Source organism: Chenopodium album, chromosome 16 (assembly GCF_948465745.1).
Source record: "Chenopodium album chromosome 16, dcCheAlbu1.1, whole genome shotgun sequence".
Taxonomy (NCBI): domain Eukaryota; kingdom Viridiplantae; phylum Streptophyta; class Magnoliopsida; order Caryophyllales; family Amaranthaceae; genus Chenopodium; species Chenopodium album.
In genome coordinates, this window is record NC_137849.1 from 41,542,144 (window position 1) to 41,614,232 (window position 72,089).

At 32.8% G+C, this 72,089-nt stretch overlaps 4 protein-coding genes and 2 pseudogenes across 4 annotated transcripts; all 6 read right to left on the reverse strand.

Moving 5' to 3' along the window:
• Positions 1–2,296: 2,296 nt before the first annotated feature.
• LOC145584322 (uncharacterized) lies at positions 2,297–6,709 on the reverse strand. The gene is made up of 5 exons (XM_081641188.1): positions 5,429–6,709; positions 5,180–5,332; positions 3,204–4,517; positions 3,053–3,113; positions 2,297–2,961 (listed from the first exon to the last, which is right to left on the reverse strand). Exons 1-5 carry the CDS (start codon positions 6,707–6,709, stop codon positions 2,297–2,299), a joined length of 3,474 nt encoding a protein of 1,157 aa, XP_081497314.1.
• A 6,295-nt stretch (positions 6,710–13,004) lies between these two features.
• On the reverse strand, positions 13,005–16,052 carry LOC145586535 (transcription factor bHLH145-like). The gene is made up of 4 exons (XM_081643393.1): positions 15,917–16,052; positions 15,318–15,809; positions 14,636–14,793; positions 13,005–14,546 (listed from the first exon to the last, which is right to left on the reverse strand). The coding sequence occupies exon 4, from the start codon at positions 14,528–14,530 to the stop codon at positions 13,412–13,414; it is 1,119 nt and encodes a 372-aa protein (XP_081499519.1). The 5' UTR covers positions 14,531–14,546; positions 14,636–14,793; positions 15,318–15,809; positions 15,917–16,052; the 3' UTR covers positions 13,005–13,411.
• Positions 16,053–39,408: 23,356 nt separating this feature from the next.
• LOC145586536 (putative receptor-like protein kinase At2g23200 pseudogene) lies at positions 39,409–42,254 on the reverse strand (annotated as a pseudogene).
• Positions 42,255–42,912: 658 nt separating this feature from the next.
• LOC145586537 (putative receptor-like protein kinase At2g23200 pseudogene) lies at positions 42,913–45,644 on the reverse strand (annotated as a pseudogene).
• Positions 45,645–46,197: 553 nt separating this feature from the next.
• On the reverse strand, positions 46,198–52,808 carry LOC145586538 (phosphopantothenate--cysteine ligase 2-like). Its single transcript, XM_081643395.1, has 11 exons — positions 52,667–52,808; positions 52,477–52,517; positions 50,925–51,098; positions 50,716–50,842; positions 50,583–50,627; positions 50,425–50,507; positions 49,682–49,731; positions 49,486–49,545; positions 48,711–48,812; positions 47,933–48,052; positions 46,198–46,683 (listed from the first exon to the last, which is right to left on the reverse strand). The coding sequence occupies exons 3-11, from the start codon at positions 51,070–51,072 to the stop codon at positions 46,450–46,452; spliced, it is 969 nt and encodes a 322-aa protein (XP_081499521.1). The 5' UTR covers positions 51,073–51,098; positions 52,477–52,517; positions 52,667–52,808; the 3' UTR covers positions 46,198–46,449.
• A 3,339-nt stretch (positions 52,809–56,147) lies between these two features.
• On the reverse strand, positions 56,148–59,708 carry LOC145585366 (protein CutA, chloroplastic-like). The gene is made up of 6 exons (XM_081642074.1): positions 59,484–59,708; positions 59,243–59,346; positions 58,340–58,402; positions 57,157–57,188; positions 56,784–56,878; positions 56,148–56,449 (listed from the first exon to the last, which is right to left on the reverse strand). The coding sequence occupies exons 1-6, from the start codon at positions 59,690–59,692 to the stop codon at positions 56,368–56,370; spliced, it is 585 nt and encodes a 194-aa protein (XP_081498200.1). The 5' UTR covers positions 59,693–59,708; the 3' UTR covers positions 56,148–56,367.
• Between the last annotated feature and the right edge of the window lie 12,381 nt (positions 59,709–72,089).

Here is a 72,089-nt window from a genome sequence, read left to right on the forward strand (position 1 = left end):
ATCAAGTTCCGCCAAGGCTATGATACCTTGGGGGAAAGAGTCAAGAAATACATAATCCATCCCATTAGGAGGGATTAATCTCGCAGCATAATGCGCTACTACATTACCATTACGCTTAACATGATTAACATTAAAACTAACCAAAGTATTCCCGAGTGCCTGGATGTCTTCAATAACAAGATCAAAAGGAGTTCTTCCACCTTGCCGCTGTTTAATAGCTTGTATGACAGAGCTAGCATCCCCTTCCAATTCCACGCAACTAAATCCAAGAGACAGAGCAGTCAGCATTCCCCATCTCGCTGCCAAAGCTTCAGCAAGCTTGACAGAAAACACACCCTGGCAGCGCTTCACTCCAACAGCAATCAGATGCCCACTGTCATCTCGAATAGCCACACCAAGACCAACACCAACACCCTCCAGCATTGCAACATCTATATTAATCTTCACCACACTAACTGCAGGAGGCTGCCAGCAACTTTGGGAGCTCAAAACAGTAGCACGAACACATCCAACAGCTTCATTATATTTCATGTAGTCACCCACTAGCTTTAGGTAACCCACAGCACCACTAACAACACACCTCCAGGGGTTATTGAAGACAACAGAATTGCGGTAAGACCAGGAAGCCCACGCAAGAGCACAAAAAGAAAGCAGCTCCTCTTTGTTTAATTTTGAGCTTATCCATAAAAACAACTCCCTAAATGACGATTTGGGGGCATCAAGCAGCACATTCTGGAAGGGGGACGGTTCCCATATCTGTCTGACATTAGAGCATTCAAAAATAGCATGGCAAATCGATTCTTGTGTCTCATGGCATAGCTCACACACTCCATTTTCTCGCACATGCCTTTCCTTTAGTCTTTCTAAAGTAGCCAAAGACCCTGAACATGCACGCCACAAGAAATGACAAAGCTTTGGAGGTCCTTTCACACCCCACACCATCTTCCAAACATTTACATTTGCATCCCCAATTTGCTGCTCCCAACCACTCACATGCCCCAATCTCCCTAACCAATACCCCGACTTCGTTGTATAAACACCATCTTTCGTCGGCCACCAGTATCTAGCATCCTCCGGGAGTCTTTTACTAAGTGGAATGCTTCGGATCAGATTAACATCAGCAGGTGTAAAATGTGCACTCAAAGAATCCAACCTCCAATCCCCTGCCTCCCTATCAATTAAGTCTGCCACTAGAAGATCAGCAGAGCTCTCAACATTCGGCGTTGGCACAACTGTCACATTATTCCCTGGCAGCCAAGCTTCGTCCCATACCTTGATGCTCTCACCATCTCCCACACGCCACTTCAACCCATCAAGAAGGAGGGCCTTCGCACCCCAAATGCTCCGCCATACATAACTTGGATCATGTCCTCGCCTTGCCGAAATGAAGTCACCATGCTTAAAATATTTCGCTTTTAATACACGGTAAACAAGAGAACTCGTATTAGTAATCAACCTCCACCCTTGCTTAGCAAGCAAAGCTTGGTTAAAAACCTTCAAATCCCGAAACCCCATTCCACCAAGCGATTTGGGAAGACATAGTTTCTCCCAACTAACCCAGTACATCTTCCGAGTAGTACCATTTGCACCCCACCAAAACCGAGCCAACAAAGAGTGTATGTCCTCAAGAAGACCATCCGGAATTTTAAACAAATCCATCATGTACGTTGGGATTGCTTGGGCCACCGCTTTGATTAAGACCTCTTTACCCGAATGAGAGAGCAATTTCTCCTTCCAACCTTGCATTTTCTTCCAAATTCTATCCTTTAAACACGAGAAAACCGTCTTCTTGGATCGCCCTATAATCGTAGGAAGGCCTAAATATTTCTCATGTCGAGCCACACCTAGGACAGCAAGAATATCTCTCCTTCTCGAGGCTTCCACATTTTTGCTAAAAGTCGCTTCAACCATGATGCTTCTTCTTTTTCCGTGATAACCTTTACAATTCCCTCAACAGCCGTTATTTTATTTATATAAATATAGTTACATCACAAAATCTGTAACTACTTAAATTGATGAAAGTAGTCTTATAATCATATATCATCTCAACATCGTCTACATCGCTTTTAACGAGCTCTTGTTGATAAATTAGAGAGGAATAAAAAATAATTAGAGTAGAATTGCTTGCCTTCTCATTGATCATTCTTGGGAATATATAGAGTTACAAAGATATCATGGGAAATTAACTAAAATATAGAAGATAAATATATGGAAATATTCTATCAAATCTTCCTAATATACGATAATATCTCAATACCCCCCTTCAAGTTGGAGCATGGGGATCAAAAGTGCCCAACTAGGAAAGAAGATAATCAAATTGTGCTTTCCCAAGAGCCTTTGTAAAAATATCAGCAAGTTGCGAAGAAGTCGAAACATGAGATGTAGACAACCATCCCCCAGTAATAGCATCACGAATAAAGTGACAATCAATCTCAATGTGCTTTGTTTGTTCATGAAAAACAGGATTCTTTGCAATGTGCAAAGCTGCTTCATTATCACAAAACAACTTAATCGCCTTTGGATGTTGTACTCCAAGACTGAACAACAAGCCCTTCACCCATTTCAGCTCTTTAGAGCACGAAGACATGGACCTATACTCGGCCTTCGAAGAAGACAAAGAAACAGTTGGTTGCTTTTTAGTTTTCCATGAAATAGGAGATTTTCCAAGGAAAACAAGCCAACCAGATAAAGATCGTCGAGTCAGAGGGCAAGCAGCCCAATCTGAATCACACCAACCCTGCAGATTTAAGTCACAATCAGAGCTCAATAAAATACCTTGTCCGGGAGTCCCTTTCAAGTATCGAACCACCCTCATAGCTGCATCCCAGTGTTCACTACGAGGTTGCTGCATAAACTGAGACAGGATATGAACCGAATACGCCAAGTCAGGGCGTGTAACAGTAAGATAAATCAGACGCCCAACAAGTCGTCTATAAGATTCTGGATCAAAGAGAAAAGCGCCTGTGGCCAATCCCAATATGTGGTTTTGCTCCTAATAAACCTGTCTCAGAAATAATATCCAGAGTATATTTGCGCTGACATAAAAATAAACCTGCAGAGCTACGTGCCAATTCAATCCCCAAAAAATATTTCAAAGGACCTAGATCCTTCATCTTAAAACAGTCACTCAAATAGGCCTTAAAAACAGTCAATGCAGCGGAATCATTCCCAGAAATAATCAAGTCATCAACATACACTAAAACTGTAATCTGAGTATCACGAGTAGTATGAGTGAATAAAGAATAATCATAGTAAGATTGTTTGAAACCATACTGTTTTAAGGCTGTGGTAAGTTTGACAAACCAACATATAGGAGCTTGCTTCAAACCATAGAGTGACTTTCTCAATTTGCAAACTAAAGTAGGATCCGAACTCTGAAAATCAAGAGGGAGCTTCATGTAGACTTCTTCATCTAAGTCACCATGTAGAAAAGCATTGTGAACATCCATTTGATGAATTTCCCAATTCTTTGCGGCTGCAATGGCAAGAACAGTGCGAACCGTTGTCATTTTAGCTACCGGAGCAAAAGTTTCATCGTAATCTACACCTGCTTTCTGATGATTCCCAAAGACCACCAAACGAGATTTGAGGCGTTCCACCTCTCCATTAGAAAGAAACTTGGTCTTATAGACCCATTGACTGCCTAAAGCCTTTTTACCTGGGGGAAGAGGCTCCAAAGTCCATGTACCATTGTTCTCCAAGGCCCGAATTTCTTCATTCATAAACTTACGCCATTCTTCAGATTGCATAGCTTCTTTGAAACTTGTTGGATCCTTGGTGTGAACAACAGCTGAAATAAACTTCCGATAACTCATAGAAAAATTGTCAGAATGTATATAATGTGCTAAAGAATACGGAGTACCTGAAGACTGATTGGATGACGGAGACGGACTATTGGCAAAAACCGAGTGAGTAACATAATCACGGAGCAAAACAGACGGGATTTTATCCCGAAATCCGCGGCCCATAGCAGGCTCCTGTACGGACGGTGTGGTGCGTGTGGTGTCAGTGTGCTGGTGCTGCTGCAGTGTGTCGGCGCTGCTGTTATGTGGCAAAGACTGCCCTCCCCCATCACCCGCAACAGTTCCAGAAGGCGGGGCAGTGCTGGAGTGCTGCGAGGACGAGGCCAGGCCATCACCCGCAACATTTCCAGCGGACAGAGCAGTGCTGGAATGCTGTTGGTGGCTCGGTGTACCTGCGGCAGTTGGCTGGGGATCTTCAATGGCCCCCCCTGTCGTGGATACCTCCCCATTATTAACCCCAAGATCATCATATGCATCACTAGTATCAAAATCCGCAAAATCAAAGTGTATATCATCCGAAACTTCATGCACTCCCAAGTCAATATTCACATCATTCGGACAAGCAAAGGGAAAAATATCTTCCACAAATTTAACGTCACGAGACACAAAAAAATCTTTTGTGTCAAGATCATACAACCTCCAACCCTTCTTCCCAAATGGATAACCCAAAAACACACACTTGCGACTCCGACTAGCAAACTTATCCCCTTTAGTCTTTTGATTATGAGCAAAACACAAACAACAAAGGTACGGATAGCATCAAGGGAAGGGGGTTTATTGAAAAGTATTTCGAATGGAGTTTTATTTTGGAGAAGAGGTGTTGGAGTTCGGTTTATTAAGTGTGCAGCGGCCAAAACACATTCACCCCAAAAATAAATAGGCAATTTAGCTTGGAATCTCAAGGCTCTCCCAACATTAAGGATATGTTTGTGTTTTCGTTCTAATCTTCCATTTTGTTGAGGGGTTCCCACACAAGAGGTTTGGAAAATTATGCCAGTAGCAATAAAAAAATCAATCAAGCAATTAAATTCGGTTCCATTATCACTTTGAACAATTTTAATTGTTTGATTAAATTGCCTTTCAACCATAGCAACAAAGGCCATAAACATCTAAAAAACTTCGGTTTTATCAATCAATAAATAAATCCAAACAGCTCTTGAATAATCATCAACAATGGTTAAAAAATAACGAGCCCCACACGACGACACATGTCTATATGGACCCTATAAATCACAATGTATTTTCTCAAAAAATCTAGAAGTCTTATTTTCACTCAAAGGAAATGTATCTCTAGGGTGTTTAACACGAAAACATACTTCACAGCCTTTATTTAAACTACTTTTATTATTGTTAATATGCGGAAGTAACTTAACTACTTTCTCCGAAGGATGCCCCATTCTTCTATGCCAAAGCTCCAAATCTGACGTTGCTTCAACCACAGACACACGTTGCACCACATCCGGTTTGCCAAAGAAATAATATAGTTCGTCTCGCCTAATTCCCGTTACAATCAGCTGCTTCAGTCGGTCCTATATAGCACACATATAAGAATTAAATTGGACAACAACATCTAATTGATCACTGAGTTGAGTAACGGAAAGTAAATTGCAATTAAGATGAGGTACAAAAAGAACTCCAGTGATAGTAATTTGATCGGATAATTTAACCGATCCTTCCAACGTAGCAAGCACACTTTCACCATTCGGCAAACCAACGGGACATTCAATATAACGAGTGTTAAATAACCAAGATTGATTTCCGGTAACATGATGAGTCGCTCCGGTATCAATAATCCAACAAGAATCATCAAACTTACCATGAAGGCGATTTTCAGGAATATTTGTGTTACCAATAAAACCCAAAAGAGCCTTCCATTGCTCCGTTGTGAAAGCCGAACCTAAAGGAGTATTCTCACCCCCTGCTGTGGCAGCATTTGCTCTCGGCCCTCCTCTCCCTTGGCCGGCAGACTTGTCTCGTGGCCTAGGAGTCCACCCTGGAGGATAGCCCGTAACCTCATAGCAGTGACGAGGATCATGTCCCTTTTTGTTGCAGTGAGGACACGGAGATTTGAACCAACAACTAGACATATCGTGCCCCGGCTTCTTGCAGTGAGAACACGAGCGATCAGAGACACCACGCCCACTACCAGTGTTGGTCTTAACTGCAAAACCGAGAGCATCTGTGGGTGCAGACTCAGCCTCATGTCGAGCTGTACGAACACGCTTGTCCTGCACCACGGGCTGATACGCTCTATCAAGGCTCGGCAATGGGTCCTGCGACAAAATATTAGTCCGAAGAGAAGAATAAAAATCAGAATACAATCCCATTAAAAAATCATGGAGACGAGATTGTTCTCTGCGTTGCTCATGAAGACGCCCTGCTGTACAGGAAGAACAACACGAACAGGATATCAAGGGCTCATGATGATCCAGCTCCTGCCAGATTGCGTGTAATTTGCCATAATAAACCGACACCGGCATCGACTTGGGCTGTTCGCACTTGGCTAGGGATGCACGTAATTGCTGGATACGAGTCCCATTGGTTTGAGCGTAGCGCTTCTTGTGATGATCCCAAAAGGGTTTAATTTCTCTGAATTTTGAAATAGAGGATTTAACCTCTGGATCAATGGTGTTAGACAACCAAGAAATCAACATTGCATTTAGAGTAGTCCAATCGGACTTAGTACATGGGGGTTTTGGTTCTGTAATCGTTCCATCAAGGAACTCGAATTTTCTCCTAGCCTCCAGAGTCGTCTGTATATCAGCCGCCCACTCGTCATAGTTGTCTCCTTTAAGCCGAGTGGGTGTAATGTAATTGCCGGGACGATCTTGAGGGCCAAGATAATAGGGTGAATTTGGTTCGATTGTATTTGGTGGTGGTGGTGGTGGAACATCATCACCGGCCATCGTTGATTAAAAAAAATGGCTTAAAATAAACCCGCTCTTGACACCATGATAAATTAGAGAGGAATAAAAAAATAATTAGAGTAGAATTGTTTGCCTTCTCATTGATCATCCTTGGAAATATATAGAGTTACAAATATCATGGAAAATTAGCTAAAATATAGGAGATAAATATATGAAAATATTCTACCAAATCTTCCTAATATACGATAATATCTCAATACTTGTACTTTATTCCATGCCTCGTTGTTGAGACGTTCTATCTCTGACCTCAATTCTACCATTGTACGAGACTTGCCTTTATACAGATAACTTCTACCCATAAAACTTTCAATATCAATCTGACAATACCAGCAAAAAGGGTTAGCATAGAGGTAAATCGGTAATTGTTGCTATTTCAATAACGTAAACCCAACAATTGTCTACCATTCTTATGATGATAAACTAAGCGTTCATGGTTTTCGAAGATTAATCGAATTTTGAGTTCTTTTGAAGACGAAGAACAAGGCAAAAAGTGCTTATGGTCGCAAGGTATATTAATGCCAGGATCATTGTGTAAGGTTAACTTTTCGAATTCAAACAATGACCTCGACATGATTTTATGTTTGGTATTTTGGTTTGGTTTTAGGCGATAGAAGGGGTTTTATATAGAAAATTGATTTCGAAATTGAAAAGAGACTAGTGAGTTAATTTAGGCTTAGTTTAAGCTAGTCATCTATCATTATATATAGAATAACAACTTAACTTTTCTAATAAACATAGGAATTGAAACAAGATAAAATTTTATCAACGGATAACATAAGTATCTTAAGATATCAGATATTTAACTTTCCTAAATAACATCAAAATCTATATGAATAATATATATCACAATAAAATATAATTTTCTATACTCGTAAGTCCTAATACACTTGCTATTTTACTTGAATAATATCATGAAATCCTTATGAAAAAACAGAAAGATTTTAGAAAAAATTATAGGAGTACATAAGGGCAGGCTGAATGGAATTTTTTTAATAATTTAATTAATTATTGAAATATTCTCATTATATATGTTATTATAGTTATAAAGATAATTTTTTACATCAAAAAAAAAAAAAAATATGGAGTAAATGTTTTATATTAGGTTCATGAACACACGTTAGAAAATCCGACAAATAATCAACTTTCAAACATTCATTATTTCATGGCTTAAACTTTAATTCCAAGTTGACCAAGTATATGAATACGGTCTTTATTTCAATTCTAAGTAGTTAAAACATAAGAATTTCTCTTCTTAACATAAAATTTGAACTCATACAAGTCCTATCTTAAACTTTATGATATTACATTAAACTTGTATACACTGTACACATTGTTAATTATGAGATCCTATGTGTCTTTCTTTTGCCAAATTTGAATCAAGTTTTTTGTTTACCAATACTATCATAAATAAACAAATTTCCATGACTAAAGATTAGAACTCCGTAATAGGTAAGTATAAAGCCACAGGCCGGGCTCGTCCTACACTACAAGCCTACAGCTTTGAGTCAGCCTACAGCTTTGAGTCATGAGCCCAGAGGTCTGAAATAATGGGCTATCGCATCCTGGCCCATGAAATTTTCGCGCACCACCACGCCAAACTAGCTAAGATGACCAAATATGTGTGTATCTTATAAAGATGCACCCTTATGACAATATCTTTACTAAATAAATTATACTTGTAGTAAATGTGATTCAATTTTTAAATAGAGTCTTTTGTACAGTTTGATCAAATTTTTTCTAATAAGCTCTTGGGCCCTTTTTTTTTTCCTCAGATCCTATTTAGTCTATTATTTAATAGTTGACATCATTTGACTTTTATACTATTCACTAACTACACTTTGACTAGCTTTTGTGATTTATAGTTATGATAAAACATAGTCAAGTGGGATCTTGTTAGAATCGTCTCAATATATATATTTTATTAAAATCCATCTATCTATATACTATGCTAAAAGACAAGCGCCTCAATATGGGACTGACAACAAATGTCACTCCCTCATTTGCTTATCTTATTAATATAAATATTTCTAATAATTATTATTTACATATTCAAGCATAATTATTTTTGTTAAACTTCAAACTTAAATCTATCAATAAAAAGCAAGTTCGATACATGCATAAGATATTCATGATTTCCTAACAAAATTTTGTATTTTATTTTTAGCAATAAATTATACTCTGTGTATTGTAATTCTTAAATGTTACCCGCAATTTTTGTAGTGTAACTATATAGATTTACTTACTCTAATACAACAAATAACTCATAATATCTTTCCAACATTTACTTCATCTATGATTACAAAAGTCATCAAGTTACAGAATAAATAATTTGAATAAATATATTTAAGTGGTATAAGGAAACAAAATATTTTGTATATTGAAAGCCTGATATTATTTTTTCTATTGAAAATTAAACAAAATTATTGGTAGACTTTAATTTGAGATCAATTATGGAGTCAATAAAGGTATAATACAAATAGTGTTATAATTAATTTTATCGGTTGTTGTACTCCTTGACAAATATTGAATATTAAGTTAAAATGTTGCTTTAAAAAAAATTAGAAACTTGAATATAAATTTAACTTTAATTGTCCTTTCAATTTCTATACAATGTCTCTTGCAATGACATTTTCCTTTTTTTTTTACATAAGAAAAATTGAAACAAAAATCAGTCTAAACGAGAAGAATATAAGTTAAATTAGACATTTGATAGGAAAATATATATACCAGTAAAATGTTTTACAACAACTACTCGTATTTAACACTGTAATATTCGTATATTGACAATGCCATTACTTTTAAGAATTTTGAGAAAAAAATATTATTTTGATTCAAAATAAAATTGTGCATTGCATGGGTGCGATACTAAATATATAAACATTATTGGCAATAATTTTATGTTGTTTTATATATAGTAATGTTGTTAATTAGAATATTCTTATTTACATCAATCAATTAATGCATTATACTATAAGACAAACAAATCAATCAATCAATCACTGATTCGTTTATCTTATATTTGTAATGAGATAACAAAGACTTGATATATTTTGTTGCATATTTTTTGTTAGTTTTTGTTATATAAATTATATTGAATTCAAAATATATTTTATTGAATTTGATTGATTCCAAATAATTTATTACAAAAAGTTGATCAATATGTTCCTAGCCAAAAATTATATAAAGTGTGTAAGATATAAGATTATTATTGTGTCTATAGATTTTGTGACTGTAACGGGTAAAAAAAATATTAGAGTATATAGCTATTGAAGCACATGATATGACAAGAAAAAATTTAGTTTTTCCTGACCGGGGATAAGAAATGAATCTGTCTATTTCTCTTATATTTTTTTTTGATGCTCTGTTTATTTTCTCGTATATAGTTATGTGGAGCATTATTCATTTATTTTTCAATTAATAAAACAGCATTATAAAAAATAAAAATAAATAAAAAAAAAAAGCGAATAAAATATTAAAACAAATGCCAATGACATAAAATATTATTCAAATCACATTCCGTAATTTCTGTATCGACCATTACTGCGACTAAACAAAATTTTTATATTTAATTTGTTAGTGAAAATGAGCTCTTTATTACTAATTGAATTATTTTTGTTTTTTTTTCCCGTGGGATTAATAATATGATTTATAAATCGTGCATCGCACAAACACTATGCTAGTTTCTTATAATTTTACAATGTCGCGATTTAAAGATATTATGCGTTAAAAAAATTGCGTTGGCAAATGTGAAAAGAGAAAGGTGTCAACTAAAAAAAATAGATGTTGTATATTTTTTTTTTTTTTTTATTAAGGTTCAAATAAGTTAAACTTAACCTATTTTTATGGAAAAACTGAAAAAAGCAACTAGAGGAAGAGATGGAGTCATGGACAGAGAACAATTTAAATAAAAGTTAAAATCCAGTTTGCCATATAGCTGTGTTATTGCTTATGTTGCTTTCACACCAAAAGAAAAGAAACTGGCCACATTGCTCATATGGCCGATATGGGTGCATGTTGGTTGTTGTTGGGTGATGCTTGTCTCTTCTATTTTCTCTACATGATGTATGTTGGATTCCTAAATTATTAGAATGTGACACTGAAAATAGATACAATCGACTAATCTTTTTCTTCCATATAAATATCAAGATAGATCAAATCATTTTAATGGGTAGGGTATGGCTTCAAATAGAGGTGGACTTAAGGTTGTATTTTGAAAAAAATCAATAAGTGTGCAACTTATTATGGAGAATTGAATGTGACAGCCAATGAAAGATCGTATATCTAGCACCGATATAAAATTTAAATCTACTCTTTTTATTTCAACTAATTCTCAAGGGTTATATTGTCATTACATACTTATGCGGCATAAACATTATTAATTTTAGTAGATGTTTCCTTAGAGTCAAGCTGACACATTATAAGAACATGCTAATATACTACGAAAAACAAATAATAATCTTCTTTCAACTAAATATATCAATGATCATAAAATCCACTCTAATGTCAACCAAAGATATTAGACATTGTAACAAATTAGGTATGGTAATAACTAGAAGAAAAAAAAAAATCCATAATTACTGCATCAAACCCTTGACTTCAAAATTATAAGAATTCACATTCACATTAATAAATCAAGTACAAAGTAGGCACCAAAAAGATGCAAAACCATATACAAAAAGGACCAAGCTAGCTTAAGCATAAGGTAATTCTATTTTGGTTTTATGTAAATAAATCATCTTTGCATGCGCCTTTGAACAAAAATAAGGCATGCTATGGACCCCACCTATAATATATGCATTGCAATAAATTTGAAAGAAAGAAAGAAAGAAAAAATGCGCATCAGAAGAAAGAGTGGGTTTGACAAGGCCCAAATAGCTGTCTATCATAAATATGTGCATGCGACGTCAGTACATTGGCATAAAGACAACACTAACTTACACCAAACCTTAATTACTACATCCAACCAATTATTTACCATTACCCCCCTACACCTAAATTAGTAATCATACCATTTTCTAAATTTCACTTCCTTTTTTTTTTGTTCTTGATTTTCTTTTTGAAATATAACTGTTATATTAGTTGACTTTATCATAGAGAAAGCAACATTGCAATGGAATATGGATTATTTGAATTGATTTTTGTTCGGTTACAATTGGGAAATGGTTTGGATTGAATCAATTGTGGCAATTCAATATACTCCCTCCGGCTCTTTATAAAGAACCAATTTGGGTTTTTTTTTTTTATTTTACGGAAATTAAGAAAGTTAGTGAAAGTACATAAGTGCATGTGGAGTTCGGGAAAAAGAAATGTAGTTGGGAATAATTGAAGAAAGAGAGAGAGAAAGTGTTGAAAATTGATGTAAAAAGTCATTATTAGTACAAAAATGTGATGACAGCTCATCAAATAGTGGAGATTATTCTCAAATAGTACAACTTTAAAATAGGAATAAGTCCTTAATTTTAATTTACCAAAAAAGGAATACAGGTCCTTTTTTTTATTTTTTTTTTTTGAATAGAATACAAGTGGAATTAAAGGATGGAGGGAGTATTACATTTATTGAAATAAGATTTTAGCAATTTTTTGGGAAATGAAAACCAACCCAAAAATAGGCCATGGACTTTGATTAAATTGTCAATTCAACTTATTAAAGTCAATGGTAAAGTTCTAGTTAGATTTAATTGAGATAGGTCATTTCAAATCTAAGACATTGCTAAACTATTGTGCTTTCACAAATTTAATTTTGAATGGGTTATGAGTTAGGTTGGAATGTCTCAAATGGAGTCAATTTTGTGAATCCTCTAAACTTTGATCCGCCAAAATGAATGAATGCCTTGATTCAATTATAATGCATACCAGTCATCTTATGTTACTCTCATTTTGACTAGCCAAATTTGCCCAAAAATAGCTAAACCTTCTTGAAAAGTTAAGACGCATATTTTTCTATTAAGTGAAAGATTATGGTATTGTTTGGTTAGCAAAAACATGGAAAATCACACTTTTCTTAAACTGAAATAAATTACTTACCTAGAGGGACCTAGGTTAGAATCTTCCATGTTGAACGAAACATCTCTTGCTTCCTAATTTCAAAGTAATTTTACTTCTTATTTTAAAGCACACCATAAAAACCATAATCACAAAACATAAAAGAAATCAAAAGGCACTTATATTACATATTTCCAGGGTCTTACTTCCCATTCTAAACATTCAAGTGCAAATACCCCACACTAATTTTATAAAAGCAAAAGAAGAAAAAAAATAATCATAATAATAATAATAATCATAATAATAATACTAACAAACATAGATTGATTTAATATGGATTTTAATGATGAAACACATCAAAAGGCCAACTAGCCTCTCCTCGTGCCATTCCTACCCATTAAAGTGATCAGTCTAATGACCCCACCCTCAAATAATATTTTTGCATAAATTTTAAATATGTTACTCCTTTATTTTTTAAAAATTAAAAAAAAAAAAAAAAATTAGACAGCAAAAGTTTACTGCTGGGTCCCAGACCAAAGCCAATATGGGGCGTGCGTTTTCTGATATGGAGATTTTAAGGGTCCATCTTTGAATCATTGAAGTCTTCAGTCCACAAGTGAGAAAAAGGATTAACTTCTTCAGGAGGCCAAGAACAGAGGATGGATTCCCAAAAAGCTACTCACTACATTTTTGGAGCTTCTATAGGCCAGATATCCCTAAAGATTTGGCTTTGTATCTTAGAGTCTTGAGATAATTGATGGCTTCATCTAACACCACTACTGCGTCTTTCCCGTCTCCGCCCGGGATTATGGTCTGCAGGATGCTCACTGTCTCGCGTATTTTCTCCTTTCGGTCTCTCTTGTTGCCGGAGAATGAGTGTGTCGTATTGTTGTATGGCCTCGTGGGTTGGCCACCTCCGCAGATAGATTCTGCGTCGTCCTCGTACTCGGATGATGATCCCTTTGGCACAAGGGAGCTTGCAGCGTATGTAACTGAGGGAACTTCGTAACTGCTGTCTGACAGTTTCTGCCTTTTAGAGGGTCCGGCAGAGCTTGCCACTTCGTCCATGTCTTCGTTATCTTCGTACCAATCCTGCTTCTCGTAAGCAGTCATCGTGCTAGGGGAACGCCCTGTGCTTGTTTCTTCACCGTCACTGTAACAACCTTCATCATCTGAGGAGAGCAAGGCATCTATATCTTCCGAGTCTTCATGCATCTCACCAATCTCATTATCATCGTTCAAATCATCAGTCAAATTAGGTCCTGAATAGAACGGTCCATTGCTTCGGTCCCCAAGCTCACCCTCGTTAACATTATCGTAGTAACAAGATGATTTTTGGTTCCAAGAGTTGAGTGGCTGGTTTGAAGCACCAACCATAGAGCTTAATATCAAGGTTGTTTTGTTACCCGTTCGATCAAAAACAAGAAATTGCTTTTGAGCACGTTGTGCATCAGTGGGAGACACATTAGCCTCCACATGATTTTCAATAGCAGCTGCAGAAGCCTTGCCAGTAAAACCAATTTCTGGCATGAATTTATCGTGAAGCATCGTATCTGGAACAAGACCCTGCCTAAATCGGGGCAAGCAATAGAACCATCCATAAGGTTCTTTCGATTGCCCAACCTTGAAATCGTGAGGTCTTGAATATCCAAACGAAGGTAAAGCACCACTCACAGGAGCTGCATTAGTGCAAGGCATTGCACAAGGGATGCCCGTGTTTTGCATCCCAATATCAAATGGCAGTTTCAAGGATTTAGCATTAGGAAACTGCGTATCCGGTTGCCGTTGATGTAACCAGGACTCCAAGTCCTTTTCCATCAACCCAAACAACTATCTGCAGATTGAAGCAACAATAATTGATTAGTTAAAAAGAAACATAATGAGTTCAACAAAGATGAGACAAGCTGGTGATCAAGAACATACCACAACAAAAGCAAAATGAAAGCCTCGCTTTGTGATTGCTTGTAGAATTATCCAAGATGTAGTAAAAACTAAGAAACCCAGCTGAACTAAACCCCCAAAATACAGAACTAATTTCTTATCTACGTTACTGGCTTGAGCAAATGACGAAAGTATTCGGCCTGAAAAATCCCAAATCAATAGCAATTTATTAGACAACACATTCACGATTAAAAGCTTCAAGTTTTCAAGAAACACAACAATTTCAAAGCAAGCTCCAAACTTTATCATTCAATAAACCAAACTTTCTTATCAATCGATTACAGACCGCATTTTCGATAAACTAAACCATATTATTAACTAATACAATAACTCTCTGCTCCGAGTAAAGCCTGAACATAATTCATACAACTACACAACTTGGTTAATTCCAATGTCACAACAAACAAACACTCAATTACGAATATTAAAAAATCAATCCACTTGGTTCAAATTATCATTTCAAGTCCTATTTATTCAGACATAGATCAAAATATGCACACTCAAATGTTATATTAATGTATAATCAAACTCAAACATCAACAACAATGACAAGGGTAAGTCTACTAATAGTCGCATTGATAGTGTAATTTGAACTAATAATGTGACGACTAAAAACATATTACGAATACAATCAAAGCAAGTAAACAAGAAAAGAAGAACAAACCTGACAATTACGCAGAGGTTGGAAGCAAGCAATGACTCTAACTATGATGGTAGCAAAACCAGCAACTCCATTTTCGTGTTTCAAAGCCCGAAATCTTGTCTGACTAGCTGCTTGGCACACCATAACTACTACTCCAACCCCCTTAACCCACCCTTTAAACCTTTCTTTTAAGGAAAGGAACCCCAAACAATTCTAGAAATTTCCAGAAAAAATTCGAAAAGAGAGAAAATTTAGCTGATCCTGCGAACGTAGCAGGGGATGACGATGAAGAAGGTTGAACCCATGTGGTTATAATTGGTAAAATTGATGGGAAAAAAATTAGGGTTTTCTGGAAAAATAAAAATTGGGGAAAATTGAATTGAGGGTAATTGATTTACAGAATCACACGACAGTATAAATTCAATGAAACGACTTTCCGAAACACATCTACTGATAAACAAAACCACCGCATGCTGTTTTACACTGATCAGCCACTTTTTTCTACTCAAATTCCTGCAAAAAAAAAAATTACAAAAATTAGGCAAAATTATGATCAAAGTTGTTCAATTAATGATGAAGAAAATTTTAAAAAATCATGAATTATTTTGAAGAGGAATTACCAGGGAAGATCTGGGGAAGGAAATGGGAGAATCTTATCCAGGAAGAGTGAGAAAAGAAGAGATTTTAGGGGAAATTTAAGAGAGAGAAAGAGAGGGGTGATAGTGAGGAGAGAGAGAGAATGCACGGATGAAGAGAGAGAGTGAGAGAGGGGGATGAGGGAGAAAAGGGTGTGGTTTTATAGAGGGAGATTTTTACATATTTGTCCTTGTTCAAACGTGTGGGCTGTACTCTGCTTTTGCCGCTATGCAGTTGCGCTGTTTTGTGTGGGGATGTTTCGTGAGCTATAAATTTTATTCCACTCTTTCATCTCTAAATGTTGTGTTCTTGTAATAATTACTTTAATTTCTAATTATCGTATTAATTGGGTGAGCTTTTGGAAATAGAGGGAGTGCATGAGAATACGAAATAATGGAGTGAGTAGAGATGTATTTCATATGAAGTATTTGTATGCCCATACTTTTGCTTGCTACAAATATATGGAGTAATGTAAAGCCATTAATCTCTTGATATATATTAAGCTAAGCTTAATCTAGTGACAAAATTTGTAAGAGGTTGTGGGATCAAATCCCACTAGACAGTTAACCGGATACGGGAGAAGTTCCAACCCGATAAAACGCTTCTCCTTATCAACCCAAAAAAAAAAAAAAAAAACTCTTGTTATTTTCTATTGTTGTTGAAATATAGAAAATAAAATATTTAACCACTTATAAGCTAAGTGTGCACTTTCTATATTTGTTTTCTTTAAAATAATATTACTATTTTAATTTTGCGGACTTTTTCAATTATTTCACCATTAAAATACTTTTATGTGTTTCAAAAATTAGTACTTTTGTTTAATCGCAACCAAAAAAAAAAAAATACTCTTCTCGTGTGCAAAATACAACTTTTACAAATTAATTTTGAATCAAAAATCATTTACGTTGATTACATGACTTTCTCATGGTGTTTTTAGGTGAAAAGTATAAAAGGAAACTTGTTTTTGCATATGAAAGCCCTAATTTGTTGCTATACAGATTTGACAATATACATCAACGCACTGTTTCATTGTAGAAAATACAAATTCACTCTTACGATAGTGTTCTCTTCACATGAATTTCACATATATTATCTAAACGTATTATTCTTAAACTCATATTTGTAAAACTTTTTACTCTATTATATTAATAGTTAATAGTTATTTTATTAACTTATCCAATGTAGACTTACAGTGCATTTGGTTTTTTATTTATATTATCAAAACCGTTTTAAACTCAATTGAACTTGTCTAAACTTAATTGACTTATTTGAACTTAATCGAACCTTATTAGCCTCGTCAAAATTAATATGAACTTATTTTACTTGATCTTTTCTTATTTGATCAACTTATTAACTCATATATGAATTTTTTTTTAATCGAAATAAGTGAAGATAAGAGAAAGAGAGATCTTAATATATAAACCCAAAACAGATGAAGATGTAGCAATGAGAACATAATCTAATTACGTAAAGAGTTATGAAAAGCATGTTATATAAATGAAATTTGATCACCAATTGTTGGTTTTACAACCGACCAACTGGTTAACCAAAGAATACAATTGGCCTAATCGGTAGTATATAATTAGAATATATATATATATATATATATATATATATATATATATATATATATATATATATATATATATATACACACTCTAGTCTATTTCTATTTCTATTTCCATCTCCTAATACATGTTCTATAATAACACAACTACACAAGCAATTATGAACGTGATTTCTTTTTGATATATAAAGATTATAAACCCATAATTTTAATCAAAAGCTAACAACATATATGGAAAATGATGGCTTCTTTTCTTTTTTTGACTCCTTTGCTAATTATACTAAATATAGTGGTATGGGAATAAAGCAACCAAAACCAACTCAATATCATCCATAAAAATTGGTCTAAGCATATAAATTTTTGTGTAGACCAACAAAGAATTAGAATAAGAATATGTATAAAAAATTCTTTATAATGAGGAAGAATCCGATGTGTTTTTAGTAGAAAGACCCATGATTTAGGCTTGACTGTTCAAACCAAAAATCATATAAACACGATTGAGGGACCCACTAAAGGCTAAAAACACTAACGCAAGGCAAAGGCACGTCATATCTCTAACCTCACACTTTCACTAGACTCGTGTTTTTGTTCTTCTTCCATCTTATTTCATGAATTTTTTGTGTTTATGATATTTTGGTAAACTAAAAACTTTTCAAGGATGGATAAAAAGGCCTTATTAGTCGCCAGCTTTTTGGTCCCAACATATATAAATTGCACAATTACACTTTCCATTGATGTGATTTTTGTTTTTGTATTGGAGTATATAATCTCCAAGCCACCTAGAAGTGTACCAGGGGTTCTCATATGGTGGTCGACTTAGGGATTTAGCCACTTAGGTGACTTTTGAAACATAACGTGTATTGGTACTCATTTTGATATACGGAGTACTATGTTTTGTTTCGGATTTGAGTTATAGTATATGTATATTTTTTACAGGAATTAATTATGTTATATTCCTTACATTCACAATAAATAGAGCACGGTGTCAAAATAGAGAATAAAGGAACACCCAATTGATAACACAACACACAGCGATAAGTCTTAGCGTTCATCGTCTGATCCAGACCAGAAATAGGGACCACACGAAGCCAAGTCGAGGTGTGTTCTCCTTTATGAGACTTCTAAAAAGCTGACTGACGAGGAGATAAAAATGCGGATATCGCAGAAGCGGTATCCTTTGTGAAATATATGTCCGTCAATTTCTTCTTAAGTTTTGGGACAGGGACCTTACTAGGATTATTAAAAATTGGATAAATGTTGTGTAGATATTAAAAAAAAAATGATTATACACGGATGGTATAATTGGATATCATAGAGATTGTAAATGAAAATTGAGGTTGCATATGTTTTCATTTGGGCAGTTTGAGTTTTGATCGACCAAATTCAATTGATTTTATTTATTTTTTTAAAAAATATTATAAGTCTTTTATTATTTCTTATGTTGATTAACCACTTCATATTACTAGATGTTGTAGTACAGGTAAATAATGTTGTGATTGTTGAAGCACAAAGATACAAGGAACCATCCTAAAAAATACAAGGAACCAAAAGTCCATTTGATAGAAGAGTTGTCATGAAATAATATGATAAGAATACATAAAATTATTTATATCAAAGTAATTTTTTATGCATACTCACGGGGCTAATTTAGTTTTGTAAACGAAGTAGTGAATTTTAGAAAAAAAAAAAAGGTTGTAAATTGAAGGGTTAAAACTTCAAAGTCATGAATTACCAATCAACAATACAATATGTCAATTAAAGTAATAAAGAAGATTTTTTTTATCATCATTTTGACTAAATTCTTTTAAGAAATACCATATCTTCCAAATTTTACCAATGAACTTTTTATGATTGTACACATTACATCAATTTTGTAAAAGAAAAATAAAAGTGAAATATTTAATCTAGATTTGGAAAAGTAAAACAAAGTAGAATATTAAGACATATAGCCATTAACTTTGAAATAATAAATTCATGGAAAATGATAAAATATTAAGCATAAATCAAATACTTATCAAATTGATTGATGCGTAATTTTGCCATACATTTGCAAACTAATTAGAAACTACTCCATAATACTTGTATATTATATATCCAGTGCTTATATATTTAGATTGTTGTGTAAATTATAATCATGAACTAATTAATAAGGAGTAAAACTAATTATAAAAAATACGTAAAACCGACTATGTGTATTACGAGTATATCTATTTGACTATATTCCACAATTGTTGATTTGTTTCCAATATACGAGTACTACGTGTATAACTTTCCTCTCGTTAGAAGGATCTCTTAATAATATTCCGATTTTCCTTGCTTTACCCTCCAAAACATGATGCTCGAGAGAGTGAGAGACCATATAAACAGTACTCATTAACCTAGTGCTCAATGCACCACCCCAACCTCATTAATTACTTCCTATTAAATGGAACTAACTAAAAAAAGAAAAAAAATTGGTGAACACAACTGTACACTCACATGTTGGCAATCAAATGCCTTGAGAGTGCAGACCCAACCCAAAACTTTCATAATGGATAAAATCCCAATCTAATCTAACCTTTCTTGAAATTAAATTAATCCAAAATTAACCAAAAATATAAAATTTTACTACCACTTATGATGTCACAAAACTTTACATTAATTTATAACAGTGGATAATCATACACTATTCTATATTAATTCATCAGTAATAATAATAATTATATTAATTATTTAAACCAACTTTGTAAAAGCACAAAAAAGAAGTTAAGGGCACACCAACAAGCATGTTGAACCCAATCACCGTACAAAAATAAAAGTAATTAACAATAGGGGTAGACCATGATTCTATCACCTGAACCATATCTTATACACAGGTAATAAGATCTATGACCCCCAATAATTAATGTAACCCTAAGTTTAATTATAATATAAAAACTTTGATTAATTGTATATACTATGGTATCATGCCTTATTGTTTGGAGTGAAGGGAACAATTAAGCCCTAATCAAAGATTTATCTATCTTCTTTGCTATATATTGCAATTGGGTCTTCCTTTTTGGTAGCACTAACTTACTTCATTTATATGAGTGAGATGTAAAGCAAAGGATGGGATCTCTTCTTAAGTACACGCTTAATTTTTAATTGTTTTTGTAATCATGCTTATGTATTTACGAGTATTATATATACTTGAATTTCATTAATTGGATATTTTTTTATTTATTTTGTACATTGGAAAATTGTTAATACATTGAATATGATAATGTAAGGAACAACAAACAAAGTTTGATCACTTTAATTAGTGCGACAATCCATCCCGTGGTGTTTATATAGATTGTTTAATTGAGGTTATTTGCACAATATCATCACACTTATGAATGGTTGTGGATTGTTCACTACTTGATTAAAGTTGGAAGTTTGTTTTGGTGCAAGCTTAACATTATTGAGTAGCTTAATAGTTATTAACCAATGGGTAAAGAATATTCATGATTTTCGTATGAATATGCACATTCTCTCATCAATTATGTGACATTTTTGTTTTGTGAGAAAAGGTTAAAATATTCTTAAATAAATATGAAGCTTATTCGAATTTATTTATTCATAAAAAGTCAATCTCTACTCAAAATTATCGCAAAGGTTTTAGGGTGTGATTTATTCGCCTGATTTTCACTTATCCAAACTTAAATTTATTATTTAAAACTTATTTTTTTTTATTGTAATTTGAACTTGAATAAACCTTATTAGAAATTATTTTTTTGTAGAACTGAACTTACTAAACCTGAAATAAGTGGAAAATAGGTGAATTGATCAAGTGCTCATCAATCATTGGGCTGAATTATCGTCGTAAAGTCAAAATAGTGTTAAACTTGGTAAATAAACTTATTTACTTTAGCGTTATGTATGTGTCCATAGAAAAATGAATAAATTATTCAAGCTCATAATACAAGGTCAAGCATAAATTACATAGATAGACAGTTGCTCAAGCGAGATAAGTTATAATAGATGATATGTAACGTTTTGAGATTCAATTTCATAAAATCACAAATTTTCAAATAACAAATTCAACATCTTAAAGAAACAAAATAATTGTCCTTGATGTATAACGTTCACAAAACCAGCATACATAACGCCTTGATTAAGCTGATTAGTTGAATGAAGATGTGACACATTGCGTGCTCATACATAAATTAACAAGAGAGGGAACCTCAAAAAGTAAAGGAAAAGGGGCCATAGTTTTTGGAGCGGCCACATTTAATAAGAATTATTAGTGAAATAAAATATGGTGGGGACATAATTTTATTTTTTAAATTATTTTTTAAAAAAGATGAAGAATGAAGTTGAACCAAATTGGTTGTGGATTCTCCAACAAAAAGATCCACGCTTAGAAAGCAAAAAACAACACTAACCCACAACCAATTTATACAACACCACCACCCAGTGCCTTCTTCACAGTCCGCACTACTACTAATCTAAATTTCACCTCTTCACTAATTATAAGCTTCTTTTATTTCCTTAATTATCCGAGTGTATCCGTACTAAGACTACTAACGTATCATAGAAAAACTTATACTTGTATTCTTTTCTGATTCGTATTACTTTGATAGTTTGATGTACATGTGGATAGATATAATGTATAAAAATTAAATTTTAATTCTGTTTTTACTAGAAGAACGATCTAGGTTTCAAAAGCTTGTGGTTTCTAAATTATTTTATTCGAGATTTTACTTTCCTTCACAAAATAATAATAATAATAATAATAATAATAATAATAAACAAATCGATGATGGTTTGTTGTGTTTACGTATTTGAAAACAATATTATAAGGAGGTTGGAAAAGAGTCTAAGAAACACTTACATATTTTTTAAGGTGGAAAGAAGGGGGAGGGTGGTGTTTAATTAAAATAGAAATGTCTAGGTTAGCCTAAGAATATATAATTTGTTGGAAGTTGACTATGAGGACATGCATGATCTATCAAAGTGGTTAAATGTTATTTTTAGTAATTGTGCATATAATTTATTTGATGTGTTTTAAGAGATAAAATAAAGGGATTGTTGTTATATGCTTACCTTGTTAGGTCATATTTCAATATAATCTAAAATTTAGTATTGTGTCAAAAAAGGACTTGCGGATTTATGATGAAAATTACGGAGTATTAAATTAATTTTAGTGAAAAGAAATATGATACAAAGTAATATTTTATGTTCATAAGGTTTTCATGCATGATATATCTTATATGTGAAATTTTCCAACATTCATGGTTAATCTTTTAATCCAATCGTGAGATATAGTTCCATCTGAAAACCAATAACGCAATTTTTGCTTCACCATTCTCCATCAAATAAATTTCTAAATAGTTATTGTGTAATTTTATACTTAAAAATCTATAGTTTTCATGAAACTCTTATCAAATTATATTATTATTCCTCCCTAAAAACAAGATATAGAGAGGAGACATCACTATGGAGCGTTCTAAAGAAAAATTACGATTAGTATCCCTTTCACTTTCGTTCTAGCTTGGTTTGTATAATTGACATTATACCTACTTTCGTAGACTTTTATCCCACCTTATTAGCCTATAATAATCATTTTAATTTCTTTATTAAACCAAAAAGAGAAAGATCCATAAGAAAATTGTCAAATTTGTGTCCTTTTATTAAGGCTAATTGTTTTGGGATTTGTTTAGTGGCTCGAGGATTTATGAATAATTATATTGTATTAACTATTTAATTTGGTGGAGTTGGTAATTAATTAGGCCCCTAGAATAATTTTCATCATCAAACACGTGTGATAGTTACATGTATGATGCCATGCTAAAGATCCATAATTGTTTTTTTTTTTAATTTTACTGTATATATTTATTTTATAATTTTTTTGATTTTGAATGGTTGGCTTATTATGAGTAGTATGCATGGAAGAAATAATTTGGTTGTTTGATGATGAATTTGCAAAGTTTGCCGTGAAGGGTAATTTTAGTAATTTTTCTTCACGCATATGAGATGTAGAACATCATTTAAATACAAAATTCCCTTGTATAACAAGACATAGAACTTGTTTCAATCATAGTTCTATGTTTAATTTTGAAGGTAAAGCGTTGTTCTTGCATGCCTCGTGTTAAACGAAAATATGATTGAGGCTTCTTACATTATTTTATTAGTGATAAGCTATTGGCCGGTCATTATATGTATAAGTACTTTGCATTGTATACTATGCACATAATAAAGGACATGCTGGTTGAGATGATTATTGATTTATTATCATTGTATGTAAAATGTAAAATTGTTTTATGAAAATTTAATCCCTTCTTACATGCGCTTTCATATACTATTTTGATTCACGAGATATAGGATTTGAACTTTGACAATGATTGGACTTGTTATGAATATACTAATGCATATAGATGACTGGTGACCGGCCATATTTTCATGTATTTAGGTGTATATTAAAATAAATAGTCAGACTTTATTATTTCAAGGTGAAAACTAATACTAGTAAGTAAGATGTCTATAATACAACCGATTAAACTTTGCACATATTAGAGCATTCATAATGGTTGTGCATAATAAGGATCTGCTAGCAATTTCTAAATAATTGCTAGCTACATGCTAGCCACCGTGGAGCTATAACCTCTTGTAACTAAGCAAAACTATATAGATCTATAGAGCTATATAGTTTCACTCCACCCAATGCTATTATCTTTATTTGTTTAATATATTTTATATATTTGTTTGTTTATTTAACTTTTTTTAATAGTTTATTTATTACAAAAGAATGTTACTTATCATTATAAAAGTTGTAGCTTAAATCATGTAATTTGGAGATTTATAATGTGACAACCAAAAACTACATGTACATATATAGCTAGCCATCGTGGATGCTCTTATTCCCCCACGACCCTACCTCATATATATGGAGTAAGAATTGAAATAAACATTCAAGACAATATACAACTGCCAACTGGGTATACAACTAATACAAGTACTAACTTGAAATCAACTAATGACACCCAATTAACATATTAATATAATAATATTACACATATAACCTGAAAGTATGCGTCCAATTATGTACGTTGTATGTGCCTTTTGCGTGTTTCATGTTTACTCCGTTGAACTATGGTAGTCGAGCGTGCATGCAATGCCCTCCTTTTATACCCTACTTATAATTTCAAAATTGTCAAAGTCGTGTAAAAACATAGTCATATGTTTCATAGATTTTAATGTTGGATTTATTATTTTTTTTAATCAACCAATAGAATGGGAAAAAGAAATTAAACTCCCATAATTAATTTTGACTAAGTTTAATTTATTTTTTCTACTCATTAATAATGTTTAAGATTTACAGGAGACTTTGAGGTTTCCAAATGTGGTGACACATAAGTCAAACTAATCACTTATTATTACCTCGTATTATTCTTTTGTTTTGTGAATGCAATCCTCATATTTACATGGGGTAATTCCACCATACCATATACACATTTAATTTCACGGATCATCTTATGTAATAGAGTAGTGTTTTAAACTTTTAACATACTTCGTATATATATTGACAAAGAACTACTTTTTCTCCCGACCTAACCACTATTACATTGTGTACAGTGCGTTATTGTGCGGAAGATCTTAGGAAAATCACAATATGAATTTAGGGAAAATATTGTACAAAATTATATAATTGATAAATAGTTGGTCCTTATACATACTGTTATTGTCAATTACTGCGAAATATATTTATTATTAAAAAAGAATTGTAAGATAACATCGAATCAACAAAATAACTTTTATTTAATTGCATGTGAGACATTTTTTTTTAATGATTATTGAATAATTTTGAAGGTGCGTGCTAATTCAGATTGACACAACTTGAAGAGTATTTTTTTAAAGAATAATCGTTGGATTTGAATCAACCGATACATCAAGATAATTGAAATTTGTGCTGAAATTGATTAACTTAGAATGACAAGGCGAAACTCTGAATGAAATTACCTTTATTGGAAAAAATAGAACTCCCATGTTATATTGTGTTGTTTAATTATGTACATGATTTTATCAATTAAATGACTTTATCTTAAAGCAACACAGGTCCCTTGAAAATTTAATTTGGATGTTAATTTGTTAGAGATATAATATATCGGAAAATATATGTGATATATTTTCCGTATAGATATTGTTATGAGAATAATATATTTAGTATTATGTTCTGTTAAGATATTATTTAGAAAATATATTTTTATGGTTTATTGTTATACTAGTATATCTTTAGGAAGATTGTTTCCTATCTTATGAGCCTAGGTTTTGTATAAATACTCAACCTATTGATGAATAATGATCGAGCAATACAAAGTCATTCTATTCTCTCTTCTCTCTAATTTATCATGGTATCAAGAGCAGGTTAAGTCTTGGGACCGCTCACATAAACTTTCCCCCTGCCGGTGGGTTAGAAAGTTTAACCCACCGGTGGGATTCAAAATTTTGCTTCCGCTATGCAATATTAATACTCTTTATTTTTTTTTTATTTTTTTTTTGGTTGGTACACGTGATTAATCATCATATATGTGTATGTGAATTTCTTTTTTTTTTGGGAGTATGTGAGTGGACTTCCTCCACTATAACACATCTTTGGAGATGAAGAAATTAAATAGCGTTATGCTTAACGCAAAAAGGTTTTCGGCTCTCTTGTGTCGTGAGACAAGATATATTTGGTTCTCCTTGTGCCGTGAGACGAGGTTTGTGACTTGATTCGAGCATTAACATTGCTCCTTTTGATATGAGCTTGGTTTACTCTGACAGACCAAGAGATTTGAGCGTGGTTTACTCTGAAAGACCAGTAAAAGATTTGAGTGTGGTTTACTCTTAAAAGACCAAGAGATTTGAGTGTGTTTTATTCTGAAAGACCAATAAAAGATTTGAGTGTGGTTTACTCTGAAAAAACCAATATTTGATTGAGCTCGGTTTTGCTCTAGAAAAACCAAAATTGTTATATTTGCAGGTTCGAAAAGAATGACGTTCCTGCTTGATTGATGATTGATGAGTTCGAAAAGATAAACGTTCTAATCGATGAAAAAGAAAAACCAAAAATTGAAGGCGACATCACAAAAGTGTGCATCTCGACTTCAACAAATTGAAGAATTTCCAATCGCAACGTTCGTGTTACTGTCGTTACGATTGCGGGAGGGTGTTAGAGATATGATATATCGGAAAATATATGTGATATATTTTCCGTATAGATATTGTTATGAGAATAATATATTTAGTATTATGTTCTGTTAAGATATTATTTAGAAAATATATTTTTATGGTTTATTGTTATGCTAGTATATCTTTAGGAAGATTGTTTCCTATCTTATGAGCCTAGGTTTTGTATAAATACTCAACCTATTGATGAATAATGATCGAGCAATACAAAGCCATTCTATTCTCTCTTCTCTCTAATTTATCATAATTGTTTCACTTCATACAGATATACAACTGCAAATTGCATTAAGGATGCTAATTGTACGAGTTGCATTTAAGGTTTGACGTGACCTTGCAAAGTTGCAAGCAATAACATCCTTGTTCTTATGTTTTGCCTTTTATGACCTAAACAAAAAGAAGAAAGCAATGAAAACAAGTGAAGATGAGGTATCATAACATGACTATTTATTCAACAATTTGATGGAGTGGAATGATTAATAAAGGAATGATATGATTTATTTTCTCACAAATCAGCTAATTAGATGAGCTAAGCATTAATTGCCGAATTTTTTTTCCCGGTTCATCTTTTGACTAGGAAATTCATTTCGAGCTAGAATGATGATTAGTGGTTTGTTTCTGTTGTTGTGACTTGTACCTTTAACATTTTTGTCATTAATTTTTTAGCGTCTATTGCTCAATTATTGATATTAGTTACTTGATCTTTATAATTAATTCCCAAAACACATCATCCATAAGTAACCTACCAAGAAAATAGTGATGCATGATTATTATTAATTGATTCAACATGTTCCATCAAATGATACAATAAACCAAAGTTTAGTATGTACAAGAGATGTCTGTGTCCAAAATAGACATTATACGAGTAAGTCTAATAAGAATCTACAAATATAACAAAATAATATAAAGTTAAAATCTTTTTAAGAGAACCGTAATAAAGTTTCATGTCTATAGTTCTTATATATTTTCCCTTCATAAGAATATCATACAAGAATCATTATTATGAGTATACAAGTGCTAGTGATACTATGTTACAATTAAGAATCCCAAATAAGGAAAAATATCCGTTATTGGAGTAACAACTAAAATATCCTTTAAACTTGTGAATTGGATTATGTAATTAGCTAATCATTCAAGCATTGAAAGTATTACGGAGCAATTCAACAAATAGAAAACAAAGGTAATCGAGAAAAAAGAAGGGTTGAGTAGACTTGTAGTTGTAGCACTATCCCACATTTGGTGGAGTGCATCTTTACGAATAATGCCCACACCCGTTACCACTAATAACATTCCTTTGACTTGTGATGCACTCTCAAGTCAAATTACTCCTTCCACTACAACCAGCCATATTGCCATTGTTTAAGATATAATGCCCACATCACTTGTACATTTATATGTGCAACATCGTTTGAAACTTTGATTATAACATGAGTGTTAATAACGAATTTGATTATGTATTTGAAATTTTTATACTCCGTAATAAATTGATGTTTCACAGGTATAAATTGATATTAATCCAATATTTATTATTATAGTGACATTGAATTTTGAAATATTGTTAAAGTGATATGTTCATATTTATATGATTAGTGGTGTAATGGAGAGTTGGAGACATGGAGGAATGAAGTACATGCATGTTATATACTTGTATTTGTATATCTTTGAAAATATTTTTTTTATACATAATACTATATACGGTACTCCATATTATTTAGGATGTCTTACAAAAAAAGTGCTTGTATTTTATTTTAAATATAATGAGGATTTATGATTTATTTTTCCAAACATATACTAACATAGATTTGGATTACAATAAATTTCAATTTATAATATAATTATTAATTAAGTTCCAATGATTAATTAAGATGAATGAAATTTAGCTAAGCAAAACACACTAGTATTGAGCACTAAAAATAGTATGATCATAAAATGATGTCATATCATGAATTATGATAAATTACAACATGACCAATATTTACTGGTGAAGTAAAAAAATTATAATGTTGGATCATTATTTTTCATCTAAAATTTCATGAACTTATCTGCTTTGAATTTATCTAAACTTATTAGACCTAATTGGAGCTTAATATATAATTAAATCTTATTAATTAGATATGATTGCAAGAGAACGAATAAACTTGAGATAGTAAACTTAGCTTGTTAGATCAGATTGAAACTTATTAAGCTTATTACAGTTAGGCCCCGTTCTCTTCACCTTATTTTTGTTGAACTGAAATTATTTTTACTGAAACAAAATTATATTTGCTGAACTTAAATTATTTTTACTGAACTTAAATTAATTTTACTGAACTGAAATTATTTTTACTGATTTTCTATTATAATTCTTCTTTAAGAAAACTGAATTTTACTAAACTGAACTTATTTTTACTGAACTGAATTTATTTTTACTAAACTGAAATTAATTTTACTGAATTGAACTTATTTTTACTTAATATTATTTTTTTAAGGTGAAGAGAACAGGGTCTTATTAGACCTGCTTAATTAGATCTATCTATCTTGATTGAATTTATATACACTTATTATCAGAAATTGTGAAACATAACTGAAGCATAGAGTAGAAATTTTGTTGTATTGAAATTTGATGCAAGTATTTTGTTTTTCATCAAATGTAAAGATATTCGAATTATTAACTTGGTTAAGGTATTGCAATGTTAAGTTCAATAGTACGGTGACTAAATGCTTGAGTTGTAGTGCTATTCAAATTAATTTAGTTGAACTTTAAAGCTTAAATCATAACTCATTCTTACTAATAAGATTAATGGAAACTTGATGTCTTTCAAATTGTTTCATAATTTGAGTAATTGGCCTGAGTTTTTAAACTTACCGAACTGTTAGTATATATTACTCCGTATTATTATTGTTGAATTATTAGTTTTATTACTACAAAGGATCAAAGAGGCAAAAATACATCTAATTATGAGCCTGTTTATATTTATTGAAATGAGCTGAACTGAACTAAACTGATTGGAGTTGAACTGAACTGAACTGAACTGAACTAGACTGAACTTAATAGAGCTGAAATGAATATTTTATGATAAAAAGAAATTAGGAGCTAAACTGAATTGAACTGATTGGAGTTGAACTGAACTGAAATTAAGCTGAAGTGAACAGACCCTATTTAAGAATATAATTTTTGAAAAGTTATATACTTCAAAGTGTATATTTTTTCTTACAAAATATAATTATAAAATTTAGATTTATATGACCTACTTTAGATATTGGCCTAAGTGGTGATTAACAATTGTTCACTCTTTGAACAAGTCACACATGCATGTCATATTATCATATAAACATGATAACGTGACATAATTATAAATTAATATATTTCCACTTTGAATGCCTAAGCAAATTTGATATTAGGTGATATATATACGTATCAATCTCAATTTGGACGTTCAATTATGCATGAAAATTTTAAGATAAGATTACCATAACACGCTTTGCATCACTCTAACATGCCGACACCTGTTATTATCTTCGCTTTTAAGTATCGAATAAAGCGTGTATTACGTTGTAGTTGTTACACCTTTTACTTTCATTACATAATCTGATCGTAAAAAAATAATTATATTAATGTTAAAACGACATTATCTTAGAAATATATGTTCCATTAACATAATGTCGACATTTGAAAATGACGGGAGTACATTAGTGCCAAAAAGAAAGTGACTGGAGTGAGAGCATTCACTAAACCCACATCTTCCATTAATTCGCCCATGTTTTTTGGTAAAGTGGATTAGTAATACTGCTCATGCTTATAATCAACTTTTCATCTTTGTTTTCACCCTCCATTTTATACGAACAATAAACGAAACGTGAGTAGGGACTAACTGTCCCACATCTAAGAGGGAGAATAACTAGCATATTAACTATAGATATTATAAGAGGAACTTGTTGTGTTTGTTTGTTGTCAAATACTCAAATATGAAGGTGAGGACGTACTAATTAATTATTTAAAGACATGGCATTAAATTTGTTTAGTAATCACTATTCATTTATTTAAATTTCTACATCGTTTACTTATGATGATTGTTTACAGAGTACTGGACAATTAGTCGATTAGGTTTAGATTTGAGATAGATTCTTGTGTGATCAAAGGTGATTTTGAGAATACCTCATAAATCACTGTATCAAATCATATACTTGTCGTTGAAATAACCTAGTGTAATTTTATTAATTTATTCTGGATCTTGATCAATTATCATGTAATATCTTTGTGTATCATTTTATTAAAGTGTTCTATATATATTTCGGCCGTATATAATTAGAAAGTCATGATGTTCATGTGTTAGGTCAATTTTACACAAAGAGATTGAGTTAACTAAAAAACAAATCACTAAATATGTACTTGTACAAAATGAAGTTAATTAAATTGAAATTATTCATACACTTGATAGTGTTAAAAAAGAATAATCAAGAATATAGTTTATGCACTCATGAAATCATGTGTGAGGGACATAACGTCAAAAATCAGGTGGAATGGATCACATATTCACATGCATATATATTAAGGCCATTGGATTTGGCAAGATAAATTGGAAATACTATAAGAGTCAATGCATTGGGAAAACAAGTGCCAAAACTTGCAAAAATAATTAGCTTGTAGCGTTGAAAATAGAGTGTTTTTTTTCGTAATTCCAGGGAGGGAGGGAAGTAAAAAGGCTACAAGTAAGAAGCAGTATGTAATAAGGAAAGCACGCGTCGAAGGACGTGACGAGGTTCAAACTACTAACACTTGGGGCACGCCAAAGTAAGACGGTGCGAGAGTAACTATAAGCTATTAAGCTCAATAACAAATACGAGTAGGCTATGTTTTATCTATTTATTTAAATTAGGCGTTAAGGTAAGTTAGGTTTTAATCTTGAGGGAAGATGACATGCATTTCTTATTTTCTAATACAGTATATATATATCTATATATATATATATATATATATATATATATATATATATATATATTAGGCGTGAGGGAAGATGACATGCATTTCTTATTTTCTATTACAGCAATATATATATATATATATATATATATATATATATCAAGAATTTAAGGTGTTTTTTCTTTCAAAAAAAAAAAAAAAAAAGAATTAAGGTGTTTGAAGCCGAAACTTTTATGGCCTAAAATGATTCAACTTAATTTTATCAACGTTTTGGGAGTAAAACGTCAAAAACGTACAATTAAATAAAAAGTAAGTTTATGATAAAATGTGCAGTGTAGAATGTAGAGGACATAGCCAAAGCAAAAGTACGTGATCCATACACTTCAATTACGCAACTCATTTCACCTAATACGGTGTACAAACATAAATTGTAATCCCAAATCATACGAATAGATTTTAAAACTAGACTAAATAAAGATCAACCCAACTCAGCCAAAAAGATGTACAGGTAACATGGTTAGTGTTGAATAATTTATTTACATATACACGAGTATTTCATACTCTAACATCTAAAACGATAACATCACAGACATAGTTCCATCCGAGTAAATTCAAGTTAACTTAATCCGAACAACCCGCTCATAACCTCTCGCACCCAAAAATGGAAGAAACAGAAAAATATTTGGGAAGGCGTGTCAAAGCAACATAAATGATGAGCATGAGTAGGTATAGTTCATGAAATAACGAGAAGATTATACAAGTATTAGATGAGATTAGATAGTATCTGCGTTGGGATCTTTCTCTGCTCACTCAGTCTTAATCTGAGGAGCAGGACTTGTGCTACGCATGCCTTTCCCGCACGCTTAATTTCGCCTCCATTTTCATTTCTTTTTTATATACTCTTCAAATACTACAATATTAAACAAATAAATCCTTTAAAAAAAATAAAATAAAAATAAAACTCCACACTCAACAAGTCCACATGTGATTTGATTGATAATTTAGTTGAATAGTGAAACTTTTGTTTTTGTTTTGTTTTATTTTGTCTTTTTCTTATTTGTTCTCACTCTATTCTACTCGAATATACACTGTACTATGAGTATCTAATATGTCTTGGGTCAAACTATTGTTTAATTGTACGTGTGCCATTTTTTTTTTTAAACTAACCACGCCAATTTTTATTAATTGTTTTTCTTGTATCAATTCACATATTTTACTTCCTTTGGAAATGGGATTGGGACCACCACTTAGCGGCTTCTACGGAACGCCTTGTACGCTGCCGTCGACCGCCGTTGTTGCTCCGCCCATGCTACCGCTAGTGGCTACCATAAACGAAGTGGTCCTGGTTAGCATCATGGCCTTTTTAGTTCTTAATGTTTGATTGGAATTTGGCCCAATCACTATAGTGTTTTTTCTTCAGTCCACTTGTCATTTGACCTTATTGTAAACTAAATGGTTGACTTTATAAAAAATTTGTACAATTAACTTGATAATACTGGTAGAGTGGTAGCCATATAAATGTTTTTATTGGCGAGTATACTAATCAAGTACTCGTAGTAAAGAAAGTCCTTGCAACCTTTTTGATCCAACTTTTCTTTTAAATCCGATTCATAAAATCAAACTTATTTCTATCGAGAATGTATGCATGGGCATATTCTGTTCAGCTTAATTTCAGTTCAGTTCAACTCTAATCAGTTCAGTCTAGTTCAGTTCAGTTCTTAATTTACTTCTCTCATAAACAATTCAGTTCAGTTGTTTTCAATAAATCGGAATATAATAACAAATATAGTAACAAATAAAATAACACATGGAAACTAGCTAATTACATAAAAGTCAACCATAATTATTTAGTACTTCCTATACTTGATAGGACTATGACTTTACCACAAAGGTTTTATTACAAGGAGTGAAAAATAATTGTACCAAGTTTTACGGACCACAATAAAAAGAATAAGGATAATATCATATCTTCTTGTAAATTTCCTTTTGTTTTACCTCAAAATTAATAAATTTAAAAAAGAAATTGTATAAAGTATAGTGTATGAAGCTCAGACGAGTTATGGACAAAGTTATAGCTTTCAATCCATAAGCATATAAGTATAAGGTTGGTCTGACCTTTTTCACGCGAAATGCGCATGGGGTCAACCTCTGTTATTATGCTGCACCAAGTACTCATCTGCTGCTACTGTACATCGATCTACTTACTACACCATCCACTCACTCACTGTTGTTATATTTAATGCTAAGCTTGCATGGCATATAAGTTTCGATCTAACTTATTGATAATGATCGAGCTTATAAGCATGTCTATTATGCATCCGAGTATTTTTAAAATTATGTATATAATGCATTGATTATCAACTTAACACAACTACATGAGTACGATATACTCACCCTTTAGATGTTTAATCTGTTGATGAACCTTGTGTAGTATTTGAAACGACAATCCAAAACATTAATTTTAGATACACTCAATTGTAAAATAGATGCAAAATTATACGAATTCAAGTTGTATTCTAGATCATAATTGTAAAGTGGATTGAGATACCAATGTGGGACGACGTCTAATTTGTATTCGTACATCACAGGTACCATTGTTAAAAAAATAAAATTAAAGTAGCTTATTTTGTCAGACATGAAAAAAAAAAAAAAACTTATAGGTGTCTCTTGGTAGACTTTTTTTTGGAGTGGCAATTTGTCGCAACTCAAATTGTCATTACATAACTAAGAAAAATTATTACTGAATTAGCAGTTGTTAGGTAATTATATCTCTCTTTTTTTTTGGGGATATATTTTAAGACTTTGGAGCATGCATGTTTCCTTTTGTTCACATTCATGCAGGAGAATTTTATACGAGTGCATGTATAACTATACTTTAATCTTGTCGGTATTTTGCTAAATGGGAAGATAGCAATTCATGTTTGGATGATGAATTTGGAAGGATGGTGAGAAAGATAATATAATATTGTGAATATAAACCATTATTGGACAGTAATTAACCTCACTTTTATAAAAAAGGTACTAAAATTTAATTTAAACCATTAATAACTGACAATAACCTCTATAGATTAATGAGATCGATACCTTCGGATGTCTCTAAGTATATATAGATCATTACGATTACGGAGTATCATTTTAGGAAGTTTTGCAAATCTTGCAATATTTTCTTTTTTTGCAAACGACTTCTCTCTTATCACTTTTCTCATAATATGGGTCTTCATTTTTATATCTCTTTAAAACCCTCGTCATCTTAAAATCTGTACAATATTTTCATGTTGTAACATTAATATAAGGGAATAGAAAAGGTATATCAATCTCTAACATTCGTTATACTCCGTATTGGTTAATCACTTCTTATAAAAGTTGCTAGAATTTGTGGGAATTATGACCTTTAGATAATTCGCAAAGTCTGGAGCTAAATCAATCATATATATACACAAATGTCATAACTAATAAATTTATCCTTCATAGTTAATAAACAATCTCTTCTTTATGATTGAACGATAAATAAAGGTTCTAGCTTATATAAATTGATGATCAATATACTACTACTCTGTACTCGATCAATCAAATTGTTATAAACTACTTTGTACTAATTGAGAATTCAAGTTATTCAACTATGAAAAAAATAAAAATAAAAAAATTGAAACAGATAAGAGTCGATCACAAATTCACAATTTCACAACAATAATAAGGAATATATTCTCTACGTACAGCCTAATGCAAACAGAATTTTGTTGAATTATTTGTTGGAAATAAAGAATCCTCATCATTATATTTGCCTTAAGGAATCGCTACTTTTCTCTTCCTCCATTGAAAAAATAGCAATTTAACTCACGTTTCTTACATCATTTATTCTTTTAAGTGCATGATTCCAACATGAGCAAATGTCATTTGCATGCAATTTTAATTAGAAAATTTCATCAGCCACTTTTTTTTTCTTACATGCATGTTGCTTGATCTAACCAAAAAAATCTCTATTATTGTTGGTAGAATTTATTCTTCTTGGCATATGGTAATTTCCGATTGTCCACCCATGAAAAATCCTACCGCGTTTCTTCAAAACCTTATTGATTTATTGTATGGGTTATTACCGGTTCTATTTTACCTTCAATGTGTCCTAGTTTAATGTTATGCTCTATATATTTCTTCTTTTATTTTATATTTTGCACAATAATCACTATTCACATACATTACTTTTTAATTTTTTGTCATTAATACGCAAGAAAAATACAATCATGTGAATATATATACTTCGTATATATATTTTTAATAATACCTTATTTGATATATTACCAAATAATCTAGTTGACATCCTCACAAAGTTGTAATACACAATGGGCCCTTGTGAATACCTCGTCAAGACTTGGATTTAGAGGAGCAAGGGATGTTATGGGCTATAACTTGTTATTTGCATCGGGCCACAATCTTAAGAATCCACTGTAGAAAGTCTAGCGGGCTTACTGAATTTCAGCTCATTAATTTCTAGTAAAGTCATATTGTACTAAAGCCCAGTTGACTTGCAATATTGAATCGATGACCCTAAAATTTTAACTCAATTCTTATGAATATAAAATATAAATCATAAATTAAAAGTATGTAATTGCATTAAGAAGTTGTTTCTTGAACACAAATTAAAGCATACGATTCTTATCAAAGTACTTCACTACTTCATCGTTATAAAAATTAGTATTAAAATAACAATGCTTACAAATAAACTCAAATATGGATTTACCTAAATAATAAAAGGCTTTAAACCCTACTACAACGTAAATCTAATTAAAACATACATCATTCATCAACTGAATTTCGGCAAAAAGGACAAACATGGTTTTCATGAAGCCATCTAAGCACACAAGGTTCATGAAACACATGATCGCAAGGTAACTTCACAAGAGATTTCGACCACTTTTTTATACTAACATTATCAGTACCACCCTTAAGATCTTCACCCTTCTTGATGTCCATAGTTTTCAACTCTTGTAGACATATACCACACGTATCCTGTCTTTTCAAAAACTCATTATCATCATCGTCATCATCAATACTAAGCCTTTCTAACCCTTTGATAACCGGTATTTCCTCCTCTAAAACACCATTGCCGGCTGCAACACACGCCTCAAACTCCTCTTCATTGCAAACTCGGTGATTAGAAGCCATACGAAAAAGCCTATGATCACGAACTTGAACCTGCTTTGCATAACTAATCTCACCTTCCGTAACTTGTCCTTGTTGCGTAAGAGATTCAACTATTTTCCATACCTTGTCGCCTGAAGCAGCCAACCCTTTCTCGAACCAATAGTCATCACTACCAACACTCATGTATTTATTTATGAAATTCTTAGCGATAACTAACCTACACGAAAAACAAAATGGGTTAATAGAGAGAGCTTTCTTCTTAGGTAGTTTTCGGATACTCAACTTTCGTCGACCATTAGTATTATAATAAACTATGGTTTCATAGTAATCGAAGATTAACCTAACTCCGAGTTTCCTAGAGGAAGAACTCGAGTCATGGCTACAAGGAATTACGATACCAAATTTATGAAGCTCCTCAAACCTATCTACTACTAATTCTTTGTTTTCATCCATAACGATCAAATGAAACTTCGTTCAAGACTTTCAACGAACCCTTAGAGTTTTGTGGATGTTGAAGAAAAAGATGAACATAACAACATGAACTTGTTTTTTATAAGAACAATCGAAATAACTCAACTGTGCTTGTACTCCAAGTAACAACCAGTACAATTTACTTCGTATTAGGAATTTACTTTCCTTTTATTTTGCGAAGTATATATATCTTTTTCTTTCGTTTTAAATAAAAAATTAAAATTATATCTTAATAATTTTACTACAAGATTTATCCACTTTAATTAGGACAAGATTAAGTAAAAGGAATTAATTTACTTTGTATTAGAAATTTACTTTCCTTTTATTTTGCGACGCGAAGTATTATATCTTAATTTTACTACAAGACTTGTCCACTTTCATTAGGACAATATTATGTAAAAGGTATTTACTTTCCTTTTATTTTGTCGGGAGGAATTTATTTTATTTAATTCCTAAGAAAAAAAATATGGTAAGAACTTTATAATGGGATAGAAGAAGTAGAATCTTGAAAGATTTTTTTCAAGATTCATCATCAAACAAACATCAAAAAAAAAAAAAAATTCTATTTGAGAGTTTAGTGTCTAAAATATAAATTTCCTACATTGTCTCTTCGGACCTGTTCATATTTACTAAATTGAGCTGAACTGAACTGATTAGAGGTGAACTGATTGGAGCTGAACTGAACTGAACTGATTGGAGCTGAACTGAATAGAGGTGAAATGAATATTTTATGAGAGAAGGAAATTAGGAGTTGAACTAAACTGAATTGAAGTGAATTGAACTGATTGGAGTTGAACTGAACTAAACCGATTAGAGCTGAACTGGACTGAATTGAACTGAAATTAAGCTGAAGTGAACATGCCCTTCGTCTTAATTTTATAATAAATGACATCATATTGAAAATATGCAATTACATACTTTAACTTTTTAATTTTTAGAGGATATTGACCTTGAGAAATAAGAACATCATTAATAAAGAGTATTGTTTTACTTCTTCTGTTTTTTTTTTTTTTTAAATGCATATTACTTGGATTTGATACTATTCATATACAAGTATTAATTTTGACTTAATTATTTTATTTTTTATTTATTTATTTTTATTTTTTTTACTAATGTATAATAAGTGAATGTTACTTACTCGGTTACCTCGTACTAGATAACATGTTTTTGGATTAGTCACAATGTACGTAGATAGGAACACTCTAAACTAATAATTGTGATTGTTATTTGTTATAAATGAATAATACTCCGTACTTTCCCATCCCACTCTAACAAACCACATTTAGCTAGAATTCTTAGAAATTATTCTACCTGGAAAATCATAACGTACACTTGTTGAGAACACACATTGGATTATGATACCACACGTCTAATTCAAAAAATAGGTATTGTAATTTGAGGGGGAAAAAAAATCATAATTCAATTTAGGGCCGATTATGTTAACCTTATTTTCATTTATTTCAAGTTAGATAAGTTCAGATAAATTCATTTCAGGAAAAATAAATTCTAATGAGGTTTACCTAACTTTAAATTACAAATAAAATATATTTTAATAAGTTCAGTTATATTAAGATAAGTTCAAATATGTTAAGTTTATAAAAGTGAAAATCAGGTGAATAAAACACACCTTAATTACTTTGTAAGAGATATGAAGATAAATGTAGCATATTAAAGTGAGATGGACTTGTAAAAGAAAAAGATGGAGAGAGTGACGTTGATATTAACACTCAAGGGGGACTATACCTTAGTCTTGTGGGTTGCTTTTTACAAGGAAGAGTAGGACGTTCAATTGATCACGGGAACTAGTACAGTCCACATAAACGTATCCTTTCTAAGATAAGTACATCATTCTCTTGCAAAACTGGCTAAATTTTATCTGCTGGCATTGGCATCAAGTGGTGTGGAATTTAAGCAAATGATGTGCAGACTGTTTGAGAGGTGTGTGGACTATTCTAAGGCGGCGCTGCAGTTAGAAATCGATGTTTTACAATTCGATGTCAATCTGGAAGATGACAGTACACCATGGATTACACAATGGTACTAGATGATTCAACTTAGCCTGAGAGAGCCTAAGCTAAGTTGTCGGACATACTTGTAAATATTTACCGAACTTTGTATAGTTTATTTGCTACATTAGGAGACTGATCTATGCTTAACTCTAAGATATAGGGTATTTTCTGTTCTTTGTGCAGTTTATGTGTTTTTCTTTGGGCCAACTGTGAAGAAATATCGAATCTCAAGCAATGATTGTGTTAGCAGTTTATTTATGAATATTACAAGGAAAAAGCACAATCTTTTGTCTGCAACAACCGAAGTTCCTAAAATTGTACAAAAGAAAATTAAACAAGTACAATATAACTCATTCCATCACAAGGAAATGGATATAACAACATATTTCATTCGTTATGAACTGAATTGGAATTCTGCAAGTAAACACAATCACCTTGAACAAGTTGATATTATCTCCCGGTGCCTTCGTTGGCTGTCAACTGTGAAAATACTTCTCCAGTACCAGTGTTTGATGATTCAAATTCATAGCCGTTATCAGCAATACTCTGAGAAGGGAATCGCCGAACAGCAGGAAAAGACATGTTCAAGGAAGCATCTGTGGTGCTGTCATCCTGCAGAACTTTTTCAGTAGCCGCTTTCTGAAGCTGCAGGGCGTACTCCAGACCCCAGCATACATCTGACATAGGAGGTCTCTCTGCTGAATCTCTTTTCAAACATTTTTGTGCTACCTCACAGAATTTCATCAAGGAATTAGCTTCGATTTCACCTGCAATACACGGATCAATTATCTTCTCAAGCTGTCCCTCCTCAAAGCAAGCAATTGCCCAATCAGGTAAACTGATTTGCTCTTTTGGAAGTGATTGATCTATAACAGGTCTTGCACAAAGAACTTCAAACAGAACCACCCCAAAAGCGTACACATCAGATTTTTCAGTCAGTTGCAGGCATGTGATGTACTCAGGATCTAGGTAGCCAAGAGTTCCCTTCACATCTGATATACTGACATGAGTTTGTTCCAGATATCCTGATCTCGACAGCCCAAAATCAGCAACCTTAGCAACGTAATTTTCATCTAGCAATATATTCGTAGACTTGACATCTCGATGAATGATTCCCTTGTTTGTACCAACGTGGAGGTACTGAAGACCCTTGGCAGCCTCTATGCAGATCTTAAGCCTCTGATTCCAAGATAGCACCCCATGAGTAGACGAAGCAGGACTATCTTTCGATTTATACAGGTGATATCTCAGGGTCCCTTTTTCCATGAACTCATACACCAGTATCATCTCACCATTTTCACAGCAGTAACCAATCAAGGAAACAAGATGGCGGTGGCGAATCTTTGATAGAATCATAATCTCTGTCTCAAATTCTGCTATTCCTTGACCATGATCAGAACTGCCTCGCTTCACTGCCACTTTCGGCCCGTTTTTTAGTGTGCCTTTGTATACCTTTCCAAACCCACCTTCACCAATGATCAAACTTGCATCAAAATTGTTTGTGACTCGTCGAATCTCAATCAAAGGTATAATTAAACCCAACTGCAGGTTCTGATGAGTTGATGTATGGGAAGTTGAGCCATATGAAGCCCTGTTGTGAGAACTTGTCGCACTATACAGCAGCAAATTTCCCCACTCGAATGCTTCAGTTTGCTTCTTTCTCTTAATTTTCTGATAAAGGAAAACAAAACCAGCTGCCAAAACTATTATCAGGAAAACTGCAGAAGCACCTAGTATGAATACTAAGTGGGAATCATTATTTACTGAGGGTTCTGAAACTGTTCCATTCATTATCTGCATAATTTCCAACCCATTCAGAAAAAAGAAAGTCTTATCGAGGGATCCATCGTTTGGTCCTACACTGATGTTTATAAATCCTAGACCATCAGACTCAACAACATAGTCCTTATAAAAAGGAAAGTGTCTGGTGTTCAACATATCCATCACCTGACTAAAATTACTATATATGTAAAGGTTAAATATATAATTTCCTGCAGAAGGGCTTAAAATGTCACAGAAATGAACACGAATAAAGTACCGATTTCCTTTGTTTGCACTGAACTGCCAAGTAAGGTTGGGAATTATTCCAGAACTAGAAGAATTTTTCGGTATTTTTGCTGTCTCATAAACATCCAATGGAGCAAAATCCTTGGTTGTTTGACCTGGACCGTTGTCAATAGTCCCTTTAGTTTTATTCTCTGCATCACCCTCGTTGATGAGATACTGATCATCTGGCATCCAACTTCTCCAAAGGGTGGAACTTGATCCATTAATCTTTGTACCCCCAACATTAATCCTGTAGAGTGTTTCGAGAACTTTCGATTGCTGACCATTGTAATTTCCCAAGCTTCCTGCAGGTTTTACATGAGGGCCTGTAACTTCTGTGATGTTCGAATTTATAGAGAAGACGATTTCTATAGCATTAACATAAGCTATAGACGACGATGAAGTGGGCACAAAGTAAATTTTGAACTTATCTTTAACATCATTTATATTGAGGATGAACTCCTTTGTATTGCTTGAACAATTTTTAGCATTTTTCCCTGCAAGACTGAGGTCAGTTAGCAGCAAATGCCCTGATGCCGAGACATGGAATTTTGCATCAGCAAGAGAAGAAGAGAAGGGACAGAAATGAAGGCGCACAAAATAAGTGCCATTTTGTGGGATGACAAAGTCATAGGTTGATGGTTTTTTGAAAACTCTAGCTGTCTGGTACAAGGGTTCAGGCGGGTCTGCTGAAGGAACAGCATAGCTTTTGTGATGAGAGAAGTGGACTGCCTTGTTTCGTTCATCTCCGATAAATGTTTGGCCGGTAGTGGTGATGGCGTTGTCAGAGGAGCCACAGTTGATGAAGTAGTCCTCTGCAGTGCAAAGTGAGGAGAAGAGGAGGGGAAGAAACAGTTGGAAGATGGAGAAAAATGAAGCAGCAGTGTGGAAGTGAAGCAAAATCATGGTGTGATGATAGAGTTTGATCGTCTATTCGTCTTACTCTGAGAGGTGAAGTTGCATTATGAGTGGTAATTATTTGAGAATAAATGCAAGTGTAGCAGAAGTGTCCAAAAACTGGCTTCTTGGGTGACTTCAGTTGACTTGAAAAGTTGTATAGTACTCTCTTCTTGCTATGTTTTAAAGAATTGTGTGATGGTCTGTAGCCTCCAGTCTTTGATGGTTGTCATTTTCAAAAAACAACAAAGCATGGTAGGCCATTAACTCCCTTCCTCGACGGTCAGGCCCCATGCCCTGACCGAAAAGTATCTCTTACAGACCCTTCTTTTCTTTCAGCCTTAGAATAGGATGTGCAAGGGAAAGTGTCAAATCTATGTATGCAGTACAAGTTTTTGTGTAACATATTTATTATCAGCCTAGATTTGACTATTAATACAGCAAAGCAGATAGTGCAAGTAATTATGTGTTCATCATTTTCACCATTTGCATCTTTCCATCCTTATCACAATAAGCTTCATACTTGGAATGAAATCTTATGTCTGGCAATCATAGTCGGCAATCTCAGATCAAAATTGAACCTTACTTGATGTTAACGAGAGGATACCGGAAACATGGCTCAGACTCGAATAACCTGAATATGACTCATTCATCATATCTAGTAGTAATAATGTACTTCACATTCATAGTAACTTTTATTAGATTTTGATCATATCAAACCAATTGCGAACCTAACCCATTGATCTAAAGTCCTAGCTCTACTGTATAAATTAGTGGCAAAGCAAATTTTATGAACACGCTGTGAGCATTATATTTCTAGAAAGATAACTTGAAATGAAATTACACCAATGTGTCTGCACAAAAATACCAGAAGCAAGCACGAAAAGAACTAGAAAAAAAAAAACTTGAGATTTGCTGCTTTTACTTAAGCAGTAACAATTACTACTGACTGAGAGAATACTTATCCTACCTAAATCAATTTCATATCATCTTCCAGTCCCATCGTCAGAGGTCAACTGAGAGAATACTTCTCCGGTACCAGTGTAAGATAACTCAAGGTCATAATCACTTATGTTCTGAGAAGGAAAACGATGAACAGCAGGTAATGGCATGTTCAGGGAAACATCTGTGGTGGTATCATCTAGCAGCACTCCTTCAGCAGCCGCTTTCTGAAGTTGTAGGGTGTATTCCAAACTCCAACATACATCTGACATTGGAGGTCTTTCTGACGCATCTTTTTTTAAACATTTCTCAGCTATCTCACAGAATTGCTTCAAGGAATTAGGGTCGATTTCATTTGCAATTAATGGATCGATTATCTTCTCAATCTGTCCCTCCTCAAAGCAAGCAGTTGCCCAATCAGGTAAACTGATTTGCTCTTTTGGAAGTGACTGATCTATAACAGGTCTTGCACAAAGAACTTCAAAAAGAACCACCCCAAAAGCGTACACATCAGATTTTTCTGTCAGCTGCAGGCATATAATGTACTCAGGATCTAGGTAGCCAAGAGTTCCCTTCACATCTGATATACTGACATGAGTTTGCTCCAGATATCCTGATCTTGATAGCCCAAAGTCTGCAACTTTAGCTACATAATTCTCATCAAGCAGTATATTAGTCGACTTGACATCTCGATGAATGATTCCCTTGTTTGTACCAGTGTGGAGGTACTGAAGACCCTTGGCAGCCCCTATGCAGATCTCTAACCTTTGCTTCCAAGACAGCATCCCTTTGGCAGAGGAAGCGGATATATTCTCCGATTCATAGAGATGATATCTTAGAGTCCCTTTTTCCATGTACTCATAAACCAGTATCATCTCACCATTTTCATAACAATAACCAATTAAGGAAACAAGATGGCGGTGGCGAATTGTTGACAGAATCATAATCTCTGTCTGAAATTCTGACATTCCCTGGCCATGATCAGGACTGCCTCGCTTCACTGCAACTTTGAGCCCACTTCTCAGTGTTCCTTTGTATACCTTCCCAAACCCGCCTTCACCAATGATCAAATTCTCTGCAAAATTGTTCGTTATCTGCCGAATTTCAACAAAGGGTATCTTCAAACCCAACTGCAGGTTCTGAAAAGTGGAGGCATGGGAAGATGTTCCGTCTGAGATCCTGTAGTGAGAACTGAACGCGCCATACATGGGAACCCACTCGGATACTTCATTAGACTTTTGCCTCTTCTTTTTCTGTTGATACCAGGAAGCAATAGCTGCTAGAACAATTAAAATGGCTACTGCAGATGCAACCAAGCTGGCTACAAGAGCTAGATGAGACGGACTACCATCAATTCGGGGCTCTATGGCAGTTTCATTCAGCACCTGCATAATTTCCAGTCCATTTAGGAATAGATACTTCTTATCAGCTGACACATTGTTTGGTCCTACACTAATGTTCAGATATCCAAGATCATCTGGCTCAACTAGATAATCCTTGTAAAAAGGTTGATCAGTTCCGGTGATATCTAATGGATCTATCACCTGATTGAAATTACTATATATGTACAAACTAAAATTATATGGACCTGACGCATCACTTATGATATCACAGAAATGCACTCGAACAAAGTATTGTTTGCCTTTGCTCACGTTGAACTTCCAAGTAAGGTTGGTAACCATGCTGAGAGATTTATTATGCATTTTCGCCGTCCCATACACTTCTTGTGGAGCATCAGCAAGGGTGGCTTGACCGGGACGGAGAGCATAGTTAACACTATCGGTCTTAGCAGGTGCATTTTGTGCTTCACCCTTGTTAATGAGGTACTGATCATCTGGCATCCAACTTCTCCAAAGGCTGGAACTTGATGCTTCAACCTCTTTACCCCCAACGTTAATCCTATAAATAGTTTCAAGAACTTTCGATTTTTGACCCCCGTGATCTCCCAAGCTTCCTGCAGGTGTTACCCGAGGGCCTGTATCCTCTGTGATGTTTGAAGACGCGGGGAAGATTTCTATTGCATTAACAAAGGCTATAGACGACGAATGACTAGGCACAAAGTAAATTCTGAACTTCTCAACATCACTTATTCTGAGGATAAACTCCGTGGAATTCCTTGAGCAATTTGCATCAGTTTTTCCTGCAGGACTGAAATCAGTAAGCAACATATGCCCTGATGCCGAGACATTGAACTTTGCATCAGCAAGTAAAGAATCAAAAGCACAGAAATGCAAGCGCACAAAATAAGTCACAAATTGTGAGATATCAAAGTCATAGCTTGCTGGTTTTTTAAAAACTCTGGCAGTTTGGTATAAGGCTTCTGGCTGGTTGCTGTCTGTGTCAGTTTTGCTGCCATGACCAGAGAGGCAGACAGCGTTTGTTTTTTCGTCTCCGACAAATGTCTGGCCGGCAGTGGTGGTGACGTTGTTAGAGGAGCCGCAGTTAATGAGAAACTGCGATTGAGCATGAGCGTTGTAAGGTAACAAAAAGAGGAAAATGGAAAGTAATATTAGGAAGATTGAAAACTGAAACAACTCCATTGTGGGATGAGGAATTGAGGGAGTTAGATTACCTCATTTATGTGGTTGTGGATAATAATTATATGTTAGAAAATGCAATTATTTTCTAGTGTACTTTTGTTTGAGGTGACTTGCTGACTTTTGTTGACTTGAAAAGTAGTACATAGATACAACTATCAACTACTTGCTGTAATAGTGTAATGTAACCAAGTTGTGATAATTCTGTGATGAATAAGTGAATAACAGTCAGAGTAGATTTTTCTCATTTTTAGCAGCCATAAATTCCATTACGCAAAATCGCAAGACCCTCACAGTACAACTTTTCTTTTCTTTTTTTTTTTTTTTTCTTCATGAAAATCGAGTTTAATTCCATAACTGTCATTCACATTACTAAAATATACAAGAGCCTATTATGTACACCCGAGTCATTTGCTCATTCAATCAACAAATGAGTAAAAATATTACTTGCTTATTTGTGGATTGAATGAGCAAATGACTCCGGGTGTACGATACACCCAGGTGTATATAACAAATTCTAGTCTCTGCCAGCATAATGCTTTGGATTTTAAGTTAAGGATATCAGTAAGAGATACTTCTTTGGATCTTAATCGAACATAGAATTGTACGTTCTTTAATGAATAATGGCAATATCGCCTTTGCTTTATTCTTCTAAATGCTACCACAAACAACATGATCGTGTTCATAGATAAACACTTTCATTACAAGACTATCTGAATTATTCCGGTACAACAACAATATTCAAAGGTCATGGCTTATGGCCAGATGGAAAAATTGTTACATTATTGAAGCTGAAATTTGAGGGGATTAGCATATTTATCAATGATCATTGATATGATGCTGCTTAACTTTGCAAGGTACCCTCAATATGGGCAGAATGCATCTCTGCAAGAAGCTCAATGAGTGGAATCTCTACATCAGTCCAGGCCTCACGCCGAATACAAGTTTTCCCGTGAGGAGTGACAACAGTGACCTCTTCTTTGCGATTAGCAAGTTCATTTGCTACCACAGCATGCATATTGTACTTACTAAGTGCTGAAGAGGCTTTGTCCAAAAGAATCTGAGAATCTGTTTCTAACTGCTCGAGTATCAAAAGGAAAAAAAAAAAAAAAAAACCCTTAAAACAGTGGATAGAATCCAAATTTATGCTCAGTATCAAACTTTTTATTTTTCCCTAAATCCAAATATTGATCATCTTACTAACTGTAAGATGCAAGAAGCTTCTTATATAAAGCAGAATATCATACAAGACACACACTATGAAAAAGTTAGATATTCCTAGCACATACAAACCACATAGCAATATATCATCAATCTTATAATAGTTGAGTGGTAAGCCTCATATTTTGAGGGTGAGATAAAAATGCTTTTCGAGAGAAAATCTTTCTCCAAACATTAAAGAAGAAAATTCAATGCAAAAAAATAAGAAAAATTAAGCTAGAATACCCTAACATCATAACATGGTCCAATCATCCTATTGACCTTGGTTCTCATATAGTCATATCTATGATAATCAACAAGCACACAATCTATTACAATTCAACTTTAGGATTAAAATTTTGTCATAATTCATAACAATCTCTCGCAAGATTTCCTTCCAAAGGACCCACACAACCAATGTAACTTAGTGGCATAACTCAAGCACTTTGCAAAAAAGTTTGATGTATCTAAACAATTTCCAAATTCTGGGTAAGTCTCAACTTGACACAATAATTCTATGGAGTATCTCATAAGTTGTACACACCTAAATTTATTTGGAAAAATTGCCTGGAATAATCCCACCTTTGGGGCGTCCGCTAAAAATAATCCCACCTTTGGGGCATCCGCTAAAAATAATCCCACCTTTGGGTTATTTTTAAATAACCGGACGCCCCAAAGGTGGGGTTATTCCGGGCAATTTTTCCAATTTATTTCAGTTTTGAATTTCTATGTACTTAGTTCTATGTCAATTGTCCCAAAATATATGGGTCAAGTAAAGTTCTCTTGATCACCTTAAAAAACACTTCAGTCAAGAGAAGAAATAACTAGTCACATGGTCCTATAGAAGTTCCTACATCCACACCAAAACTAGCAAAGACTAACACAGCCTTACAAACTTCCTACTTGCAGACTAAAACAGGCGAAGGACAATTGACGGCCCTACACAAATTATTCTACCTAATTGCCCATACCCAAAGCTAATGAATCCCCACAACCCACTTGTCTAACATCATTTTCTTTCTGCCACTAACCTGTTACCCCTTATCACAAAACTGGACAGACAAGTTTGCAAAAACTACTGAAGTATAATATTTGCTGAATGTATAATATATGCAAACAAGACTAACCTTAAAGGATATGAAATATGCCAGAGGAGCCCAGTCCTTTCTAAGCACAGAGAGCATCTTTGGTACTTGAGCAAGACGCATATCCAGGGGTCCTGCCGCAGACTGAATCTTATGTTCTGCCTGCAAATTGAATTTGCTGAGCAATGGATGAAAAAGGGAAATACTCCGTAATAATAATTTGTTACAGAACTTCCTTTGCATTCAAGACTTTATACACACAACAGACAAAATGCTTTGACTCAGACAAATGGGATGTGATTTCAAGTTATTGTTGTATAATGGAACTAGTACCAAGGGGATATAAGTGATTTGATTTGTTTCAGTTATCTACTCAAGTATCTCATTTTTTGTTGTAGTTCCTAGTTCCTACATGTGAACAATTATAATAACATGACAGTCAAGAATGGAATTTAGTTTATTTCTAACTATCTATGCATGGAATCTTAGTCAAAGTGCCAAGTCTAAACCATGATAATAGTATTTAAGCAATTATATGAGACCAAAGAGCCTTCAGCCCATGGAAAGGGTAGTATAAATATTTTTGCATGTTCTTTTTCCTATTTATGATAGGGTAGGGGAGATATGCCGAGTTTTAACAAAGATTGCAAAAACTTATTTTATTTGTATTTTTTTTTTTTAAAAAAAAAAAAAAAAAGGGATTCAGATAGGCTATTCAATGAATTTTATGATCAGTAAGGTATTTTTCAAAGAAGATTTCTAACTACAAAGATCAATAACAAACAAAGAAACTTTAATAGCTCATAACACTGGTAGGTACCATGCTCTCCCAAGGGACATAGAAATCTGAGACAGCAGCAGCAAGATAGAACATAACACGTGGCCCAAGATCCCTTAGTGCACCCGCAATCATCTGCAGCAACTGTTTTAAAAACAAGAGTGACTTCAGTTATGCAGGAATGTCTGAGCCAAAAATAGGTAGGCATTTACTGGATGCTACAAAATTTTATGGCAGAAAATAATAATAGAACTTGCTACTTGGAAAAATTGCCACTTCATAAAGCTCTATGGCCAGCCTGTGAATTAAGAATCAAATTTTCAAAATGTCGATCAAATGACACAAATATGCAAAGTAGAATCATAGTCCAAACACTCAATCCCCGTACCATATTAATAAAAGTAATGAGTCAAAACTACCAACATTCATTTACATCATCACGCCAATGTGTTGCTATCATCTTCAAACCAGAAGACGTAAAGTAAACCTGGATGTTGGTTTGCAACCTAAGGGATTGTTTAACATGGCACAAAGTTGCAGCAAATTCCATTATTCCAAAAAGAAAATGAAGATCCACAGACACCAACTAGCACAGCTGGGACAAAGTACTGAGCAGATGAACATAACTCATCCTTTCCCTCCCTCGAAGTTCTAAAAAAAAAAACTACAAATCTAAGATATTTCAGGTACCTATCATTTAAAAAATAATAAATAATCAAAAACCAAACACTAGCTCTGTATATCCTTGAATGCTCATATGAGACATATTTAACCTGAAGATTATAGAAGGCAAAAGGTTATAATTAGGGAAGCTAACCTGGAGATATTCAAAAATGGTAGTGAACTGAAGCTTTAATAAGACCCCAGCTTCCACCGCCTGCCATTCATAACCCAAAATAACAACCATCAATCTCAACCTTTTCTCTAAAGGATTACAAACAGAAGGAAAAAATGAAGATTTAACAGAATATATGCAAAACACTGATATATAACAAAGATATAGCGGTCCATACTGCATGGTGATTGGAGATTGCCTTCCTTACTGCCTCAGCATGTGATCGCACTGAATGGATATCAGAGAAGTAACACGTATTATAAGCACGTAAAGGAGCATTTATTCTACTGACAAAGTTGGACAAGGACCGATTAAATAATAATGCATTTGCGCTATAAGTTGATCCCCCCCCCCCCCCCCCCCCCCTCCTCCTCCTCCCAAACCCCCATGGCACCTAGCAAAAAAAGGCAAAACTTATCTAATAACAACAGAATTCAGCTTGGAAATTCTCAAAGATTTTAAGAATCATCCGGTCAACAAAAAATACCATCTTTACCTCTTAGACCACCACAGAAACTGTGAGATCCCATTTCTTGGGCTTTAGGATTTCTTTCTCAATGCAAGGTTCTTCTGCGCTTGAGGGCACCTAGATAAGGTCATTAGGATGATGATTCCAATTTCTAACAAATTTTGATGATGTTAATTCAGATATTATGTTTTTTTCCAGGAATCTTCGGTCTTCCCAGGAAGCTAGTTTGCTGGTGTTATGAACATATATCGGTAGGTCCACAGGGAAAAAGCATATCTAGAGGGCTGTAATTTTTCTTGTTGATCATATGGCCCAAATCAGGTTTTAAGATGTCAGACAAGCAGAAACTAATTTCCCACTAATAAATTTCTTTCTTGATTTTTTGGCCAAAAAAAAAGGAACCACTACAGTCAGACAACAGCGATAAATATTATAGGTGGGGAGAGGCTAACCTTGGACTGATTCATTAGTTGATTCAAAACATTCAAGCATCGGGTCATCAGGAAGAGATCTACAGTATGGCTGGCAGGTTCCTCTGGACCAATCATCACACAATAGCATCAATATAGTATAACTTAAGATAGATTGCATGAAAAATTTGAATAGTTACCTCCGGTTGAGAAAGATAACAGCATATCCAGCCTTGAGAAAATACCTGTAAGCTAAACATATTGTCACCACTCACCACTAAAAAATAGAAAACCTCTCAAAAGCACTAATTAAATTATGGCACAAGTCATTACTCTGTAGATGCAGCTCCTCGAAAGCCTGAACTGAAGTTATCAATATAGCGAACGCATCTTTGCTCAAGGGGAACAGTCGTGCCACCAGAAGTTATACATACAATCTTTCTCTTGGAGGCTTCATTCCCTATAAGGAAATTGTGATCCTTAGTAACTAAAGTTGTAACCATGATAAACACATTTTTATCAATAAACATACAATAACTCACCGGATGCAGGAGAGTTGTGCTCAATAAATTCCTTTAACTTCTGGCTTATGACCAGACGATCTTTGAGAGGAGGCGCAGTGTCAAAAAAGTTATCAACTTCCGCCATGAATGATTCTTCTGGGTCATTTGACCTGCCATTTGAAGACATGGACTTCTGGTTTTTTTTCAGCCACTCTGTAGACAAAAAAAAATGAATATTTAGGACACTTAAGTTTATAAACATAAAAATTGCATAAATTTTCATTGCAATCTACATAAATCAAACCAAGATAAGCATAAACAAGTCCATGGGCAATGACAAAACCATAGTGCTACTTGCCACTGATCAATTGCTCACTAGTCACTAGGACCCTGAGCAGGTACATATATCCGTCCCTTTCCTAGCGATGTGTTTACAGGCAGCTATTTACCTACACCAACTAAAGTTCCCTTGAAGATCACTTCTTCCTAGCCCCACATCACAGCAGTTGCTATGATGAACCAGTACACTGGCTGCTAGACAAGTTGGTAATTTAGAAAGTTGCAGCAAGCAGAAGGCTTCCAAAAGCGAAGCAGTTTAGTTTGCTCCAATGTGGTATATATTTAAGATATTAACATTAGATTATGTCCACTAACCAAAGGATCACATAAAAGCGGATGAATATTATTTTAGTGATTAGAAGACAAATTCCATAATTTGAAAACTGACACTTTGTGACTTGAGGCAAACATAGCTAACAGATCAAATCATTGACATACAAAAATTAAAACAGAGAGAGATAACAACATGCATATGTTGTTGCATTGCTACAAACACGAGAAATTCTCCTAATACTTTGAAAAATAAACAAAAATGAAGAACAACAAATACAACCACACACAATTCTTAAATAAGGGCATGTAAATCGAAAAGAGCGACTAGTTTATAACCTTTACCAGCAAAATAATGAGTTCCTAAATGAGGACTTGACTGAAGAACTAGCTTAAATCACCCTTGTTGCATATGAATACTGACAAAATCTATATAATTTTGTATTCTTAATTTCAATTCCAAATACAATGTTTAGGAAATTGTAAAAATTCAAATCTAGCAATTTCACAGTTGAAATTTTCAACTATTTTTTCCACGATAAAGGAATTCACAAATTATTAGTTTATCATACAAAAAAGTCTTAAAAATACATAGTATATATTAGTCAAAAATAAAACAGTAGCTTTCTATCAAAATTCAGAGGAATTAGCCTTAACTCTGGAATCCCAAAAAAATTAAATGAAAACAGCACAATATTGATAATCCAAAATAATTTTCTCGAATCATCACAACGAGATGATCTACGTCTGAATCTAGCTTATGCAGTTTATGATCATTGTTAAATTCAAGAGACAAAGCAATGTGAATTCAATTATAACATTCTCTTATAAATCTTCAATGGCATCAACACTAAATTTAGTGATGATACAGAAATTTTCCCAATTATATGAAATATAATACTAATCTTGCATATCGAAAAAGCAGCAAAAAAAACAATGAACAATTTATTAATTGAAAATTGATCATATAAAATTAGGTTACCTGAAAAGGGGTGGTGAGTGGCGGCGAAGTAGTGGTAGTATCTGAAAGTGTCAATATGAAGTAAATATTATAAACCCAAATTTTGTTAGATTAATGTTATTCAAATTTAATTTTAAATTAACAACACAATTAAAATGATGAAGAAAATGGTGGAAATAATAAATAAAAAAAGTAAAGATTGAAGCTTTACTTTGGGAGAGCGAGTAGGAGGAGAGAGAACCAACCAACAATATGATGAACAAGAAATACGGAGTACTTATAAAATGTTCAGGGGATTTTATCAAATTTTGGAGCTTGTAAAAAATTTTGGAGTAACAGAATTTGAAACTTGTTATAAATTGGAAAACGCATTTTGACTCTTTGACTGTTACTCCGTAGAGGAAACGAACAAACGATCCCCCACTTTGAGAGAACAAATTCATGCAAATTTTATTTGGATAGATAATGGTGTTTCGGCTATTATCCTAATCATCATCATTATCTGATAAATTAGAAAAAATTACTCTCGTTTCGTAATATTAGCAACCCTTTAACCGTTAAAAACTTACGTAGTATTAAATATATTTTACATGAATAGTGCAAAAGTCAAAGAATTATAATTACGGAGTAGAATCTTGCTAATGAGCGCCCCAGGGCGTTAGTTAAGGAATAATTTTATTGGTTGAAAGAGTATTAAGTTAGAAATGCATGATAAAATCACGCGTCGTTCGGTGTAATTAATGTTAGTTTTACTCTAATATTTCCACTTTTAATTATCTAATCTAACGCCCCGGGGGCGCTCATTAGCTTTTGCCTACGGAGTATTATGAAATGGATGAAGTAGGAGCAAGGGGAAATGATTTTGGCACACCTTTATGTGAGAGTACAGTTTTCTATATTCTTCTCACATAGGATGAATGCTAAAATCAATCAGTGGTGTGTCAAAATTAATTTCTAGGAGCAAGAGTGCAAGACCTTATGTGGAATGACTAACAACACTACAACAGCCTACACAATGCTTAGATATCAGAGAGTTTGAGATAAAGCATGAGTTGCAAACCATAACGCATAGCAAGATTTGCAAAAACCTCTGTTACATGAGCAATTGAGCAGCCCAAATTACAAGTGATTAAAAGTGTGAGTAAATTACCAGAGGTTGTTAATTAAGCATAGTGTAATTGATTAACTCGACTTAGGATAAGATTTTTCTACCTATAAAGCCTGAAAAATTAAGTCGAACTCATCATGATCGCCTCTATATTAAAGAGAGAGCCTCATTTATATCAATGGGTTGAATGCTAACATTAATACAAACCTAACTCGTGTGACCTCCGTTTATGTAAAGATAATATGACAACTTTAGTTTGGCAATCCTGCATTCTCATCCAATTCACATCATAAGTACTCAACCATCTAGGTAATTTAATTTAATGGAAGGGGCATTAATTATATACAAGTAAGGAGTATAATAATGCATTTTAGGAGTAACTTGTTTAATAGTTGCATTTTGTCATTTTTAGGGAGAAGATAAATTAAACTAGAAGTATGGCCAGTTTTGTACTTGCGTTGTTAAATTTAACTTTTAATCACTTGTAGTTTGTTTTATTTATTCAAAAGTGTTTCTTTGTACAATTAATACTTCATACAATGCATAATGGGTAAAAGGTAACCCGACTAAACCCAATATTTTTGACATCCTCTACGCTCAAAACTATCTAAACTTATTTTATATGTAAGTGTTTTTTCCTTCAAAAAAAAAAGGTCTCTCTTTTTATGGTCATGCATACAAGCTAAATTATGAATATACTATGTTGGCATAGTTCCACCGAATTTTTCAACTTGCCAATATTACGAGTACTACAAAAAAAAAAAAAAAAAAAAAAAGGTAAAATGTAACAAGCTGTAGTTTTAATGCATCAATGTTTTATGTGAGTAAGATGACAAATAATGTGAAGTACCGAACTTCTACCCGTTATAATGAGGTGTTAGAAACTAATTCGCCGACTTAATTTGACCTGAAAAAAATTCGATTCAAATTTCGACTCGTATAGATACAATAATTTAACATAATTCAACTTTTAAATAGACTCAACCCAATCCATCCAAACCGACCCAAATATCCGAATTGATACCTCATATTCAAGCTACCATGGATGGAGTTGCTTTCTTTTTTGCAGTACACTTTTAAACTAGCCCTTCAATTTTGGTGGAATATAACATTTTTTGTACTCTTCTAATTACATTATTTGATAACAGCAATTGTGAATTTAATCAACACTTTTTTTTTTTTGGCAAGTCATATTATATCAAAATAACAAGATTGAGATCGTACATCATACAAATAAGATGGCGCTAGAGTTTATACTTACACCTTGTAGGAAGGGTTAAGCAGAGGATTCTTCATTTTCATGGCCCTAAAAGAACGCCCCTGAGTCAAGCTTTAGGGACTCCTAAACCAACAGACTAAAAACAGCTTAATAAACTAACAGCTGCACCACAGGTTCAATACCTTTGCAAGCTACCCGAAAAAAGAACTTCGCACTGCTGCGCTAGTGAGTAGTAAGTGTAACATATTGACCACTGAAGATATTTTGGTTTCGCTGGAAACAAGCATGATACACTTTGGACATCAGATGATCAGATCTTTGTATATACTAGCTTGAATAGAAATTAAGAGCTTGCTCTCAATAAGCTGTAAACCTGCTTGCTTACATTTAGAATACTCGGACAGCTCCACACAATAACAGCTGCATAAGAGCACTAAAAAAATGCTAAACATTTTTGTAGCAGCATCAAAAGGCCTGCAGAAGATAAAGGAGGAAGAACATTCCACCAGTCCGCCTTTTCTGCTGTCAAACCTGTTCAGAAGAGCTAACAATACCACTGAAATTGGGAACATGTTAAAGGACAGAATACTAAGGCCCCTTGACTAAATTATCCCATCCCCCTCCAACTGATCAGTAGCATGCTTCTATCCAAGACTCTAATATAGCATCCACTTCACAGTTGCTGAGGAATTGACCTTCGATAAACCATTGAACCCATCTCACCCACAGCTTGTCCGAGCTAAAGCCCAAAGTAAATTCATGACAGCTGCTTTTTCCATTTATGAAAATCTTTACATTTATGCCAAACTGCAGACTTTAGAAGGCATACATTCTCCTAAGACACAGGAGCTTTCTTAGACAAATTGATACCATTGTCCATAATTCCATAAGTACGCTCGGCAGCCCTACTCCAAGAAATTCTTAGGCATAATAAACAGCTAAAACCAAATGTCCTAATGAGCAGCAGCATCACAGCATAAGAAGGTTTTTGTTCTCCAAGTTTTGCTCAAACAAATGTAATCAAACTTTCGGTTAAAAAATTTCTACTCCACAATAATTGATTAAAGCTTCACTTCCAAAAATAAACTATACAGAGTAGCTTCCTTGTTATTGCATCACTATAAACCATATACAGTCATTCCTGAAAGTTATTGCTCGACATTTTAACCTTAATAAAAGGAAAAGTCAGTTGACACGACCTTGATATAAGCCATGTGCACAGCAGCACAGGTGCACAGCTCAGTGCTAAAAAAAATTGGCCTACTTTGCACAGCATCCACATAATCCCACCAAACTCAGAATTACCTTGTAGACTCAGGCACAGCAGTGCCATGACTGCAAGGTCTGCAATCTTAACAACATATCTACATATCAATATACCAGCTAATCAAAAGGAAATTACAAGGAAGGGAAGTTCATACATTAAGATGGCTTGATAATCAATTCCATATTTTCAAAGTTTACATTTATTTATCCACATAATAAGGTTTAAAAAGTCACAATAACCAGTCAACGGGGAACTTTTTTGATTTACAAGACCGAAAGAACCATCATTGAGTTACAGTTTTGGCACTAATACTGAGATTCAGTCCCTTGTACTGTTCTTGAGCCATTCAAGATATGGAGCATTTCCACCAGTAATGGGCATAGCTATCACTTCAGGTACCCTGCTCAAATAATAGATTAAAATATAATGTCCTTCAGAGCCTAAAATTAAGAATACGATGAATAATCACAGGTAAGTAGGCAACAACCATAGTCAGGTGCTCGAAATCTCGCATATCAGGTATCAAACAAAAGTACAAAACAAAAGGAATTTCTAATTCTCATCTTTCCTAAATATCCTGATTGATGATAAAACAACACGTATCCAGGGAACATTGGATCATGATTATTGAAAGCAATCCTTAATATTCAGTATTTTGACATACTTTCATTATGGATTGTGATAGCAATAGGCTATAATGTAACGAAGAAAAAATGATGAGCTAGGTAACTTACTCATACTCATGGTTCACTTTAACATGCTCTGTCAGAGCATCTAGCAGGGATTCCCTGGTTTTGATTATAAGTAGCTCCTCTGAATCAGTTTGTATCTGCATACAAAATAATCATGTGAGCTTAATGGCAAAGCCGTTGATACTTCCATGGTTCACACATGGCACATCTCAGTAATATATGGGCAAGTACCAATGCACCTCATGATGAATTAAATGATGCATCAATGTATTATAAATTCGTGCTAAATAAGAATGACACAAAAGGTGAATGCAAAGAAAATACTGATTTTCAAACGAGACAGGAGCAGCATATTCCTTCTGAACATGCGTGAAGTGCTAAATTTCAATTTCTATTCATTGGATATGACCTTTACCTCTCCATTCCATTCATAAACAGACTCAATACCTGCAAACACACAAATTTTTGGGTCAGTAGCAGTCCATTTACTCACGTGGAAACCACCCCCCCCCCCCCCCCCACACACACATGACTTGAACCCTGGTATTAAAGGACTTCTATTAAAGTTTATAAGCTTACACGGAAGGTAAAGATCATAACAAATTCCAACCACAAACAGCCAATTCCAATTAAATTACATAAGGCTGTGTGAGTGTAATATGTGATGCACAGAACGATGCAAGAACAACAGCTACAAATAAGTTGGCGTACTGATCAGTTGATGACTTCCAAGATCTATAAATCAGGGTAAATGTAGGATACAGAATTCTCAAGTAGTACAACTTTCCACGACATAAAGGAAGAAAACTTACTTAGCTCTTCTAGGTAGGTGCAGTTCATTTGTCCATTGTAAACTTCCTTACTTAAAACTGTATTATCGATCTATCATCATTGAAAATTAATCTCCTTGTCCTAACGTAAATGTAAGTATCCTATGTTGACAATTTTGTTCGCTATATTGAGTCCCATCTTCACTAAGCCATTCCACATCTCACTTCTCGTCACATCTTTCGTCAATATTTCATCCCCTAAATTTGTGCACAGAGTAAATATGGACCTCTTCATATGAGATCAAAGGAGTATAATTTCATATAACTACAGAACAGCAATTACAACTATACTTTAACAGTAATGATTTATTGTCTTTTGTGATGATCATCATAGCCCATGGCATCAACTTTTTTTAACCAATTTAGACATAGATCCTTGTAATATAAGCACTACTGAAGCCAAAAAGGGAAACATGATGACAAAGGAAATATGTTGACGAAGGAAACATGATGCCTATAGTTTCACTTCCTAGAAAGCTCATACATTATAAAGCATGGCTTCTTTAAGGGCTTGATGCTTGCTTGAGAAACGATAGATAAGGCATAGATCCTATAATTGTAAATAAATTACAGCAAACTTACTCTCACAAGTCAACAAATAGTATCATACTAATAATTGTATACAGCAAATCGGAGGGAAAAGTAACTTAAAACCGTCAAGTACATGTCCTTAACATGATTACGGGTTGAGATGGTTGACACAATTGGTTTGAATGTCAGTAGCTTTTAGCTTAGGATGAATTGAGCTAAGAATGCAAGCAAACACACCTGGTACACGATTAACACATGCTGCAAGTCTCTCCTTAACAATGCTTGCTGCCAGCTTTTTTCCTGCATGTAAATTTGGGTTCCCATTAATTAATCATTAAAACAACGAATCCCTGCTATGTTCTAAGGCAAAGCATCACCCACATAGCAACCTTCTACATAAAAACACCAAAAACAGCTTCCTTTAAGATGTAATTCAACGGTAAAAGTCTAGATCATCTTATACACTTCTGCAATCTACATGTACGCTACTTAGACAGTTTGCACATCAAGGGAATCAATACAGATAAACATATACTCCTTAACAACATACTACATAAAACATATTACCTACATTCTTGAATAACAGCTACCTTTGGCTTTTAAGATCAAATTCAATTACTGACTTATCTATATAGTGATTAAATTTTTAAAAACATTAGTCGTTACTCATATCAAACTGCTTTCAATTATAATGTTCTAAATTTCTCATATATACCTTGATAGCAATAGCCTTATCACTTTACTTTAAAAATATTTGACAGTCGAGTACTCGAGTACAATCTTAAAAGGCAATAGACACAATTCTTTGACAACGGAGAGGATATTGAAATCGAAAAAAGAAAATCTCACTCTCCAAACCTTGATTATAGTTACACATCCAACTATCCGCGACTAAAATAGAAATTAATTTAATCAACAATGTAGCATTATTATACTTATAAAATGTCGTTAATTCATAATATCAACTCCAAATATATGTAATTGACAACATAAACACCATTCATTATCACACATTCACACAAGTAACTAAAATTGCGCATTCTACCATAACAATTGCATATGCAAATCAATAAAACATCTCATTATTCGACGAAAACGACACTCGAAAAAAGCAAGGGTTTAATGAACAAGAAAATAAACCTGCTTCTTTATTAGGAACAGTGACATAAACAACAATGCTAGGCACAGTATTGCTCGTTGCCGCCATTTTTATAGAATTAAAGCTTCTTGATTGTTCCTTTGATCTGAAAACAACAACACCATCATTAATAAAACCCTAAAAATTGATCATACAACATAATTTCCAAATTTTCAGCAATCAAGCTAAAAAAAAAATTCAAAAAATTGGGGAAAAAATTGAGAGGAGAGAGAAAGTGAGTACCGAATGAGAGAAGAGGAGAGAGAGTGAGCTAAACCCGTTTTGGAAGGAGGGTAGAAATTGGAGAAGCCTAAAGTGAGAACACAGATAGCGCCTACGATTGGAAACCTACACCTTGCTGTAGAGGATCGTACCACCGAGGAGAAGGAGGAAGAGAAGGGTCTAGAAGTGGAAGAACAGAGAGGTGATACCATTTCTCTGTTTTGTGTCATTTGCTTTACTTTTACTTTATTGTACTACACAACCTAATGTTTAATTATTTTATGATTTGATTGAATTAATTTAATTTAATAGTATAAGTGTGTAAATGTGAATGTGTGCTACCTTTGGTTTGGGCTGGTCCAGAATCCAGATAGGTAATCCTTTCTTTTTTTGGGTTGGGGGCATGAAATTCATCAATGAGTTTTTGAGTACATATATACAGTACAAAGGATTCCCAAGGATTCAGTAAGCATGAGAAGCATAGTTGCATACTTGCATTAACGAAGGTCAATGGACATGATTGTCCAATCTACGCTTTGGTGTAAGTACAATTGTACGAGGGTCAATGGACGTGTCACTGGTGCATGATGTGCCCGAGCTTCAAATGTATAACAAGCATGATGGGGTGTGTTCACTGTGTTGTCTTATGTATAGCAAAGTGTGGCTCTTGAATAATGTTGAGTAGATACACTCGAGTGTATAATATGATTCACGGAGTATAAAATTGTTTCAAAAATCAATACTCGTATAGTCATATATTGATCAGTATCTCAATTTAATTCGAGCTGATCATCATAAAAATGTATATCGGATCCAATCAACGATTTAAAGTTAACGGGGCACTTGAGCACATAGCTCACAAGGATGAAAGATATTGTGATCTAAGTTTGCTAGTCTGTCAATTGTGTATCTTCTACAACTTTATGAGTGAGGCGAATTTTCACTAGCTGTAATACCCCGCATTTTTGAAACGTATTTTCTAATTAGTATTCTCTTAAAAAGGGTATTTTAGTAATTATTTTACTATTTGAATTTTGGAGCCAAAATGATATTTGAATTTTGGCGCCAAAAGTATTTTAAAACTCAATTATTATTTTTGGATTTTGGATAAGATTTATTATCCATTTATTTTATTTTAAAAACCGGATTATTTATATATATTTCGGATATTTTAATTAAACAAAATTATATTTTATTATTTATTTAAAAGGGCCGAAAATTCCTAAATTATTAACTGTGATTTTCGGATTTTCTATGTATAGAAAATTTGATTTTCTTAGTTATTTTATTTAGTGAATAATTGGAATTTTATTAATTAATGATTTTATACAATAATTATTTACACAATTATTTTTAATTCCTTAAAACTATCAAATTAATTCCCTAAATATCTAAAGCCACCATGATGGATTTTTGGGTGACTTATTTTGGTAAATTATATTTTTAATTATCTCCCAAAATCTCTTATTTTCCTTAATTCTAATTCTCCATCTTTTTAATATCTAATCATCATGTTTTCTTGCCATTCATTCTTCTTAATTATTCCCCAAGTAATTCTAATTTCCTTATTATTTTTCATGACATACATACCTTCCATATTCAAGTATACACAATCACCTTAATATCCAAACTTTCCTTAATTCTTTTATTCACTTCTCCAAGTAATTTCCTTAATTCTTTTTACCATAATTCTTCCCACATACTCTTGCTATAATTCTTGCATGAGCTAGCCTATAAATACCCCTCCATACCTCTCACATTCTTCACACCAATTCTCTTCTTTTTACACAAATCATCCCGTTTATTTTTGAAGCCAATTTTCGGGCACTTCTGGTCAGTTTTGGGGTATTGCTGTTTCACAGAAGATTGTTCCTCTCAAAAAATCCTTGAAGTTAAGCTTAAGAATCACCCAATTCGAAGTTATATTGAAGGAGTTATGACCTCTGCAAGTTCTGCCTATTTTTTCCTACGAAAATTCAATTCTCTTTAATCCTATTCCTTTATTTTCTTCATGGTTAGTTTTCTAAAATACAAATACCTATTTCAAAGCTATAATTTTATTTTAAAGTATTATTTTAAAAGAGTTTTATAGTCCATGCACATTAGATTTGAGTTTATGTTGTGATAACCTTATGGTTATGTTATTTGCAAGGTGTATTCGTGATTGAACTTTGAAAGTGCGAAGTGTTGATTGATATTCAGAATCAAGGTTCTTGAGGTACTTTTTGTGTGATTTTTCTAGCAAGGATCAAGGTACGTTTAGGTGGCTAGATACCTTTGAAAGTGATTGGTTTGAATAACATGTTTTACATGATTTGATTGGTGATTGAATTAAATTGATTTGAATTATGATTTTGAAATAAATTATGTTTGAAGATATTGATTTTAATAAAAGTATTTTGAATGATTGATTTTTAAATCATGTTTTGAATGGTTTAAATTACTTATCGTGTTTAAATAAAGGAATTAATTTTAAAAGGTTTGTTGAATTAAATAAAAGGTTTGTCAAGGAAGAGTTATTGATTTTGAAAAGTTATTAATATGAGATTTTATTCTCAAGTATCTATTTAAAAGGTTTTGATTTTGAAAGTATGTGGAATTATTAAAAAGGAGTTTGAATTATATTGGAATTTATTGGATATTAAAAGAACCATTGAATTATTATTATTAATGCTTTATAAGCATGTTGGTAATCCCACTATGCGGATTTGGTATCTTGATAAGGCCTTGGACTTTGTATGACCGGGTCTTTCCTCAAAAATAGCCTTGTAATATAAGGAGACTAGAATGGGGGGTGTGCACACTTGGGTGAGGAATTGGATTAAAATAAATTGGTTTTTAATAAAGGAATTGTTTTATTAACTATTATTTTGAATATTGAATCATTGGAATCAGTTTTGGAATAATGAGTTTGAAATTATTGGATTAATTATTGGAATTGATTTTTTAAAAGCATGTTTGCAAATAAATTGAGTTTACATTATATTGCACTTATCGTACTTAGCATAATTTGCTAATCCGTATTTCTTATTTATTTTGGTTCGCCCTGTTTACCGTAATGGTAAGCAGTGTTAACTATTTTCAGGTGGAGTCAATAATTGAGCATATGGAGTTCCGGGAAGGGTTTCACCTAGATTAGAAAGTGTTGGTCTTGTGTCTTTATTTTGAGTACTCATAACAATGTTACTATTTTTATAAGTATTAATAAAAGAAAGTTGAGTTTCCGCTGCAGGTTTTGTTATTGAGTTAAGTATTTTGAGTAGCCTTGCGAAATCACGCGGCGGTAACACGCTCAAGTCTATCTCTACGGTATAATTATAAGTATTATACTATTACTTCCGTAGAGGGAGATTTGGGGGTGTTATACTAGCTTACAATGAATTAGGTAATATACTTCATACAACCTTACTAGGATATACACCATACTATTGTTTTTGCTTATGATCATTCCAATAGTTATCATATTATTAATTTAAAAACTTTATTGGTAATGAATCCAAGATTAAATCATACGTAGTATCAGCTGATATGAATTACAATCACAATATTTGCTACCGCTTGGTGAAAAGCTTTTTAGAGAGCTCAAAGAGATATAGAGATATAAAATTGTCGTTTCTTTTTTATTTGTTGACAATGTAGTTATTTTCCCAACCTAAATATTAATTAAATTATAAAATGTTTTTACTGTATTTGACTTAGTAAATAAATTATATTGACCACATCATACTCAAAACTAGGTTTCTAGAATTATGTCTACCAATTGTAGTAGTTACCACTGATAATTGTTGTTTTAAAAAGTACAAAAAGAACTATCTAATGTGTTAATAACAATAGTTGTCAACTTGTCATACCCATATTGCATTGCGGGGGAATCCTTGCTATCAATCTTATCACTAATAAATGGAAGATGTCCTTAGATACTCTGGTATCCTATGCACTTAGCTTGAAGACTTCCCCCTTACTCGGTCGAACACTTTGTTTGGATTGCAAGAAATGGAGGAAAGGGAAGGGAAGGACAATGAAGGGATGCATTATCTTTCATTTGGATAACAAATGTGGAAGGAAGAGTAAAGGAGAGGTTCAAGAACGATGTTGACTGATTGCTCGGTTAATTGAATTGGAGGGAAGAGAAATGCAGTGATTAAATTGTAAGAAATTAATCTCTCGAATAATGGGGAGATTTGAAAGGAAAACTTATCATTCTTCCCTCCCTTCCCCTCCCCTCCCTCCTCTTCTTTTCCTTCCCCTTTTTGCAACCCACTCAAAAACTCGATTTGAACACAGATCAAACTTAAAATGATCTATCCGAGATGATCGGACCCAAAGACTCAATTATATTGCAAGGTCTAGATAGATTTATGGCACCATAAATCATGGATATCAATTTCACATGCAAGGTGGACATATTTAAAGCCAATACTTTTCTTTGAGGTGAGTAATTTCAAGTCATTAACCACTAACTTAGATCTACCCAACTGTATAAGAAAACATAACCAATTAGGAAGCATGATCCATGACTCATGAATTCAGCAGCAGTATCACTCACTAAACAACAATTCTATAACTTTTAACCAAATCATGCATTCTCAAACTCAAAAGTGTTACAATTAAATATTTATATTATACAATAGAGAGATATATTTTTTTTTTTGAAAACAATACAATAGAGAGTATATAATTATATCACTTATATGGACAATGCTTTTAAGAAATTAGGTATTGAAATTTGACCTTGCCCTATAATTATTATCAAATAAATTAGATAATAACTTCTATTTTCTGAATTGTAAAACCTTTGTCTCATGGTGGTAGGCCCTAAATTGAACACCCTAAAGCACAAACACAAAAACTTTTTTTTTTTTTTTTTTTCTCTTGTATTTTTTTTGGGGTTAGCTTAACCATAAAACAAGCTGCTTTTGCCTGCCCAATTACCTAGTTGCAATCATAAATTAATTTGCTTAATTATATAGTACTAATGTATTAGCAAACCACGATTATGCAACAACGTCCCTTTAGATAGTATCATAGTATTATTAGTGGGCCTAATTAACATCCACGTCGGACATTTGTTCTAATTAAATATTTAAGTGGTACTCTATTAACTAATTAACTAATTAATTAATTAGAAAGACGATGAAGATAGTACGGCGGATGTTCTGGAATCTGACTCCTTTTGGTGGCGACCACAGGTGGTAACCATGGTCGAGCTTGCTTGCTTAGCCCAACACTAGGACTCAAAACACCTTATATAATTATTTCTTTTTAGTGGAAATTTTTGTTGTTATAATTGTCATTTAGTATTGTGTACGTATTTATGTTACACTAGGATAAGAGTGGACCATCATTCAATTGATAAATTAGGGTGGATGATCACAAAGTCCAGATATTTGCACTAACCACGTACTTAATTTTGACCATCTTAGGTCATTTATATTATTGAAAATATGTAATTATTTTGGATGCTTTATTAAATTTTTTTTTATATATATTTTTTTAACGATATAAAATTATGGATTTTATTTAAGCAATAAAATATGATATGTACATTAATATTCCTTCAATTTACAGTTCATGCGATCAAAGTTAAAATTGTATAAATTTAACATCTATTTGACTGCATATGGAACTTATACTGTTATACATAGTATATAATTATACAAGATTCGTTCGACTCAAAATTGCTATTCAAAATGTCAATTATAATGGCGTATAATTTTAACATATATATAAATAAAGATCATAATGGTTAAGTTTATGTATTAGAGGCTAGTAAATATAAATGTACTGTGTAAAAAAACATTATAAATCGAAAGCAGAATGATGACATTAAATAAAACAAAGAAAATATTATTTGTATTATGTTAGTAGTTGGTACGAGATCTAAAAGGGTTAATGTGGTAGATATAAAAATGGAGACAAATGTGTGAGATGGAATTTGGATTTTGTGTTTGCAATGTAGTGAAATAGTAGTACATGTGAAATTTATGTGATGGACTCGATGAAGACAGTTATGGCCTGGCCTAACAGTCAATCGCATAAATTCAACTCTCAATTCTCAAATTATTTTGATCAAGTCAAACGACACATCATAAATTCATGTACGTTGGAAATTATTTGTCAATCACGTACGGATTTTTCATTTTGGGGATTTTATTTAAGTATATTGAGGTCGATAAAATGTCATAAAAATATACATACACTCACAGTATTTTATAAAACACTATACGTTAATACGTACTTCGTAATAATCTCTTATATAGCTCGATCTATCAATTAATCCATATGAATATATTCATATATCTTAGCTTAAGTACGGGTAAATTCAAGTATATACAAAGTACTATAGGTAAAATTTATAGTAATAGTAATAGTAATAGTAATAGTACGATGTATTATTCCCTTCAATAAAATGTAATAGTAATAGTACGATGTATTATTAATCCATATTGATCTTCTTATTTGACTAGTTTAATAATTATTAAAATGTAATCAAGCTAGATAAGTCATTGTGACCTTGATATAATTAATACACTAGTCTATCTTCCTCTTGGACTAATAATTTTATTGCACCATTATCTTTACATAAACATGAAAGGAAACACATTACACACACACATTTATATACTTCCTCTGTTTTTTAATAGTTGGAACACATTTTTTATCACGCTTTTGGAGGATGTGATTAGACTAGGTAAACGAAATAATTAAGCTATGAAATTTTAACCGTAACAACTTATCCCTTTCTTCTTATCGGTGGTAAAATTTTGTGATTTAATTTATCCGCTTACCTAGTCTAATATCTCCCTTAAAATGCGTGTCAAAAGGTGTGTTGCAAGTAAATAAAAACGGAGGAAGTACAAAACACTTATCCAAGTTAAATAAAAGGAAAATGATATACATAGCCCTTAGGAGTACATATAAGTAAAAATACACACTAAAAAAAATCATGCAAAGTTAGAAAATCAAAAAAATATAAACACTAATTATACTAATTTACGCTTGTTTTTATCATGAATTCTTAATTTTATACAATTTTTATAAGTATATGTAATGCTTATATATAGCCCTTAGGGTTACATATAGCATTACCGTAAATAAAATGAGACACATATTAGGCCCTGTTCTCTTCACCTTAAAAAAATAATATTAAGTAAAAATAATTTCAGTTCGGTAAAAATAAGTTCAGTTCAGTAAAAATCATTTCAGTTCAGTAAAAATCAGTTTTCTTAAAGAAGAATTGTAATAGAAAATCAGTAAAAAATAATTTCAGTTTAGCAAAAATAATTTCAGTTCAGTAAAATTAATTTAAGTTCAGTAAAAATAATTTAAGTTCAGCAAATATAATTTTGTTTCAGTAAAAATAATTTCAGTTCATCGAAAATAAGGTGAAGATAACGGGGCCTTAGTAGTAAATTAAAATCTTTTAATCCTCTTCACCAAAAAAAAAAAAAAAAAACCTTTTAATCCGATCCTCCTGGAAACATCCAAATATGGTGGTTGAAAATTTGAAATACGGAAATCGCAATATCACCAAAGAATATGACAATCAATTACAATCATACACCGTACAATTCAACATTGGAAAAGAATCCTATAAAAATATTTAGGAACAATACATTTTACATTTTTATTTTCTCCTCCAATAATTTTAGGTGTGTTTTACATTAGATCTTGTTTAAATCATTATATTTTGTAGCTATATCTACAATAAGGTATGTTTTTTTTGGTATGTATCGAAATTTGCTTGTTGGAGCTAGCTACTATATAGAACAAGCTGGAGAGTCCTCATCAATCATAATTTCCATGCAACGTAAAGCAATAAATGCATTTGTATCACTTGTGAACCATAAATTAAAAGTATTCTAAAGTCCAAACACAAGAATTGAGCAAACAAACAACAGGTCACAACATGCATGAGATGATGAAAATTATACACACAATTAGTAACAACACTTGAGAATAATAAGTAACTAAAGCCAATTTTCGCTAAAGAAAAATACACACAAAAAACCAGGGCAGTCTTGATGATCTCAACACTAAACTATAATTTACATATTAAAGAAAAAAAAAAAAAACAAGGAAATTTACAAGCTAAATTGAAGTGCGTCCAATTATGTCTTATCAATCCAACGTTACAATATAATCTATTGGACGATTTGCATTCTAATAAACAATATATATACTTGTATGTTGTACGGAGTATATATTAATTATATACTTTGAACAATACACAAACACAACTACTCGAATATGATAAAAAGTCTAGTAGGTTATTAATTACACATATATGCATGAGTAACATAATAAATACTATTGCAGAATGAACAATAATAATAATGATATGGTAACACCCCAACAATAAATAAATTCACGGACGCACGAAGGGGAAGGAGGTAGTTTGGGTGAGTGAGGATTGGAATAGGATTCTTCTGGCATTCCTGAGTGAAAACGATATTATGATAGAGAAAGCTAATTAAGCTAAAGAAGTGGGTCACATGCAAAACACATGACTTGGTGGGGAGGTCTAACATTGGACTTGTAAATATAGTACTGTACATGTTGCATTGTGTTACTCTAATTTTAGAATTAATTAAAAGTAAAAAAGGATATATTGAAATTATTTGTATAATTGGTTACTAAAAAGGGAAAAAATAAAGGTTAATTTTATTGCTTGGCACTCTGTAATGTAGTGAGCTCGGATCTCAAACTTATGAGTATGAAACCTATATACTTAGAAAAGTATAAAGTGTTTTGTCTTGTGGATCGAAGTGGATTTGTATGGTGAAGATTATTTGGAGTAGCTCACAATTAGTATTTGTTATTTGGTCAATTATATGTCTTATTATGGTTTTTGGCCAATCATAGAACACTATGGAAGTATATTTAGGTGTACTCAATTTCTTCATCTAGAATTAATTAAAGTCATCTTATATATCCAAAAATAAATTTATCGGAATTATTTGTGTTTAGTGTACGACCGATGTGAGTTAATTTACTCAAAAACCCTTTGTAATAGTTGAGCCGTTTAATCTCGATCATACTCCATACCATCTATTATCAGTCAATTATTATAGGGTATACCCGTAAAATCAACCACAAACCTTACTGTTTTTGGATATGCATCAACTACTTTGCAGTATATCGATGACTAGCTACTCATGTTATCTATATGTGATGTTGAATTTCTAAATAATGAGGCATCGATTATAGAAGGTGAAATGAACTAATTCACTAGGGACCTAATTAACCCTAGTATTTAAAATAATGGTGTACATGATCTTATTTGATATTTTGATAGGCTTTAGCTTAGTTATCGATCAATTGTCATACGACTCATACCACCTTAATTCCTTAAACTTTATCAGCAAATTAAAGCAAATTGGTATGAAGTACTGTACTTGGTAATCACTAATCAAGCATTTACAATTTCAAAGAAGAAGGTGATTTACTAATTTGCTCGTTAGAGTTTAATGACATGATCATGTTGAATGATCTACTAATCCTTCAAAGTTTAAAGAAAAAAAAAATTACGAGTGAGTGAGTAACTAATTACTATTCCTAGTTATGATGATCATCTTTTAGACCAAAAAGCTAAAGTATGTCTTAATAAGACCAGAGCTAGGGGCCAACCAACCCATCTCACTCGTGTTTCTGCTCTTAAAAAAGAGTGAAGTTGAAACTTTGAGGATTTAATTTCATATAAAACTATATAGTATGCATGCATTTCTAAGATAATTTTTTGTGCAAAAATATATACCAACTGCAAAAATAAAGTAAAGAAACGGATGGGGTGAAGATAAAAGGTGGATTTCAAGGAATATTAGCTATAAAAAGGGTTTGAATTTTGTGCCAAATATAAATTTATCCCTTTAAAAAAGCTTTTTTTTCTTTTTTTAAGTCACAAATCCACAAAATTTTAAGCACGTTGATGAAGTTGAATGCTTGGTAAAGTATCCAATGTCTCTAAGTTCATACTTGTCAAAAATAATTAGTAATAATAATAATAAAAATAAGCAAAATAAATAAATAAATTATAATATAAGTTAAATTACTAGCATTGTGGTCCATTTTCACTTGGATTAATGTTAAGTAAAATTAGGTCTTGAGATGGTAAAACAAATGCTAATAATGTGTTCCAAGAACTCAATTTGCTTAAGAATCAAAAGATTTATTTGCTACTTTAAAACGGTAAAACTACATACATTGTAGTACTTTGCTTGTGTTCAAGGGCATGATTGCATTGTAAGTAAGATATGGTCAAATGACTTAATTAGCTTTAATTAGCTCTAGCTAATAATAGTTGAAAATATATAATTAGTGCTATGTTTATCATCATGACACTAATGAGATAAATCCCTTTTTTCTAAGGCATCACTCAATTAACAATACTATTGAATATGCCATGATTCAATTTGTTTTAGTTACGATGTGATTGAAAGAGATTGATCGTTGATCTTTCATTGATTAGCTTGGAGTATAAATATACAAACTATCGAGATAAACTCGGCAACCGTTAGCAGTATTCTAGGCTAGGATTATGCTAAGAGATATACACTTGCTAAACTGATTATATACAATAATACAAAGTCAAAGAATATATTTGGAATATATTCTAACAGTGATGATGAAATTCAAAATTAGCAATTAAAATATGTATGATGACAATTTTTTTACGCAATAAGCTCAAATTCAATTGTTTAAAGAAATATTAGATTGTTGAGTGTTGATTTATGAGTGATCTAACTATGTAAATATATGCATAAAATTAGATTAGATTACTATAATAACATTCAAATGGGACATACACGCCTCTTTAATTCATCGTCTAAATGTTGGATAGATCTATGTCTTTACCATATATAATTAATTGGTAATTTACAATTCTTATGGAGTAGCGTTTCTTATTATAAAATACAAACGATAACAAATACCAATAATTAATGTACGATGAATGTATGATAAAGACCTTTAGCATCGCTGCCATACATAGCATAGATACGATATATAACTAGTAGTATAAAAATATTAAAATTATACTTCGTTGCATAGGACGTACTAGTATATAGTAGAAGTATCATCTATAATTCTATATATACGTGCATAATTAATTTAATTTGGATCTTTCATTAGCGAAATCTATGTAATATAATTAAGATTGGTAGTATGATTCTTGCCTTATTAGTCATGTTTTACGATGTAATTGTCGTTGATAAACACTAGAAATTGACTAATAATTTCTTGACATCCCTCTCAGATTCTCTGAGGTTCCTCAAGCACACTTATGCTTGCTTCTTAAGACAAAATTAATGAGCTAAAACACAAATTTTGAGGTTTAAAAAATGATTGATAATTGTTACTACAAGAAGATGAGACTTCGAAATCTACAATTTTATGTCAAAATACTAAATTTAAGGTAGAAGTAAATAAGATTTACTATATAATTGAAAATGTGAGGACGTGCAAGCTAACTAGGTGTATAGATATATCTTATGCGTGATTACCTTAATTAAATTAATTAACCGGAGCTAATAACGTTATTGCATTAGAGTAATAGACTAATCTAGAATATAAAATGTGATACATACAGCAAGTAAGCAGTATGTAACCAAAAAAAAAAAAAAAAAGACTGGATGGTCAGAAATATACCAGCATATTCCATAATTAGAAAAATTTTCAATTAATTTTTGTTTTCTACGATGTAATTAAGTAAACTCCCTATTAAATACTTGAATACAAAATGTATATACTAAGAAGTAATATGCATGAGTATTGCTGTTTGCTACAATAGATCGCAGATTCCAAAAAAAAAAAATGATCAAAGATTAGAAGAAAGTTCAAACAATTACCTTTTATGCTGATGAACTTGATGGTCCATGCATAATCAAGACTACAAAAAGTTGTATACAATATGATTATGTTTTACTGTAGTTAACAATTTTACTTGCATTGTTTCTTTTGCAATAATAATCCCTTAAATTGGACTATTATAGGTTGAGTAATGAAATATGCAAATAATGTTTGACCCAAAAAATATATAATCTAACCTTTTTATTACGGAGAATTAAGTTTAATTAATTACGAATTGTAGCCTTTTAGGTACTCCGTAGTACTTAATCCGTATAATTAACTAGGAAAAAGATTTTCAAATGATCATACATTGATCATGGACAGTACGTGAGAGTAATCGAATGTATGAGGGGTGAGAAGTAGTGTTTGTTGTGTTCATTCTATCTCAAAATTAGATTAAGGAAAAGAGATAACGACATTTCGGGCGTGTTCTGATTAACTGACCTGAGCTGAACTGAACTTATTGAAGCTGAGCTGAACTGAACTGAAGTGAATTGAACTGAAAATAAGTTGAAGAGAACAGGCCCTTCATATTGTACAATGAACTACTAAAAGAATTGAAATGCATGGTATAGATCGAACTGTGGTATTTATTAAACAAAGGGCATGTTCTATTCAGCTTATTTTCAGTTCAGTTCAGCTCTAATAAGTTCAGTTCAGTTCAATTCTTATCTTAATTTTCTTCTCTCATAAAATATTCAGTTCAGTTCAATTCAGCTTTAATAAGTTTAGTTCAGTTCAGTCAATCAGAACAGACCCTAAATTTGTCTAAAAAAAAAA

Bases quoted from the DNA above. Each gene is read 5' to 3' on its own strand.
- LOC145584322 (XM_081641188.1), bottom strand. From the start codon at position 6,709: ATGGCCGGTGATGATGTTCCACCACCACCACCACCAAATACAATCGAA. The intron at 4,518-5,179 runs GTAGTTAAGTTA...CATAATCAAAAG, and splicing joins TGGGGCATCCTTCGGAGAAA to ACTAAAGGGGATAAGTTTGC. The intron at 2,962-3,052 runs GTTTATTTTTAT...GATTGGCCACAG, and splicing joins ATTGGCACGTAGCTCTGCAG to GCGCTTTTCTCTTTGATCCA.
- LOC145586535 (XM_081643393.1), bottom strand. From the start codon at position 14,530: ATGGAAAAGGACTTGGAGTCCTGGTTACATCAACGGCAACCGGATACG.
- LOC145586538 (XM_081643395.1), bottom strand. From the start codon at position 51,072: ATGTCTTCAAATGGCAGGTCAAATGACCCAGAAGAATCATTCATGGCG. The intron at 48,813-49,485 runs GTTAGCTTCCCT...TTTTTAAAACAG, and splicing joins CCATTTTTGAATATCTCCAG to TTGCTGCAGATGATTGCGGG. The intron at 46,684-47,932 runs GTTAGTCTTGTT...ATACTCGAGCAG, and splicing joins CATATTTCATATCCTTTAAG to TTAGAAACAGATTCTCAGAT.
- LOC145585366 (XM_081642074.1), bottom strand. From the start codon at position 59,692: ATGACACAAAACAGAGAAATGGTATCACCTCTCTGTTCTTCCACTTCT. The intron at 59,347-59,483 runs GTACTCACTTTC...TGTTGTTTTCAG, and splicing joins CTCTCCTCTTCTCTCATTCG to ATCAAAGGAACAATCAAGAA. The intron at 57,189-58,339 runs GTGTGTTTGCTT...GTGTGTTTGCAG, and splicing joins ATGTGTTAATCGTGTACCAG to GTATTGAGTCTGTTTATGAA.